Consider the following 70,972-nt stretch of genomic DNA (forward strand, 5'->3'; position numbering starts at 1 on the left):
CCCGGGGCTCCCCCGCGCTGTCCCAGCTCCAGCGCTTCTCGCCGGGCTTCGCGCCGCGGTCCCCGCCCCGCAACACGCGTGGGGAGCCCCGCAGCCGGCGCTGCCCGCAAAGCCAGCCAGCGACCTCGCGGGTGGCCTTCGCACCCGGAGGGAGATGCAGAGGTGCCGGCTGCGGGGACCCTCGGGGGATCGGGACACCCGGGCCTGTCTTTTTAATTCAGTCGGGAAGGAAGGGACGCGTGGATGCGTTTAAGGACCTATCGAGAACTCGAGGCCGAGCTGCTTGCTCTTGTTGGCGTTATTTAAATCCCACTGTCCTGTCGTTTCATCGTACAACTCAACCATTGCATTCGACGCAAACGAGGTGTTTCTTGAATTAATTTATGCTCCGTACTGCCCCTGCCTTCCCAGATAACCTGTTCCATATGTTTATTGCCACTTGTACGGAGCAGTTCCGCACGGATTTTTCTGTTTTCTCCACGTTTCTTCACTTTAAAATTATGCCCCTTGCTCTGTGAAACAGTGACGAGCTGCAAACCAACTTATCAGCCCTCTCCGGTCCTCCCGCTGCCCCGACCGCTTTTAGAGAGTTGTCATTTCTTCAGGCATCACCCTTAGTGTCTGGACCACCGCCGAGGTCGTGAAACACGCCGAAGTAGCGGTCATACTGGGGTGCCAGCGGTGTGTCCCCCCCCTCCCCGGTCTCTGCGGACACGGGCGTGGGGCAGCGGCAGGGACCGGCACCGCTGAGCCCACCGAGATGCTGCGCGGCCCCGGGGCCGGACCGGCCGCCCCCGTCCCTGCCCCGCACCTCCCGTTCGCTCCTGGAAATCTCTTGGGCAGCAGCGTCCCTCATGCACACCTGCCCAGCGCTCCGGGGAGCCCTTAGTGAGGTTAACCGGGCCCCAAAAATCAGAACAAAACCCCTCCCAGGTTCCTTACGCGCCTTTTTGTCCGCCCATCTTTTGTCCATCTTCTCTATTTAGATCACAAGCTATTTTCATGCCAAGGTACCGATTTCTAGCGGCCGAGGCAAAAGAAGCCTTTGGAGCTATTGTAATAAATAACAAGGAGAATAATTATGAGTAAAGTGAGAAAAATTTGGGCCACATTCAAGAGAGCAGACAAATCCACATCGGATTGTTTAAACAGCCTCACCTCTGAGATTTGCACACTCATAAACAAATAGCACGCATAACATAAATTACCACCCCACACACACACCTTGATTATTTTTTCTTCTTTAAAATAAAACAAACCTCATGAATAACTGTAAATATTTACACACACACCCCATCCCCATCTCTGAGCAGGTTAGGTTCAGTGCAGTGCAGACCTGGTATCATTTCCCAGCATAGGGAATTACCTTTGATAATTTAAGGTTTTATGTACCTTGTGAAATATCTGCCCCGAGGCTGCTTATGTGAGCAGCCGCAGCCAGGCAGACACGGCCGGCCTGAGGATCATGCAACAGAAACCCATCCTGGGAGCAGGCCTACAGCCCCGAAGTTCATTAAAAAAACCAAAATTAACGTTTATGGAAAACGCTCCTATTGTAAGATTTTGATGCTGCGCTGTAAGAGAGGAAGGACGAACTTCACCATCCAGCTGCACCCTGAGTCGATAATTTTAAATCGTTGCAAAGGAAATCCTATAGCCAAAACTACATCAGTCAATATTTTTTTGTTGTTTAAATTGTAACTCTTACAGTGCCTGAAATTGTCTAATTTCCCGTGCTCTTACAGAGCACCTAAACCCGCACTCTTATTTTGCATCACTCTGTCCGGTAGATACAGTCCTGAGCGATTTGCACGACCGCTCTTTTATGAACAGCATCATTTCAGAGTGGAAGTTCTGCAAAATACGTGGGGCTTTAGGGAGGAACTGGGTGAACAAGCTGCAGGCCCCATATTTTATAGACTTTTTGTCCCAGCTACTAGAAGGGAATAATCTTTCTCTGCAAAAATGCTCCTCATTACTGAGTGGGTTTTTTTTTTTTTTTTTTTTTTGCTTGCACCAGGGACAGACTTTATGTAACTGGTAGAAACATAGACTGTTTCTAGAGTTACCTATTTTACAACAATTTAATACAAATGTACGTAACTAGTTTCAGAAACTGTCAATACATCTATGTCATTCAGAGGCTCTTCTAATCTTAATTTTATATAAAAGTGGAACGCATTTTTAAAGGCTCCCTTCTCTTACTCTTACACTTCAGATATCTCGATAGATGACTATTTTGGCTGGGCAACTCAGAAAAGGATGACAGTTCAACTAGTGAAAATTTTGCTGTGAGGAAGGAAACAAGTTCACCCAGCGGCTTAAAATTCTTCACGGCGGGTAGGAGTACTTTTGCTTCGCTGATTAATCACCGTTTTGTCGGGAAGAAGAGTTTCGCTGAATTTTGCACGTTACCGGCCCCTCCGTTAAGTCCTCACAACATTCTCCTCACTCGAACAACCGTAACGCGAAAAATAACCCAAACTCTTTGCCTCCTGCATCCCTCAGGAAACATCCCGACGGGGAAAACATTTTTACACGAAAAGGGCAGCAGACGATCGCTTGCGAGCCTCGCTGGAGCGATCACAGCTCCCAGGGCGGAGGGCTGCAGCCGGGGACCGGCGCCCAGCTCCCGTTCCCCTCCCCGAACCGCCGCCGGGCTCCTCGCAAGGGCTCCGAGCTCTCGCATCGAAATCTCCCCGTTCCCAGGAGCGGAAGGGTCCCCGGTGCCCGGTCCGCACCGGGCTCTGCAGGGCCGCAGCGCTGGTCCCACAAGCCGCGCACCCCCCGCCCCGCAGCGGTGTTTAGCTAGGTTAATGAAGACGTGCTTTTGTAGCCAAGCTCGCGATGCATTCTAACCCCAATCACTTCTCTGTTTTTCCAACATGCCCTTTAAAAAAAAAAAAAACCAACCCTAAAAAAATGCCCCCCCCCCGCCCCGTGCCTACCGCCGAGGCGAAGCGGCAAGCGGGGGGACCCGGTTCCCGGAGCCCGCCCCGGCCAGGGGGTCCCCGGGCTGTGCGGGGCTCTGCCCGCCGCCGCCCTCCCCGTCCCCAGCTGCAGGAAAGCGGGGGGGACCCTCATGCCATTGCGGGAACATCATCCCCGCGGCCCCTGCCCTTCCCACGGCTGCAGGGTGTCCGAGGAGGGGAATTAAGTCACAGCAATCTCCCACTCGCTCACTTCTCATGGCACTTAATATTCAGGAAATCCACAAAGTGGTACGAAGAGAGTGGAAAACGTGACATCACAGGCTAATTGGGAAGGAGCATTAGGGCTGAGGGAATAGCTCAGTCCTGAGTAATACATTATGTTTAATGGCCAAGTAAAGCTTCATCAGCATTTAGACGCGTATCCCTCTAAAAATGATTTTCTGCAAACACCTGGCCTCATCAGACAGTTTGACTGTTTAGTTATCTCCGACAGTCACGTCTAGAGGATGCAGTTAGGTTTGCATGAGGGCTGCAGGGCCCTGCGCCCCAGCCCCTTTATTTCCCTGCCATAGGAGGCACATCACCCGTCCTCCCCGCTACACATGGCTCTCACAAACTAGGTGTCCCCCATTTCTTCCAGAGCTTTACAAGCATAAGGAAACTACACCTAAACCTGCTCTTGTCTGAATACATTTCATTTCTATCCAATAGGATAGCCTTCAAAATCAGAAGCTCCCCATATGTGCAATCTCCCTTCCCACCACCAGCACAGGGGACAACACACACCCGAGGGTTACACTCCTCCTCTGTCATGTGCAACCGCGTACCCATTCATTCCACTGTAACACCTTTTCCCTGGCATCCTTTTATTTTGCAGAACACCAAAACAGCACAAACAGTAAGACACAGACCGTGAAAGCCTCTCTCTCTCCCTTTCTCTTTTTCTTTTTACATATAGGATTTAAAAACTTTATTTATTTATTTATTAGTTTTAATTTTTCCCTAGTTCACAGACAAGGGATGCAATGCTTGGAAATACAAGCCAGTAGCTAGCCACAAACGTGATTAGATTTCAGGCTGGACAGTATTTCTCGTGACAGCCTCTCCTCCGTGAATTGATTTCTAATTATGAAGAGATCTGTAGGTTCAGAGGCTCCTTCACCAGCACTGCCAAAAGCACGGTGGCTGCAGCCCCTAAAACCAGTGTGTCAGCTAACAGATGAGTGCAATTGTACTTTCCCTTGTTGACAGCATATAAAACCATCTTTCTCCATCCAGAGCTGCTATCAAAAAGCAGTGCAATGGTGTACACAGGCCTTGGACTCCAGTCAGCGGTCAGCATAAATGCCCCCGTCCAGGATTTCACATCAAAACTGACCTCACACAGCACGGCTACAACCGGAGTTACAGATGCAGAGCTGTGCATGTGAAACTGCAGGTAACAAATGTGTTTTGCAAATGACAGTTAGAAGATATCTGAAAGTGTAAGTTAACCATAGGTGCATTAGTTCATAAAATAATTACACTCCACCTGAAAGAGCACCTATGGCTGCACTACCCATTTCTAGATGATAAACGAGTTTCAGACAGAAAACAACAAATTGTCCTTATCGCTCTTGTATTAGTTGAAATTCAAGCAACCCTGCATCTGCTGCAAAATTAAGGATGCCCTTAATGATATCACATTAGCCCCTGTGCTGTAAACACTTCAGTGTGTGTGCTTAGGTTATTCACTGTGTGCGCCATCGACTGACTGGAATAGGACTGTTTATAGTTCATAAAATTAAGTTAATGACTACATCTGTGCAGAGCTGGAGCCTTCAGTTTTTAAAAGTGAAGTGAAGAAACAGAATAAAATCCCTACATTCTTTGGTTTTACGGTTAGCCTCCAGTCAGTTTTGGTTCCTAGTTCTTGAGTACTACGTCAGATCTGGATGGTTTGGGTTTATAGATCAGCAGGGAGATGTTTAAGTCATTTAACACAATAATGGCTAATTGAAACATTTTATTTAAAAAATAACAAGATGTTTTATACATATTAAAATCATATTAAAGCTGACTTCCCAGTCTCTCACAAGCACCGCTACAGCCAGTCAAAACCCCCTAAGTTAGAGGGCCCATTACATAAAATAGCTTTCGTTAAATGCCAGACAGTATAAAACAATTAAGTGATTAAGGGTTCCTTTCTGATAGTTTATTTCTTAAGCACGCTTTTGATTTGTATGTTATCTTGTTTTAAAATACAGGTACAAAAACATTGAAGTGCCCCTACAACAGTGATTAGGAACAGAATCTCTTCTCATTCCTATAGAAATTAATGGCCCTGGCACAGGAGAAGGGTCTGCAGCCTAAGCTCACCAAAAAGAAAATCACACCAGTAAAAAATGCTTAAGAAAAATGTTCTAAAAATGAACAACCAGGTGTCTGAAATCTCCTAAATGGCTTCTATTTTTAGAAGTTTCCCTTTGCAATGCAGACTGCTGCAGATATTCCACCTGACAGGCCAACTGATCTGGTGCGGCTGAAACCTGCCATCATGGAAACATCAACTCCTATGGACTGAGGCAAATCAGGCAAGCATTACCTGCTGTGAGGAGCATTAATAACAGAAAGCAATTAAAGATACATGGGTTCCGAGACATCAGACACTCAGAAACTGAGTATGATTTACCACCGCAGGCTAGAATTTTTTTTTTTTTTTTAATAAAATTGTGCCATGTGGATTAGGATTTCTGTATGCCCTTGACGTTCCTAAGTCTTTATCTGTTTTAATCTTGGCTGAGAGTCAGTGGATTCTTAAAAACCTGTTGGAAGAGTCTTGGTCATAAATCAGTAGGTGAGGTTAAAATATTTAACAGAGGTACTTGTGTTCAGTGTGAGGGACGCAGGCAGCCAGGCAGGGGCTTGCTCTCCTCGCCTGCATCTGCATGGAGAGCCCTGGCCCATGACAAAACCTGGGTGCCCTGTGCTGACGTGCTAAATTTAACCCAACTGAGAACAAGGTTTCGTCCTGAACCAGCTGACATTGGTGGCAGTTGTGTCCTCGGTTCAATGGGAGCAGGATCTGGGTTTAAGGGAACTTGATTTTCATGAGAGGTGGCAGGAGGCCAGCGGCACCGGTTTGCAGCTGTATGCATGTGGGCTCATGGTGTGGTTTTCATCCCATTTCCTACGGCCGGGAGATCCTTAACTTCCAGGAGGACAAGCACCCCAGCCAAAATCCCCCCTTGATGCTGTAAGCCAACCCGTGTGAAGATTCTGTGCATCCTCTGTATAACTCTTCAGGGCAGGGCTTTGCTTAGTGTATCCTACTTCAAAACCAACCCAGGTCACAGAGGACTGCAAGTGAAATCAAGACTAATTTTCTCACTGTTAACTTCAGTGCTCGTCCCCCCAGCTCTGCCCACTCCAGCTTAGATCCTGCACCCTGCAGCGACCCTTCCCGGCTCCCATTGCCGGCTGTCTGTGGACACTAACAAACTCACTACATTGCGATGCTTACACCTGTGGAAAATCCATCCCATAGATTCACTTAGGTTGGGATCGAAGAGGGAAAGGCTAAATTTTTCTACACTTGTCAACTTCCTCCTCCTGTATCCCACTGCAGCTGGGGATAGCATGTCTTTCTTACTACTGTTCACGGGGCCAGTCTAATTTAGAATGAAATAGGGAATTAGGAAGGTCATGTTTCAATGAAATACTTTAAAAGAAACAATGTTAATAGAGGTCAATCTGGACACAGAAAATTCCCCTTGAAGGTGTGAGATTTTGAGAAATTAATTCCTTCATCATTCATACAAAGGGAACTCACCGTACTAGCTCAATTACTCTCAGGGTACACCCTGGGCCCATATACTACCACCCTGAAAGTTATAATGAACGTAGAACACTGCAGTAACAGATTTCCTCTCCTTTCTAAGAGATGATTAACAAGAGTTATAGGGCTTTCTAAAATTAGCCTTGAGAAAGACCAATGCTCTTATAACACTAAAGAAAGCGCAATGCTTTCTGACTTCCACTCTGACCCTACAGGCCTTTCTCAGGCAAAATTTGGACCGCGCTTTAGGTCTTTTATTCTCCTTGCACTAGTGGACCAGCATTCTCAGAAGGACTTAAGGCCCCTGATGCTGCAGCGGGTATTTTGAATTCTATGTGGGAAAATCTTGCTCGCACCGAAGTCACAAGAAGGAGATTTGCTATCCACTTCAGGCGAAACAAGAACCGATTTTTACGTTGCCTACCCTGCAATTCTTACATCTGATAGGGCAATTTTCTATTTACTGTGTCCAGAACTAAATTTCAAACCCATATTTGGCCATGACTGCTTAAGAAGTTTAAACAACTTTGCTTTCCGTACACATATTATGACACTTGCACGTTTTTGGACTCTAAGGCGGAATTCCGAGAACCCACTGACAGTTATCTGTCGGAACCACAGACGGATCGACTTCACGCGGCTCTGCGCCCTTCTTGCCTTCCCCAATAGCTCTTCCCCACGGATTTTCTTCAGGCTCTCTCCCGCCTTAGAGCCAGCACCGCACGCACACCTCGGCACAGCTGAGCCCCCTCGGAAACCTGCTCGGGGCGAACTGAAAGCCAGCCGGACGGCCCCGGCGCAGAGGCGAGGGCAGGCAGGGCGGCAGCCGCGGCGGGGGAACCCGCGGCGGGGGAACCCTCGGCGGGGGAACCCTCGGCGGCAGCCCGGGCCGCGGGTGCCCTCTGCCGGCACCGGGGACCGGCGGCTCCCCGCCTCGCTCCCGGTGGGGCCGATGCCGCCGCTCGCCGGAGCCTTCGAGTGCCTCGGGCTAGAGGTTTGTCCATCGAGGCCAGGGGAGTCCCTGCGCCCGCCGCCCCAGCAGCCACGGAAAGGGGCAGCTGGAGCGATGTTTGGGCACCGGTTTGGGGTTTTTTCGTGTTGAATATAAGGTAGGAACGATTCTCAGCTGGCAATTAAAACGTCCGAAAAAGGAAAGTGTAGAATAGAAGGACTATCAGTACAGAGGAAAAGAGAAAGGGGGAATAGCTTAGCCTTTAATTACTAAATATTAGCCTGCATAACGGGGGGGGGGGGGGGGAATTCACGGAAGAGTGAACTTAAAGCAACACCATGTTGCCAGTAAGGCAACCACAGAAATGCCAGCGGGTGATGGTCAGGCCCCGAAGCCACACAGCAGGGCAGTGGTAAGTGAGAACTGACCTTTTTGTCTCCCTTTCTACAGCTGTTCTTACAGATGTGGTACACTTCTCACCGAGAGCCAGATCGGCCTAAAGCCTCCCAACGTCCTGGCGCTTGTACTTACGCAATAGCGCTGAACACCAAAGTCAACAGGAAAAAAGTGCAAACACTTTTATATTAAAGACAGCTTCAGCAGTACAACACTATTAATGCAAATCTTTTCAGTAGTTTTAATAAGAGAATCAGGCCCTTGGCTTACTCAGGAAAATCAGCTGCAGGTCATGTTTATTCCCTTCACGCCCCAAATAAAGTTCCAGCAAAAGACCTTCTTTTTTTTTTTTTAATTAAATTGTTAGTATCACAAGATTTTGGTTCAAAAAGGGAAAGCTCTACTTAACATATTTCAATGAATGGCAACATGAGGACACAAAAGCTGCGATTTTAGCAGTGACAGTAAACAATAAGAATAGTTGTTTCCGAGAAGTTTCTGTATGTAACTGGCAATACCAATCCATCTGCACATCCAACAGTTCAGACATTGGCTCTTGCAGATCATCAACAGCCTTTGCAAAACAGCGTGTAAGTACCCGCACAGCCCTGCTCAGCAACAAACCTCCTGCTTGGCTCCACAGACCTCGGCGTACTCTGGGGCTGAGAGCTGATGTTGCAGCCGTGCAGAAAACAGGACGCGGAGGAGTACATGGGAGCAACTCCTCAAACCCACGCCAGACCCTGCTTCTGCTCCCTCTTTCTTACATGAGAACCACACATCGCCTCACCTCTGTGAAGCTCCAGATTACATTACCACCGCACTCCTTTCCAATTCCGCTGCCCCCATCAACCGTGACAAGTAATTTTGGTCCTCCTAACTCCTACCGAAATCTTCTGCCTCAGAAGGCTCTGAGACCTCTGTATAACAGGCATTCCCAGGGAGATCACATTTTTTTAAGTGAGATAGCAGTTTTCAAAGTCTTTTGTTATTTTGAAGCTCCTACATGAACCTCCTTTCTTCTAAACATGTATTTATATATTGCTGATATTCTATTTGATTACAAGGGAGGAAGCTGGTCAGTCACCACTGGGATTGCGCCCAATGACTTTGAAAGCTCTCTCACCTCACCCTGTGACTGAGCGCTGCCTTCCAGCACAGACATAGAGCTGCAGATATACGGCAAAGACAAAGGACAACCTTATGTCTTTTAATGATTTCTATTTGCCACCCTGCCTATGGAAGAGCAACAGCTCAGCTGCGAAAGAAAAGTTCACTTTTCAACACCTTGCAGCAACAGACCAACGCGTGAATGCCAACTGCACCGCACTCGGAGCTGCTTCATACTGAGCTTCTAGGCACAAACCAAACCCAAGAGTGATCAAGAGCTACGTGCTGTAGAACTGAATTATCCTACAGCCCTTTTCGGATCTTTTAAGCTATGTCCAAATTTCTCTGGCCTTCTTTCAGCATGCTTGCTGCTGATGCTCTGCTGAGGGATCAGACTAGTAACTCATGAGTGGAAACTCAGGATTAGCTTTTCTCTCTGGAGGACTTCTTGAATGACTGGCTTTTGAGTCTTAAATGATAGCAATCCTCTAACAAGTTATGGAAGAGCCTTTGAGTTTGACATTTTTATAAACACCAACCTTTTTATCCTTGATGTTTGTTGTTTAAGGAAATCCCTTCTAGTTCTTATGCATGTACAACATATAAAACAATTGAATTAATACCATATGAGGGTAGACGGGTGAAAAATCATGTTATAGCTAAAATAGTTCAGAAAAACTGTACAGCTGAGGTTTAAGATTGCCTATAGTGACTTTGTATTTTGTTTAGACATTGGTGTTAATACTTCATATAGATTATGTGCAGTACAGATTACAACAGTATGTGCTGTGTGTTGCATAATTTATGAACTATTAAACTTGATTTCTTATGTTGTGAGTTATAACTAAACAGAATCTAAAACACCAGCAAATGAAGATTTTTTTTTTTCTTCTTTTTTTTTTTCTGGATTAAACTGCTTTGTGGGGCAGGGGGGAGATGGACCCAAAGCCAAATACTTGCACACTCACCCTCAGCAAGCTGAGAGCTCAAGCTTTATAAATTTAAATACCTTTTATGTTCTGCACATGTATAAACTATACTGGTGGAGTTCCAAAACAGGGATCATCTGGCTGGTTTTGTGCCGTATGGGAGAGGAAGACCTCAGCAACTGAGGAAGGCAGCGGGGAAACACTTTGGCTTCCTCTGAACTACAGGGATTCCAGAAGAAGGGCTAATGGTTGTATGACACTGAGTAACGTCAGTCCATAAAATCCACAGGTAGCCCAGCAGTGTTGACTGCAAGTCTGCACTGCCCTCAAAAATGGAGTTGCAGCTTCTTGACTGTTTTTTTTTTTTTATTACCTAGCTCAATTAGACACCAATATACTTGTGACAGCACAGAGCTCAGGGCAGGCCTATGCTTAATGCTTATCCCGCTCCTTTCCCGGATTCACAGTCCGCGCTGAACTCCATGCTGTTGCAGGTAAATACAGCAATGGCAACTGTACCTGTGCTGCGAGTTCAAAGCCCCTTTGCTGGGTCTGTGTAAGTAGTGGCCAGTGTGTGAGTGAACACTAGCAGAGGCAGATGGGAAGAATATAAGTAAATAGCTGTGCAAGTAATTAGGGGAGGGAAGAAGGGATTTATTAACTATTAACAAAGATTAACCTACTAACGCTTGTTTTCCTTGATTCCCTATGTAGTCAATGGAGATGCTCATGTGCAACCTGTAATTCAAATACCTGTTACTCAAATATTGTCTTTTGCGAATACTGGGCTGTCTCTCTCCCTTAGTGGCAACAGCCTTTTGTGATAAGCAGGTCCTAGTCAGAGATGCTATGGTACAATTAGGTTTAGAAACAGACTTTTACTCACAGGCAGCTGAAGAGTCGTATTTATCAAGAGAAAAGGTCTTGTGATTCCCTCATCTCAGTTCTCATATGTAAATATTACCTGATGCTAGACTGCCCCAGACCAAGTTTTGCAGGGAAACACCTGCAACTATATTAGTTTATGGCCAGTGTAACCAGAACCTTGCTGTTGGTCACCACTTTGCAACAAAGAGCGCCAGGAACAGCTGGCTGACGGTCCCCACTGGAGACGTTCAAATGATACTGGAAAGCTGCATTGTTTTACTTAGGCTCTCAAGAACAAGTGATATTTTGCACTCCCATGCCTGGAGTTTACACAGTAGCATTTAAACAAACAGCTTTATGGGGGAGGAAGGAGGAACCCAAATAAAGAGTAAACCTGGAAATCCTGAAAACCTAACAGAAGGTGAGACTACTGCCCTCCGGGTATGTTGGCAATGGTGGTGAACAGACTCCTCCTCCAGCTGTAGGCAGCTGCTGAGGTAGCCAGCCACTACCTTCTCCCTTGCTTACAGCTCTGTCATCTGTCGTCAGGGCTCAGAAAAAAACCACGTCTTGGCCAGATCAGTCCCTTATTCCTCATAGGTACTCAGCATCTGGGGCTCTATCCAGCAGCTGAATCACCATAAGGACTTTTGCAAATTACACTTTTCAATAAATTCTATTTTACTTTGACACATTTTATTGTTTACAAGGTTTACTTGGGAGATGAAACAAAAGTTAATTACATCAACCAATACGTCAAGAAAATGGATTGATTTGATATCCCCTCCAGATGGGCTTCCTTTGCGTGGCAGTATGCATACCACTTCTTAAAGAAAGGAGACAGGATACGTTAGGAAGGCACATTTGAGCCATCAGACTGACACTTCTTTATTACGGTGTATTTATTTTTTATCATGTGCTTTGACAGAAGTCTCATAAAGTGTTATGCTCCTTCTGTAGGGTCAAAGTCTTGTGACCTTCCATGATTTTAGAGAGAAGGAACATAATTTTAGAGGGCATGTTTATTATTTCTGTAAACAGTCTGTTTCTCATGCCAAGAGAACAGTTTTTCTGTATGTACTTAGATGACAGCTCAACTTTACTGGCTCACTTTTCGGACCACGTCTTGCCTGCCAAATGTTTTTGATCATAGTCTGGCAAACAAAACAATATTAATAGTAGAGCTGAGCAAATAATCTCCAGAAAACTGCTGATTTTTTTAAACCTCTTTTTATTGTTTCCATAATATCCCTGAATCAAATGCAGTTTCCTTGAGTTCAATTACAATTTTAAAGAACTTGTTTTTTTTATTAAAACCAAAATAACTCAACTCTGTGGAATCAGAAAAGCCACTTGCAAAACAGTTAGTTGTGACAAAGCAGGTCCATCACATTGTGTTGCCTGCATCTCTGAAGAACCAAGTATCCATGCCATTCCAGCACGAAGCCATATGCTTGTCAGTTTAAACTCTGGACAGGCAGCTTCCAAACCTGTTTTTACTGGCACAAATGTTCATGGATGGTAGACAAGACCACAGCCAAAACAAATTTGTTTTAAAATCTGAATAGTCCACTTTTGCAATATATACTGATTTCTGATAAATGCACTGAATTAACTTATCTTCCCTTCAAATGGTGAAGGTGTATTTCAAATACACCTTTCTGAACATCCTGCATTCATGGATGACCTAATGCTCTGTTAATGAGGTTATCACACAATGTATGCTCCAAGTCTTTGTTTTCCGACAGTCCATAAAAACTCTTGCAGCAACCTGCAGATGCTGAGCTTGATGAAAACAGACCCCTTACCTAAAGGTTTTCGATGGTTTTTTTGAGTGCCACAGAGCTCATAAAATCCCTCTGTGTTGCCCCACTATTATGTCAAGAAAGGCAGAATTACAGTAGGTACATTTGACTGCTATTTGTAGAACAGCCTTCTGGAACACAAGACAAGCTGTAAGATACGATGACAGTACTGATGGCACTGAGCTAGACCATGTTGTATTACTCCTGTTCCTGTACAGTGAACAATGTAAGAGGGATGAAGACTCTGGCTCACTAGCCCCTCCACAAACATTCAATTTCCTTTACTAGGGATGGGTTTATTCAGGGACTTGGATGGGGCTTAATGAAAATCCTAACTAAACATACCATGCAAATTACCAGGCAGCTGTAGCTGTAATGACCCTGCTTCTTAGACAATTTGCGATACAGTGCTTTAGCAATATTTCCACACCTACCAAGAGCTGCCCCCTTCCCTCTGGACACCCAGCTGCTGGCATACCAATAAATTCCTACGAATACCTGCAATTCTCTTTGACAAAGTCTAACTCATCCCGAGGTCTCTTTGGGTTTTGCTCAGTGACTTAACCATCAGAAACCACAAGACTTCATTTCTGCAGCTCAGTCTTCCTGATCCACATTTTTTGCCTTCTTCCTACAGCAGTCTTGTGGCAGGTTGTTCTGTTTTGGCAGCCAAAAGATTCACACTCACTCTGCTCCTTGGTCATTCCAGATGTTTTGTTAAAGTCATTCATACCTCTTCATCCTTGTTCTTTCTTTCCCAACCAAACCTCCCAAACCCCCAAACCCAAATGAACTGCTTCAATCCCTCCTCTTTCAGCATCTCCCTCAGGAAGCAGCCATTCCATTGTGTCAACATGTTCTCATTTGATAGAAACAGAACTATTATTTAGTTAATAATTGTTTCTAATCTGAGACATAGATAACACCCATTCTGACAGCAAATTAGCTGCTTTAATGCACAAAGTGGGTCTGAGCAGCTGTTGATTTTAAGAAACAGATCAAATTTTGTACAGATATGATTCTGAATTTTTACTGGGCATCACAGAGGATCTGGCACTTATTCCCTCTAGGTCAGAAAAACAAATCCAACCTAATGTAGAAGTCACTGAAAATCCCCTTCAACTGACAACTTATGATGTGGGGAAAAAAAAAAAAAAAAGCTGTAGACTGATAAGCTTTAACCATCAAAAAAATTACCACTAGAATTATGATCAGAATGAACTATATTTCACTTGAGATATTTCTTACTAATGCTCAAGGCAGACTGGTAAGGGTGTATGGTTTAAATTAGCTTTGTGCAAACTTACAGCTGCTATGTTATCCTATTAAAATTTATTTTTCTCCATTGTGGCTCATATTAATTTTCAGCTATAGAACTGCATGTAACTTCAACCATTACAGGCTTCATAAAATGAAAAATATGTAAGCATTTGTTTTAGAAAGTAAAATGGTACACACAGATGAATGATGAAAGCAGATTACTGAAATAAATGCAGCAGGTTACACCTTCACCTACTGCAAAGTTATTTCTTTAACTTCTTTCCGGAAGGAGAACACAAACCACACGAGAGGGGAGAAGAGGGTCTCAAAGTCCCTGTATTCCCTACCCTGATCTGGGAAAGAATTCACCATCGTCAAAGCTGTAGACTTTGGCCATCAAATTTCTTAATCATTTTCAAGTATAACCACTCAAAGCCCGAGACACTCAGACCTTTCTCCATTCATCTACCTGTGCTGTTGTAAAATAGGGAGTGATTATCAGCTCTCTGCTGAAGTATAGTTATTATTAAAAAAATTCCTTTAATGAAAAGTGTGGGTAAGGTAAACTACAGAAATATCTACCCTTTTGCGACAACAAACTTACTTTGAACAATTTCTCACTTGACTTACCACGCTACCACAACTAGAAAGGCCAAAGCACGGTTTTAAGGTCTTGAAGCTAACAAATGCAAAGCACATAAAACCCCAAAAGACGAGTAGAAGGAAATTAAATACAAAATCCCAGAAAAAAAAGACAATTAAAAAAAAAAGCAGTGAGAATAAGAAACCTCTACAGAATAGGGAGAAGGCTGGTAACATGGCAGAGAAACACTTTCATCTTTTTAGAAGAAATCAAATTAACGCAAAACCAAATTAAAGGACATGAAATGGGCATGACAGGAAGCAGAATTATATCTGCTGTGCTTGTCCTGCTCCGAAACGAAACCCAGTTCGCATTAAGGAGTTTCCATCCTCATGCTGTTGTGTGCCAGAGGACAGGAGGGTTGAGTGGGAGGAGGTGTCACCAACACAGTGCCCAAGCAGAACGTCTTGGAAAACCTGTGGCAGTAGGCATCACTCGTCTTTTCCAAGAAAAGGTGGAAAGTTAAAAAGGTGAATGATTTCCAACAAAACACTCAGTATCTAGAAGATCCACCGGCTCTAGTGAACCTGCATACAATCTTGCTTGTACTTTGGGATCCATTCTCCAAACTCACAACAATGGCATTACCACATTCCGCTGAGGACTTTTCTAACCCCAGAAGCAGCCTCTCCAGCTATTTTCTCTGGCTATTGGCATTGTTTCGTTACATCTGCTGATAATCCTTCATAGTCTTTTGTTCCCTTCCCATTGCACTGATGTTCACTGCAGACAAGACAGATATTGTACAATGCGTGACGTGCCTGCATAAACAGTGCAAATGAAAGGCTTGTAGTGAAAACCGAAATCATCTTTGTAAAGGCTGTGTTTAGACTGGAAAAGAACACTGCTATCCCCAGTGAGCAAGTGGGAAGTCAGAAAACAAAAAGAGGAATAAAGCATTTAAATCCAGTGCTTGTGCAAGAGAGGTAAGGACCATGAACAATTAGGATGCAGAAATGAAGGTAAAAGGTTAAAGGTAAACATTCCATATTCTTTACAATATCTTACTTTACAGATTATCCCCATACAGTTATTCTTCAGCTAGCTGCTAGCTTTGAATTGGAAAGTGCTCAGAACACCTTGCTGAAAAGCACACTTTAAGTTGGCCTAACATCATGTGGCAAAATACCACCACGTTGAATAAGTGGGATTTCCAAGCTATGCAGCAACTACCGAAATGAAGCACAGGAACTTTGGAGATAAAACCCATCTTGCCCCCACAGCAACCCAAGGAATATGAAAAAAGGGGCAAAACCTTAATAAAGAAAAAAGTGTTTTACAGAGTTGGAAAAAGACCAGATGCATCATGTTAATTTGCCACAAGGTGGCATGTGCTGATCTAAAATAAGTTCCAGTCAGGTAAGATTTGTAAGATCTAAACAGCAAAACTCAGATCTATGGTAGGCAGGTTCAGCCTCACTGGAGTTACTCCATTTGCATCAGGTTCAAACTCGGCCCTACACTATTAGAGAATCTCGTTGTGTTCCTAGGATTATCACCAAACTTGAATTCACGCTTCTTCCTGGAAGAGAAAAAGCTTCCTTTTCCCCGTTTCAACCCTTGTATTCTATACAATTGCTCTGACTAAGCATAAATAACCTTCTCCTGGCTGCATCTGGGAGCCTCATGCTTACTCTCGCTGAGTTTTCTCCTGGTTTTGGTTCATTCTCTGAACAACAAAATGTATCTTCTAAAATATGACATTTCTGAGCATCTCTGCAACATAGATTTCTCTGCGCCACTGTCCTGAGGGGCCCTTCAGGGTTCAGCCTGCCAAAATGAGTGGTGATAGAGGCAGGCTTGCCCCCTCCACTGTGCCTTCCCCTCCACACCACTGTACTGGAACAAGTGTTTGCGCAGCTGCACCATGAGCCGGACCAAGGACACGGTGTGGTGAAAACCCTAATCTTTTTCCTTATTTCAGACAGAAAGGAACAAAGCCAGCGTTTATGTCAAAAAGTGCGGTATGCCTCTGTGGTTGTATCTTTACAACAAGACAAAGAAAACTTTATGCTTTCTTCTATGAATTTTATGAACTTTATAAATTCTTTCTGAAGCACAGAGGAAGTTTGTTTATTCATGTAATTATATAATGACAAAATTTGGGAACAGATATCACATGGCGTGTTCACAGCCGTGCTCAGCATTCCAGCTCTGGGCCAGCAAAACCCTAAACACATGAGAATTATAATTGATGGCAAAGGCACAAATCACACTCAGCAGGATTGAACACTAAATGTGTGTCCTGTAGTTAATTTAAAAAATGGAACTTGTAAACTTCAGCAACAGTTTCTGACAGATAGATATGGGAAGGGAAACCACATTGGAGTCTTTTAACGGAGACAGAGGTAAGAGTCACAGCCATTTTTTTGCTTGTTTAGAAATCAGTTATTATAGGAAATGCAGTATGCTATTGCTGTCAAAAAACGAGACATGTTTAAGATACTTCAGTACTAATAGGACTGACACATTTTAAGAAGCAAGCTCTGCGTCTCCTACGCTGACAGCTCCTTTAGCTTAGTATAAAGGAGCGACAGGGATCTCTTCAGCATTTCCACTAAGTTCCCAAATCTGTTTTTATCTTTAAAAAAATGTAAGTTAACACTTACATAAGTAAACACTGCTAGGGTTTATGTAATTTATATACTAGAGGCGCTAATTCTACAAGCTAACGTACTAATGTGGCTAATGAGACAGACACATAATACTGACAAAAATCTGCAAGTATCTTGAAAACCACAACTTAACTTCACAAGTGTGTCACAAGGACACTCGCTCCAAAACCATCCTTATTACCCAGCAGACATATGTTTCAGCCTAGCACACTAATGCACCACACAGGTTTACAGCTCTTCTTACTCCTGCGTATTCAACTGTGTATTCAACTCCAGTATTAAAATAAACCATTACAAACCTATTCTGCTCAGCGTCCAAGACGCAAGTACCTTTTATGCCTGTTAAAAATGCTAAAAAAAACTTTTAAGTAAGCCTCTCAAAACCCTAACCCGTGTCTGTTTTGCATCTCTTCACCGCTGACACTAAACCCCTTAATGAGTAAGATACAACACAACATACACAGTAGTTAGCTGGAGCAGAGGCCTTTCGGGGTGTAAATGTCAGAACTGCCCATCAGCTGCAGGCACAATTTACCTGAAAGGGAAGAAACTGTCTTTTGAAAACTTTCAGGTAAGTCTCCAAACTTTAACCACTCGAGAGGATCAACGGCTCACGATGATGCTAAAAACATTAAACCGTGTCAGTAAATTTATTCGCTATTGTTTTGCGTAGTTCTCGGTGTGCGGCAGCTACAAGCGACCCAAGGCCTGGCTCCCGCCCAGCCCGGGCCGGGCGGGGGCGGCTGCGGGGGGCGCCGATCCCTTACGCATCTCCGATTCGGAAGAAAACGAGCGATCCTTGATAACGCGGGCGTCCCGCCGCAGCTTCCAGGAGGCAGCCAAGTTCTCCCTCAGGCATCTCTCCTCAGCGAGAGGAGGCGCGCGCTCGCCCCGCCCGGCTTCGTGCCACGCCGCCTGTCCCCGCAGCGCCTCTGAAGCCGAGCCCAGGACGCGGCAGCCCGGGGAAGCGCAAAGGCGAGCCGGGCCGGCGGGAACCAGGCCAGCTGGGGAAGCCCCGGCCGAGCCGCCGCCCTCCCCTCAGCCCGCCGCTGCCCTCCCCTCGGCCCGCTCCCTCACGGCGGCGCATGCGCCCGCCGCCAGCACCGCCTTTCCCCACGCCGGGCGGCGGAGCGGCGGCCTGACGCGGCGAGAGCCAGGTGGGTCCGGCGCCCTCTCCGCGCCCCTGCTCGCAGCGGCGGCCGCCGCCCGCGGGGAGCACCGCCCCGCTCGCCCCCTTCTCCTCCGGCCCGTCAGGGTCGCCCCGCTCCCGCCGTTCCCCCGGGGCCCGCCCCCGTCGCCATGGCAGCGCGGCACGCCCGGCGGCGGCCTGGGGCTGCGAGGCCGCTCCGCGGCGCAGCGGCCATTTCACGCCCCCGGCGCCCCGAGGGCTCCTGCCCCGGGGAGACGCGGCTGCTCGGGCGCTCCCTCGGCCACGAGGCCTCGCCCGCGGGGGTGGGGGCGAGCGGCGGCCGCGGCCGCGGGGGGCTGCCTCATCCCGCCCTGGCCGCCCCCCGGCTGAGGGAAGCGAGTACAGTGTGCTCAGCACGGACAAAAAAAGACTTAAAACACGCTTCCTTAGCTACTGAGTTTAGGTTCTCCGGCAGTTCCACGTTCGCTGCCTCGGTGACATCCAGAGTAGAGGCCCTCCATTAAGAAATTAACACCCACAGACACCCCCTCTCTGCCCCCCAAGCTCCCCGGCCTTCCGAGGGCTGGGAGCTGCCCTGCTCCCTCCGGGGTGACTTGCCCGGCACTAACAGTTTTCAGAGGAACGACCTGTAACTGCTGGAGGTAGGACTGTTAAGATAATTCAGCCCTTCCTGACAGCGTTTGCTAAATAATACTGCGGGATTTAACCTTTGCCAAGACGAACGTCAGTCGGGGAATGAGAGGGCCGTAAACGCAGGGGAGCGCGGCTTCTGTAGGTGATAGCGGCGATGGAAAGCGGCTTCCCCCTTTGCAGCAGTATTTTCATGTTTTGTACCAGTACCCTACCTCTAATCATCACTTAGTCACCTTCAAAAAACGCAGCTCAGTCAGTCCCCTTTGGAGTTGAAAAGGCAGACATGCCTATGGCATACTCTTCAGTCCAAACACAGGATAGTAATTTTTAGATGTAGCTATTACTGCTTTTGCCAACAGACTGTAACTATACTCTTCAGTAGATAAACAAACTGAGGAAAGATTACCTGATATGTTAGTAATCTAGACTTAAGTGTTTTCTCTTTACACAGCTCACTCGCTTTTCTGTTCTTAGAAAGAGCCATGTTTTCAGGAGGCCTGCACCTTAATTAGTAAAACTGAGCACCACATCTGTGGAGTAATTAATCCCAAAAGAATATGTACAAAATAAATTTAAGTATTTGCAATTATGTATTGCTTGAAAGCATTCTTCCATCTCTTATTTTCATCAGTAGTTTGTGTGAAGCATACAGGGACCCACATGCGTAAGACAAGAAAGGCTAAGTAGGTTAGGGAGACAGCTTTCAGGGCCAGATGCTGCAAAAATACCACCTCAGAGATATAATTAGCAATGTAATCCTCTTGTGATTGCTTCGGTGGCAGCATAAATTGATCTGAATAGTGTTTCTTCCACATGTTTGAGTAAATATTTTACTTCATCATAAAGCCAATGATACCATTATGAGTATTTTTTTATAACAGTAGTAAAATTACAAATGAGAGGAGTAATGAGTAGAAATTGTGAAATCTGACATGGATGAAGCTAGTTGCTGGGAAGGGATATGCTACAGATAAAAAGGATTGCAAGTGCTCAGATAAGGTGCAAGATTGCTTGTGTCTTTTAGTACTAGCTGGCAAATATATTCCCAGTTTCTGGCAATATATTCCCACTTTTCTCAATGGCGAGTATAGTTTGCTGACTTACTTAAATTTTTCTTCGTGATAGTGTATAATTCAGAATTCAAGACATACATGTTTAAAGAGGCTTAGTTCAACTAGGCAAGGTGAGTTTCTCATTTACTTCACCGGGTGACTTGGAAGAGTCCCTGGTTGGGTATTTTTCTGCCATGCTGCAGAGGCTGCTCAGCTAACGGCTGCCCAGAACTGGATGGCTGTTGCTGACTGCTGGCCTCAACGTGCTCAGCCAGTTCACCTGTACAGGGTAATTAATACCTGTAACTCCTTAAAAGAAGTACATTTAAAAATGAACTCAGTTCTTTCCTGTTACCAGCACGTACAGTTAAAGACTACCTGCCTAGTTTGAAGCAGTTCATTGAAGGTCCTTTCCCTCCATCTGAGGAAGGGTGCTGCTCACAGCAAAGCTCTGTGGGAATCCCGAGCACCTCCGAGCTGCAGCTGCCCGTGTGAGGCACCATGCCTGCAGGCTCATGATCCTCCGCCATCGGCAGTGACACAGTGACTCCCCACTCCTTTCTCAGACACATTTCCTAGGCGTAGATCTTCCGTGTCTTTGTGAAACAAAGTTCAGACTCTGGAATTCCTTAAGCAAATATACAACAGAACCCAAATTACTTCTAACCTTGTATTCTGTGGGGTTTTTTTTCAAGAAAACACAGAAATCTGTAAACATTTTTACTCCTGATCTTGGATATTGTTGGAAAATAAGAAAAACACATAAAAACATACCTATTTCCTCAGTTTTCTCTCTACTCTGGAGTTTTTCCTGGATTTAATCCTATCACAGGAACATGAGGGAGATACAGCCACCTGCAACTCTTGATCTCTGGCCACTTGCTTTAAATTCCTTTGACCTCTTTGGTTCTTTACTCAAACAGTTCCCTGTGTTACAGAGCTTGACCATTTTGTTCCTTAGCAAAAAGCACATGATAAAATGCATAAAAGGATTGGCTACCGTAGAGCTACTTCATTTTCTTAAAATTTCCTCCTTTCCTTTACCTAGTCTGCCATTTTTGAACAGTTAAGTTTTATTGTGCAAAAACTTGACAACTGTTCTGCATACCCACAGCAGGTCTAATGTTTCTTAGAAATTATGTGTACATTAAACAGTGCTTTTGCAAAGGTCATCACAAATTGGCTTAATATATGGTAGCTCTTCAGAAGTTCTAAAATTCATGAAAGAAGGATTTCTTCCTAATTTCTGTTTTCCAGCAACCTGACATTTGCCAGCTATTTCAAAGACAGAGCTACCAACCAATAGTAGACCGTTACTGGATGAGGGTTTTGCGGCTATATGGATACCGCTGTGTCATGGATGCAGAAAATGAGCTATCTCACAAAGCAGAGCTAGACGGGGTTGCTAGAGTTCTCCTTTCCTTTTTATATCTATATCTAGTTAAGTTGTGATTTTTCTTTCATTTTAAAGCCGGTGGCTAAAAAGAGGTTCTAGACTATTTTCCTAGGCTTGTAGTCACCTTTTGCATTGTAAGTCCATTGAATGACCTGTGAGTAATACTTGACACAATTCTTCAGTTTTAGAATGTCTTTTGAATTGAAATCTTCATATTACTATGCTGCCTTTACCTAGCATTTCACTACATTTCCATTTTGTAATTTATTGGCATTTTTAGCTAACAGTGGAAGAAACAGGAAAAGAGAGACTGTTGGAAGTACAGATGATGAAAGAAGACAGGGATCACAGGTGGGCTGCTGCTCTGGGATCTCATTAAGCAGCTAAACATATATTTATCTCACAACTGTGACACTGCTGGTGTAGTTGAGGTCTACCAAATATAGGCTTTGACCCTGCTTTTGTGATTGATTTGCAGTGGTGCTGCATTATGCTTAAGGGGCAGAAATGTATATTAAAAAAAAATTAAAGGCAAAAACTTACAAAAAGTCTTTAATAACATTTCATACAGTTTTAAAGTTACATAAAATTAAAGCATTCCCTGCAGTGTTTCAATACAAGCTGAAAATAAAGCAACATTAATTGACTTTTATTATCCAAACTATGAGAAGAGCAAAAAGCAAAAGGTGAAGCTGGAAATGTCCAAAGCCAGCTAGTAATCTAAATACATAGTTTGTACTAAATTAAAATTAACCTTAAAGTAAATTAAGTTTAGTAAACTTGTAAGTTTTAGGATAATTTGATGTTTTGATTCTGTCTATGTACCAATGAAAACAGTGCAGTCTAAGCAATGGTCAAACATTTTAGTTGCATCCAGCTCCTTATGAGACAATTTGGACAGTTTTCTACGTGCATAATCTCATAAATTAGTACCTAAGGTCATGGGACAGGTGGATTTGCTAAGTCTGCTGTAAAGTAGCCATGAGGCAGCCCTTGCAGTGCAAGAGAAATAAGCTGCCAGAAGCCTAGTGATCCTGTTATACTTACCTAAAAAGCTTGTTAGTATCTTTAAATGGCAGTCATAGTTCAATAGAATTTTCTCCATTTTGTTTAAATAGGAAAATGCCAAGCCTAGAGAGATAAAAATTATTAGTTTAGTCACTAGCATCCCACCTACTCTGTGTGTTTTTTCCTTGGAAATGACAAATTATTTCAGCCTAATGGTTAACTCCCCCAAAAAGTCATCCTCAGCACAAAGCCTCGTCTTGACAAAAATATGATGACATAGCCTGTTTGAACAAACATGTTGGCACCAATTCCTGGAACTAGCTAAACTTTGCAAATCACTAGAAAAAAATCAGTTCTTCAGCTGAATAAACTGCCATTAATACCGAAGAGTACGAATGTAGGAAGAGATTTAAGGGACAACCCAGCAAACCTCTGACACCTACAAATTGATACAGCAGAGCAGTGGGCTGTTGCACTGAGAATCCAGGCTATCCAAGAATTAAGCCCCCTCTGGAATCAAATAGGTAAATGGTGTTATTATATTATTGATATGAAAATAAACACTAAGTATGTCAGTGACAGCTTCTCAAATGTGAGCATTTAGAACTTTCCCCAAAAGACTATGCTTATATCAAGAATTTAATTTAATTAATATTTCTTAATTATCCAAAGCTGCTTTGTTCTTTAGTCAACTAAAAAAAATACTAACTTCCTCCATTTCCTCCTACAAAACGTTTTACCAGATGCTCCATTTGTTTAACACATTTTTTGTGTGCTGATGCTTGAAAAATGTGTCCCTTTACTCATAATTCTTAGATTCTGATTTCTAGAGCCACTTCTATAATGACTACGAACAATGCGTGATGAAACCAAGAAGCGATGCTGCTATCGGGCAGTGTTACTTGTGCAGGGATCTTCAGACAGGGAGTCTGTCAGTGCTTGATCTGTCTTGGGAGTCAGCCCTGCCTTGAGCAGGAGGTTGGACTACCTGACCTCCAATTCTTTCTGCCCTACATTTTCCATGATGCTAATATGGGTTCCTGCTGAAGGTCTTTAATTCCCAGGAAGTCAACACTGCATTCTGCAGGGTCTCTAAAGCAGTGATGTGCTTTGGTTACTGCTTGCGGTCCACTCTCACAAACACGTAAGTGAAGGCATAATAATTCTGTGTGCTTACAGCCTGGCATTGAACACGGCTGCTGGAGGCAGTGGGGGCTGTTCACCAGTTCTTGTCACACAGGGACCTGCAAGGATCAGTGTTTTGGAGGTTTTGAGCCCTCCAGTTCCACCTGTAGGCTAGGGAAGCTGCGTGTGCTTGGCACCTTTGGAACTGAAACTGCTACCAACGTACTAAAAAAAGATGTGCAACGTAGGATTTTAGGCTCCACTATCTGTTCAGGTTTTTAAGTACCTTAGTGTGTTTTCCAAAATTGTGTGCAAATCTTTTGAAGCCCTATTTGTATTTAATTTTTTTTTGTACAAATGTCCATACATGTAGATAAAAATGATGTTTGCCGTTTACTAAAATGACTGGATGCAGTTTAGTTTATGCATGTGATTTTTTTTTTGTCCCTGCAAGATTAGTAAGAAACTAGATGTGTAATTTTAAGGACTACTTTGTTAATTTGTCTCTGTTCTCAGTAAATTAATTATTCTATAGAAAAGTAGTTGGATTTTTCTTCCTTCTGATTTTTATTAGCAGTATACAGCAAAAACCTGACTACAAAATTATTTCTGAAAATTAACAAAACAATTTAGTCCTATTATATGCTCCATCTGTGTATTGGCCAAAATTAAGGCAGGTCTTCAGCTGAGATTACGTTTTTGGAATTAGTAAGGTTGTTGGCATCAGGCTTGAGTTGTCTCCTGTAGCTTGCTCTCCTTGCTTGTTTAAATAATACACATATCCTAGCCACAGAAGCTTGCACAAATATTTTGTTTCTAAATAACTGGGAGGCATTTTTAATGATGAGCAGTGAGTAGCGCTTAATTAATGCTAGGAATTTTTTAATAAGACATGCAGGGAAGTATTGGAAATAGATGAAAGCCTTTTTTTTGTCAGCTAATATTTAGTGATTGAAATTGATTTAGTAAGAATAAGATATTGTATCCTATTTTATGTAGCTTGTTTTGTTACTTTATCTAGTATTTAGTTAAATCAACAAAATCTTTGCTTTGGTTTTTAGTAGATTACATCCTTTACATTCAGATGAATTTATTTTTGTTATGGTTTTGAGATACTACTTTTAATGCAGTTAATTTATACTCAGTGTAAATACTTCAATGACATTCTATGCTTTATTGGGCTAGAAAAAAATGTTTTGTTCCGGGTGTAGCCACAGATAGCAATGAAACATTTATCTCCGATTTTCTTTTCATGGCATTTCAAAATTAATGTATCAATTTAACTGTGATTAATGTAACTTCACAAAATTGTCTTACAGAGATGTGTGTAGTTGTCTGATGCATGTAGACACACACACATACATGTATTTGCTTGAGGCTGGTAATAGGAAAATGAGGTGAACAGAAAAAAAGGAATGGAAGATTCAGTTATTAAAACATCAGGTTGGTGTGGCCTGTTTGCCTCAATCCCTTTAAAATCTAGGCAGACACAGAAAGCAGTTTATGGGATGATTATCTGCATAGTCTGTAAGGCACTCCTCATACAGTCTTAAGTTAAGAAAAGATAGTTACTGGCTCTTCCCAGATTACCATCCTGAATCCAATTAACTACAGGAAATACCGTGGCAACATTATTCAGCTTCTCTTCTGTATAATGTGAATTCCCTGCGATATATTTCTTGTAGTTGATACTGCAGCAATGAAGGGGTCAACAATCGCTCGTTCTTTTTGCAGGGTAACAGGTAAGGTGTTAAATTGAAATTATTGAAACTGTTAAAACTCATGTAAATTTACTATGGTTTTGACTATGAGACTTAAAAACAATTCCTCTAACTTGCAGAGTTCATTTTTAAACTTTTCTACTTCTGAATGCTGTTAAAATGCATTACTGACAATATTTCATTCTTCTGTATGTAGTCAGTCTTACAGGTCTGATAGTCTCAGAGTAAACATGATATTCATGATCAAGAATATCTGAGTCACCAGTTTTGTTTGTAGAACAGTTAATATATTCATTTTATACCATCTCCTTTATAATTCTCAATAGTAATTACTGGCTGCCAGCCTGTTCAAGGTAGTTTAAAATAACTTCTGTTAACTATTGACTTAACACTACCACAGAAAGCTGACTTGACTTAAATAATATGAATCAAGTCAATTGGTAGACCTGTCCATCAGTTTAGCTTGCAGTTTCTTGCTATTTATGTCAAAAAAGCTATGAATAGCAAATACTGAATCACCAGACCAACACCTACATAATCTTCTAATGAATTACATTCTTTTGTCTCTTTTGTACGTGAAAGCAGTTACAGTCATTTGTAAATATCAAACTTAATGATTAAATGACATTCACCTTTTACTAAAACAGATGGGGAATTTTTTTTTTCCCAGAGGGCAAGAAACACATATAGAAATAACAAATCAGGTCTGGTTGTGGTCCCAGTGAAATCACTGGAGTTTTAAAACAGCTGTAGTATTGTTCTGCTGTGTAAATTACATACAACTAAACTATACGAAAATTTGTTTTAATTTTTACCTTGTCTTCTCTCTGTCCTATATCTATGTGTTTATTTTCTTTTTCCAATTTTTCAATGTTTACTTATAGGTAGGAAACATTTCAAATTTCAAATAAGCCTGGGGAATTGAGGTGTGTGCCTGCTGAAATATGTGTGCTCAGTGCTAAACTGCCTTCAAGATTTTTGTTAATTGTAGCTTAAGTATTTCTGAAATATCTATCAGCGAGCTTTTTTACTGATATATACATTAGAACAACAGCCTTTGCATTTTGTTTCAGTATTCATAATAATCAAGTTTAACAAAAACCAGTTATCTACAATTTTTACAAAACTTTAGAAATAAATGCTTTGTTATTCCTGGCAATGTTAAAATTAGATAGTCTATTGTAATTCAAAACACGATTTCATTTACCAATGCTTCCTGTAGAAGTGACTAACTATGTCTCAGCAAATTTAGAAGATTTTTCTGTTAAAAACTCTCATGATCTGCCAATCTTAAAACATCAAATTTAAAACCTAAATTTAGAGACCAGGTTATAATTTAGTAGCTCTTAACCATGTCATTAAATATAAACAGTCATCCTTACGCTATTATATTTTTTGCTTAGTCTTAGTTATCTAAGTTAGCTTTAGTTATCTATCTAAAACATCTTAGTGCAGTTTACAGAACTTTGCATTTTGGCAATGAAACTTTATCCCATAGGATATTACATTTACACAAATACCCTGTTGACTTCTGTGGCACTGCTCACAAAAGCAAAGCTTCATAGGAAGACAAGTACCTGTAGAATCAGGCCACGGAGTAAATTTTAGAGCTGTTACCTGAGTGCTTAGGTACTAAGCTAACATGGCCCCTACCTGTAGTCTGTAGTCAACTATGTTCCTTTAAAAATTTGGGTACTGGGTAGTTACTTACATGTGACTGCAACAGGGAGAGAACAAATTCACTTTAGAAGAAAGAAAATAGTAAAAATAACCTCAAAATTTAATGTGACAGGCATAAGCATCAGCATTTGCCTATATTGTATGAATATATTTGAGGTTTAAAATAACTTTTCTTATACACTGATATTTTAAAATTGAAAGCTTATCCAAGATTTTTTCACGTTAATACATAAAATGAATCTTTTGAAATGTGTGGTCTGCTGTCGTATTCTTGTTTACCAAATCCACACGAATCTGGAGAGATGGGACCTCACTATTAGTAGATCATTCCACAGAAATGCAGTGGGGAGCTTTACAATGGGATTACTGTTCCTGCTGGCAGCTGAACTGCCCCAACTGGAATCGTTCCAGTCTAGAACGCAAGCTCTTCTCTCTGTTTTGAAAACGTGTTCTGAAGTAAAGGATAGTAATTGCATCTATTAAATAACCATCTTAATTGCTAAGTTAGAGTGAGACCAGCATCTTCTTGTCTCATCTCTTTTTGGCTATATAATCGTTTTCTGGCTGCTAAAACATTAGACATTGCTGCTTTCTCTCATTTCATTCTGGAGCAAAAATTCAGCTTACTGACTGGAAGCCACTGCTTTCCAGATCCTGAAATACTAAAAAGGAATCTTCCTTGTTACAAGGCAGTGACACCTAAGCCAGTTGCTAATTTGCTAACCCCATTGCTGCCGTCCTGCAGCCTGCTTGTGTGAACTAGTAAGGTATGCCTCCTTTACGCTCTTCCTTTGTAAATCTGCCCATCATTTAGTTGCAGAACCTGCTTTGTTGTGGATCCCTGATCTCCCAGTTGTCCTACTTGCTTCATGGCACTTTACTCAACCTGTAACTTTACAAAGAGCAGTGCTTTTATTCCAGAGGAAATGGATGTGGACAAGAGGCTGCTTCACTCCTTGAAAGTGGAAACACAGAGTGATCTCACCTATGACAGCGCAGCATGCTTGCAGTATTTCCTCTGCAAGAAAGTCACCTCTCTGCATGTATGAAGCAGTGAGTAGGACTTGATAGCTGTTACCAAATGCAACAAGTGAATCAACGGTGCAACCAACAGGAAACAAGAAATGTTCTATCCTTTCTGTTAGGAATTGGTCTGCTCAAAAGTCAAAAACCCTCCCACCTCAGAAATACAGACATCAAAACAAGTATAAAATCCACACCTGGAGGGGACCTCCTGAAATATCCCCCTTAGTGCTTGACATCTAATGGTGTATCATGATTTCAAGAGGCCCTTGTTTCCTTGGGCAAAGTGGTACTGCTATTTACTTCAGTCAGCCAACAATGGAGACATTATTTTTACTATGTTTTGGTTTCATTAGCTGTGTTGTTTATGCACGCTTAATGACATTGCTTCCTCTGATAAAACATAAAGAGATGGAACATCACCTGAAACACCATTCCATTTCTTAAACTGGGAAACGGGAATTAAAAGACCAGCTGCTTTGCTGTCATGGCAATAGAAATGCATGTCAGAGATAATGGAGCAGATCTGATTAAGGTGGTATCGTGATTGCCATGTGACTCAGTTCCCTCAGCTGATGAGGACCATGACCTGGAATAATGCTCCAGGCTTGTTTTTTTCTCCAGCATCTATCAAGTGTTCATGTGATGAACAAAATGCTGAAGAGGACCTTTTAAAAACTAAGAATATCTGGTACATAGAAGAATCAGGAGAGAGTTGTTTATTTTACCCAAGCATCATTTTTACGTTTAGCACTCTCTTTATCTGTGGAGGAATACCCCTCTCCAGTAACATCAACACTGAAATACGTGTACTTCCTGTCCTAAATTACAACATTTTATATCTGTTCAAGGGAGTAAATGCTTCACTCTGTAGAGTGATTTGTCACAATCTTACTTAACTTTTTTTGGAAATAAGTATACGGGAATTGCTTACATTGATCACACTGTGCAATTTAAAAACCCTGTTAGGAAGTAAATTTAACAAACTGAAAGACACACAGACAACATATTCAAGTCAGTTGGAACTGCCTGGTTATACAGAACAGAAAATATGGATTTGGTATATCTTCTGAAATAAAATTGAGGGAGGTCTAATTTGTTACACAGCAAATAAACACATTGCTTACCTCTGCCGTTTAGAACAATCTTGCTTGTATTTTGTAATACTGTAGGTATATTATCTTCTGCATTAATCTTCATCTCTTCCCTTTTCAGTTAAAAGTCCTTGCCACCCTGAATTCCGGTTTAAAAAAAAAAGGAAAATAGTTTTAGATGATAGAAGTATCTCTGATATTTAATCTCATTTCTTCTAACACTTAAGTACAAGGAAATAGGAAAAACTAAATAGTCATACTGGTGGTGGTTCTGCTGCCCATATGATGAGACATGTCTTTTTCAAATGCTTGTATATTGTCTGGACAAGCTGAGAAATAGAAGCCAACAGTTTTTTGTTACTTCAACTCTATTAACGCTAAAAAGAATTTCTGGGGATAAAATAAAGTTATTTCTTTAGCTACAAAGTTTCCTCTGATCATGAAAGCCACCCCTTACTGATTTCAAAGTACACTGAAAAAAAAAATAGAGCTTTTGGAGCAGCTCCAAATAGAATGCAATTATATGCAAGTATTCCTGCCTGTTAAAGGATTGACTTTTAAAAGTGCAGAGTCACATGGTCAAGTAGCTGAGTAGAAAATGCTCCAGATACTTTTTAATCTTTATTAAGAATCATCTTAATTCATATTCTTATTAATATATTTACATTACAAATGCATTTTTGAGCATCACTGAGGTTTCAAAAGGCCTTTTGGCTTTCACAGACAAATGTAATTCTCATCTTTTTGAGGTGACTGATACAGCAGTATTAAAGGGTTATTAACATGTACGTGTATTCTGTTCCCTCCTTTAAGCATCTTGAAAAGGACAGAGCTGCACTAGGTGGCTCTGTGGAATAACGTCCACTAGCATTGTTGGAAGAATAATTTATTCAAGTATGTGGTAGATAGTGTAGTATCTGAATGAATGAAATTCTATTTGAATCTATTTAAATATTTACTTTAAAAAACAAATATATAGAATTATAGATAAAAGGTGGACAATGAACAGCAAGCAAGTCACACTTCAACACAGCACAGGACTGTTATACCACCTAATCCCCACAATGTTTTCTGGTTTTGGTTTTGGTTTATTTTAGCAAATCTGTCTTTTAAAACACTATTTATGCTGCTGAATCCTAATACTGGTTTTGCAGAATTTAGGACCTAAGGTTTATCTATTTAGTAAGTTTCTGTAGTTATACATACAGCAGAGACGTACTTAGTTTGGTATTAAAAGAACGCTTCTTTCTTATACTTGCAACTGTTTTCCTACAGACATAAGAGAAACAGAATGGTAATCTTATACTGGGTAAGAATTTCCACTCAAGATCCATGTAAATGGTTTATTTAAACATCACACTGACTGATTAATATATTCACATTTACAGCTTTCCTTTAGCTTTCTTTTTGTCAGATAGAAGGTCTTCAGAGCAGGACTTACCTTGTATTAGAAGTTATATTAAAGCATGAGAAAAAACTGTTTTCTGCTTAGACAGATTCTCGCGTTCAGTTTTCTTGTTAGAGAATCGTCATATATGTGACTTCAGACTTGCCAACAGACCATAAACAAGGAGCAGAGGGAAGAGAGCAGAGAAGGCATATAACTTGTGGACAGTCTGTTTGGCAAGTATCAACTAAAATCTAAATGGTGTGATCTAGAAATCATGATGCCATTATGATATTATTAGCTTTGCTGAAACTTAAGAATTTGAGAAAATCAAGATGGCATTACATTAAATGCTTTCAGTTGAGTGATTCCTGTCCATATAAAACACACAGTTATAAAGTACATAATCAGCCAAACTCTAGAGCTTGAAACACACAATCGACTAAACTTTGAATTGCTAGGACAGGCAGCGAAGCTCTTGAATTTTGAGATGACTGCACACCAAAAAGAAAGTACAGTCCATGTCTGACTGCCCAAATCTTAAGCCTTGGACAACTCTATAACCAGCTGCCACGTACTCAGCTTAATGTTGCATTTTTGAGGTTCTGTTGTAGATTTTCAGTGAACATACTACTTTTTTTGACAGGTACTGCAATGGCTGCAGGAGTTTTGCTGCAAAATGAACTACCGTATTCTTCGTTGCTAGAGAGCAGTCTATATCTTGCAAATATGAGTTCAGGTAACAATTTTTCTCTGATATGCCATTCATAAAAAGTGCTTAGAGAAATTCTGAAAAAAAAAAATTTCCATAGAAAATTAAAAAACCCAGAAATATTATCCCCAATTATAAACATAAAATGTCTCTAACAAAAGCAAACTGCATTATTTTATCATCACCACAATGTGTTAATATGTTGAGCTTTTTTCTAACTTTCATATTGTCAGATCTCTTAATTTAAGAAATGGGATTTTTGTGTTCAGAAACTGCCTAGCTCTTTGAAAATACAAACACACCTTCAGCAAAACTCCCCTTTCTAATAAAGTATTTAAACTCTTATAGGATGTAATTCTTTCTTACTATTTTGGGTAAGTACTTGCAAATCCTGCTGGATTCAGTAGGAAAATAATGATGTGCAGCATTTTATTTTGCTCATTTCTGGCTCCACTATCATTTGATATACACTGAAGAAAAGTTTTTGGGAAGAGAAAGAGGAAAAGAATTAAATATAAGAAAGCAATATAATTAATTAGAAAACATTTTTCATGTTTCTTGGATATAGGTAGCGCTTGTAATAGCAATCTCCTTTCTCTTCCACTCCCGCCCCTGCCAAAAGGCATATTTAAATATTTCCTCACCTTTTGATACCAGCTTTATTGCTGAATTAGAATAGTCAAGAGTTTTGAGGCAACAGCTAACAGAGTCAGCTTTAACATTTTCCTTTTTTCATACAACATCACTACTGATGTTTCAGGCCTGGTATCTACAGCAAACCTTAACCACATCTCCTTAAGAGCCAGGGTGCAGTATTCAAAATTCAGTCACTTAATTCCTATTCAGTACCTAGAAGAAACAGTAGATTTTCGCCTGATGAATTTTTATCAGAAGAGAGCTTTCTCTTACGCAAATTCCTCTGTAAGAGTTACTGGTTTTGTAGTACAAAAAGAAACACAGACTGAAGACATATACTATCTTTAGGGAAATGCAATGGGATTAATTCGCTTATTGAACAAAGTTATGGTGGGTTTTCTTGATTTCCCCAGTCTTTTTCGTTAATGTGCAGTCTAATGCACAGACAATGGGATGACAAAGTTTTTTTCACATTGGTATAGTCTGTCCTCCACATGGTTGCATGAGAATTTTGTGCTTTTGAGTGTTGCAGTCTTTCTGGCCGGCTCATTCTCCTTCTTGGCACACTGGAAGCAAAGTGGGAGGCAATTTGCTACCTAATACGTACCTTCAAAAGCCTAAAGCACTCAACTGATACATCTCCTCCTCCCCATAATCTGCTTTATCTCAGTCCGTAGGGCTAACAGCTTTGCTTAATAAAAAAGCTGTGCCCTGAAAAAAAATAAGCCTTTTGTTTTGAATAACAAATTGTGTTTTGTTAGAAGATATGAATGGTCCAGAGTGAACAGTCTACAATTCATCATGTACTGAACCATTTCAGTAGGAACACACTAATCCCAATCATTACAGAGCTAATGATGCATTTTGGAGCAACTAAGTGGAGGAGGAGAGGTGGTTGTGGAATGTTAAACCAAGAGGTGGGGGAGTATAATGTACTTACAGATTTCTCAGGAAGCAGAGCCTACAGCTACGTTTTGATTGTTCTTTTGAATTTAGTATTTTGTGCCTTAGCGAGTTCTGAATGCATGTTATTTACAACTAACTAAATACTCACATTGTTTATGGAAAATGTTTTGGTTGTTCCCAGTCCGTTTTCAAAATTATCTGCTTGAAATGCAAACTATTTTCATCAAGCAGCAGAACGGTTTGTCCCAAACAGACTCAATTCCTATAGAATGGAGCAGCCCAAGGATAACTGGCAGCAGTGCCTTCATTGTTAGTTACTATGGAGACAGCTCAGCCCATGCAGACTAGCTGCTGGAGCATACAGAAGGATGCACAGCTCTCCTCAACTTCAGCACTGAGCAACTTGGATTTCTGATCAGTGCATCCTCGGCACCCTTCCTAGACAGTATCTGGGGCTGGTCAGTCATGCAGGGTTCACCCCGAAGGCGTTCAGCAGTGAGTATTTTTAGCAACTTTTTCCAGGGTCGGAGGCATTCTTCCTCCGATCCCCTTCTTCGCATAATCCAGAGGCGCCGGAGCTCAGTTGTAGAGGTGCTCTCATCATCGACTCACCGGGTTATGGTGGCAGTGTCGTCTCTGAGCCCTGAGGAGCTGGATGCAACTTTTCCTGAAAAAAAAAGTAAAGTACTTTTCATTAAGACTGTTGGCAGTTCTGGGTATTTTCTCAGTATTAAATTACTATACTTTTGCTCTGTTAGATATTTTTTATATATATATATATTTATATATATGCATAAAATACTGGGTTTAAAATTTTTTTTCCTGTATTTTATATTTTGTTCACTGGTTCCTTATTCAAGGATTAATATATGCTTTTCACTCTAATAGCTTGGTTATAAAGAATAGATAAAATAGAAGCACACATTCACACATACACCAAGTATATGGCTAAGTATTTTCAATTTCAGGTGGAAGAGGACCGCGACATTTTTTAATGTTGCAAAGGATATCACACACCTCTAACTTAATAAGAAAAACCAGTTACTGTGAGAAAAAACAACTTCTGCAGTAATGCAAGCAATTTTTCCCCCTCAGAATTCTTAGTTTAAGTCTGTGTTGAAAAATGAGCCTTAAATATATATTCCATATATTTATGCTGTTTGTAACTTCATCAATTTAAGGTTGAACTGATACTTTTAAGGTGGAGACGAATTTCTAAGCTGCCTTACTAAATCTGTTTTTGCCTGTGTTCTAGGAAGTTCAAGGCGTCCGACAGCAAAATACACTAAAGTAGGGGAGCGCCTTCGCCATGTCATTCCTGGTCACATGCAGTGCTCAATGGCATGTGGTGGACGTGCTTGCAAGTATGAAAACCCGGCTCGATGGAGTGAGCAGGAGCAAGCCATTAAAGGGCTCTACTCTTCTTGGTAATAAGCAGCATTTACTCTCACTAAATGTAACTGCATTGATTGTATTTAAAAAGAGACAATTCAAAGGAAAATAATGGGGTTTTTTTTAGATCAGCTACTGCTAAGTATGAAACTTAATGATAACTTGATTCAGAATTACAGCTTAACAGTAAACCATAATGGCCATTGTACATAGCCCAGTAAAGATGAAAGATTTCTGTTGACTTACAGTAATTTTGGTTCAGATCCAAAAGAATAAATACCTATCTGTCATGAATTATTAAAAAACTACTCTGGGTTATAGACAGTTCTTGCTAAGGTTTAAAATGCAAATTAATTAAAATGTGTTCATAACAGAATTTAAAAGTAAAAACATTTACTGAAGAGGAAATAATGCATGTGTTCAAAAGCATATTCATATGCAGTAATAGTCACATGAAATGTATCTTTACATTCTTACTGATTTTTTTGTAACAGCAAATGCTATTCAGAAGCATACAAAACTTAAAGGACCAAACAGAGATCTGAGTCCAGATTTCTATTCAAAAGAATTTTTTAGTATGTTCATTGGCCTGACATTTAAACAGTTCCAGTAATGGTCTTTTGGTATGTCATATCTGTATCAGCTTAACAAGATTTATCACTAACATGATATGATAGTAGAACTTTTTGAGAAATAATTTCTAGTTAATCAGCAAGGTATTTCTGTCTTTCTTGAATATAACATAGTATTCTTATTTTGGTAGATTCATACCCAGGAAATTATTAGTAACAATATTATTATCTACTTTTCTAATTTCTCAGGATAACAGATAACATACTGGCTATGGCTCGACCCTCAACAGAATTAATTGAAAAGTACAACATTATTGAACAGTTTGAAAGGTAACAAATTTAGTCATTATTTACTGTACTGATTACTAGTGTAATTGCTCATCCATTTTCTCTTTCAACATAGATTTGGATTGTTGATAAAGATCCTTTCATTTTAACGATATACAGGTAAAGATTTATTGCCCGCTAAGAATAAATGTGTGTTTCAGAAAATAAGGGATAATGAGATTTTGGCTGCTTATAATACTTTGACTCATCCACTCCTTCCTTAAGATGTGGCATAAAAACCATAATTAACCTTCAGCGTCCTGGGGAGCATGCAAGCTGTGGAAATCCACTGGAACAAGAAAGCGGCTTCACCTACCTTCCTGAAGCTTTTATGGAGGCTGGAAGTAAGTTCACTCCTGCTGCTGTTCCTCATTAATTATTGATTTTGGCACTTAAAGATGTTTTTGCTTGAATTCTTGTGTGTTAAAAGCAGCTATGTAAGAAGTGTTGCACAAAATGTGATGTAAACATGAAACTTGCCAAATATAATCAAGAGAGAATAACACATTATTGAAGATCATATATATGTAGAATAAGATGGAGACTTTATGTTCAAGTGTTCAGAATAAAGAAAGGACAACAGCTAGTTAAATTTTTCTTCTTCTGAGTTCACAATTATATAATACATTAATGGTGTTTCAAATTCTGGTAAAATTCATGTTTTCTATCTAGACAATAAAAGGTTATTTCATTTGAGGACATCTGTATTGACAGTATTTTTGTATTTTCATATTATGGTGAGATGAGAAAAAGCGCTTCTGTAAGAAACACCTTTTGACTGAAGAACTGCTTTTATTTCTAAAAGGAAAAAAATACCCTCTACCTATATATAGCTCAGTAATTTTTGTATGAATCACTCAGTTTTGTTACACCTTTTACATTCTAGCGGAACTTCAGTTTGACAAATCTTTGCTAGATTCATGTATTTATCAAATTTCAATAGCAAGCGTACACTGAAAGAGGAAAATAATCTCTTGCAAACGATATGTAGTCAGATTCTAAGATCCATTATGCAATTTTAGTACTATCATTTATTATTATTCATCTCTCCTCTGCATATAGTACTGAAAATTTCATATTTGGTACGGCAGAAAATAACTATCTCTCTTTTTATTTTAGTTTATTTTTATAATTTTGGATGGAAGGATTATGGAGTGGCATCTCTCACTACTATACTTGATATGGTAAAAGTCATGGCTTTCGCCTTGCAGGAAGGGAGGGTAGCTGTTCACTGTCACGCAGGACTTGGTCGGACAGGTATGTGCTCTACTGCAAGATCAACAGAACCGTTTTTCTAAAAATGCAAAAGAGTATCTGGTTATAAATTATTAATAATTTGTTTAGATTCTATATAATTGCAAAATGTACATCTATAAAATGGTTAAAAATGTTAAACAAATTTGTGAAAATTATCTGAATGGCTAGGGGAGATCAGTTTTAGTATATTAAAAACAGAAGCCTGTAAGGTTAGAAAATTTTTTAATTTGTATAATAATTCCCTGTTACATTCAAACAGGACAGCTTCTTTTTGGTGGGAAAAATTCACATAGTGCACTTTCATTGTCCAGCATTTATTACATGTTTACAAACCTGCCACTCATTGTTAGATCAGATAGTTTTGGTGGAGCAGCTAAAATTTCATTTACGTCTTTCAAGACCTTTTTGCCCATGTCCTTCCTGTAGAAGCCACCATTGCTCCTGTGTTCACAAATGATGGAACTCCTAGAGATGCTGTGGGGAGAAACTAGCTCTCACTGAACATGTAGTGAGAATGGGTTTACTATCCTGTGGTCCAACCAATGCAACTATACTTAGGTAACAGCATCACATAATAGAGGGCATAAAGCCTGTATATTTACCTATATTTTTATCCTGTAGTTCCACTAAGTATTTGTTTTAGTCTGATAGTTCTTCAACTAATGCTTGTCTTTATATCTTCCAGGTGTACTAATAGCTTGCTACTTAGTTTTTGCAACAAGAATGAGTGCTGATCAAGCAATTCTTTTTGTCAGAGCAAAAAGGCCTAATTCTATTCAGACTAGAGGGCAGTTGTTATGCATCAGAGAATTCACTCAGTTTTTGGTTCCTCTGAGAAATGTATTTGCATGCTGTGAGCCCAAGGCACACACAGTGACACTGTCCCAGTACCTGACCCGTCAGAGACATCTGCTCCATGGTTATGAGAGTAGGCATCTCAAACATGTGCCAAAACTTATTCATCTAGTTTGTAAATTGTTGCTAGACTTGGCTGAAAACAGACAAGTGATAGAGGCAGAATTGTTAGATATACCAGATCTCTCAGCTGAAATTGAAAAGACTGTGTCTCAGTTGGTGTCCACACAGCTAGATAGAGAACTCGCAAGGCAGGACAGTGATACGTCAGACTCCTCCCACACCCAGTCGTCCACTTTCGAGACCCAGGATTCTCTTTTCTCCCTGGGACATGAATGTGATCCTCTTTGGAAAAGAAGGAATGTGGAATGCCTTCAGCCTCTTACTCATCTGAAAAGGCGTCTAAGCTATAGTGAGTCAGATTTAAGGAGAACTGAGTTTCTTTTAGACCAAGGAGAAACTGCATGGACAGTACCTGCTCAGATATTACTGTGCAACAAACTTAAGCAGAACAGTGGTGAGGAGTGTTCTGCCACAGGTGAACAAAAGCCACAGTTGGATTTAAACAAAGAAGCATTAGTGCGTAATACATGCATGTTCTGGAGTCAAGGTAAATTTAATTTGGATGGACAAAAAGGTGGATCCTCACTTTATCACAGAAGGACCTCTACCAAAGAAGTACAACGCAGCAGAACCTTTTCTTCAGGTCTAGCATCTATCCATAATACCAGGGAACCTGGAACACCAAGGCATAATTTTACCAATGAGATTGGTCATAGGAAGGACCACAAGACTAATATGTATAGCAGAAGAGTCTATGTCTCTGAGGACTCTGATTCTTCTTCTTCTTCTAAAGTGAACTTTTCCATTGGATATGAAAGCCAAGGTAGCAAAGATGCGTCAGAGACAATTCCACACATTGTTCTGCAGTCAGAATTAAGTTTGGAAGCCCGAAGAGTTTTGGCAGCAAAAGCACTTGCAGATATAAATGAATTTTTGGGAGAGGATGAAGTGAAGCAGAAGGTAGAAATGTGGCAGGTAATTTTTAACTTGATTCAATGTTATGGGCTCTGCATATTTCACCTAGGTTAATTCCTAGAATGGCAAAAATGCCACCATGTGCTTTGAAATGGCACGTTGGGACAGTTTATACTGTGGTTCAGTAAATGATTGTATTTGTCAGTTATGGGCCAGTTCTTCCAAAAGCAAGCAAAATGCACCTACAAATTTTGGTCTCTAGCAGGAGGTTATAACATTGTTTCTGGTTGTGTTAATTCATTTTACTAACTAGTGAAAATTAATGCAGTTATCTGTGGTTGTAACTTGGCTTCTGGTAGCATAAAGGTACTACAGGTTTTAAGGTAGAGCTGTGTTGTTTTTAATCAGTGCTTTCTCAGAACTAAACAGAGGATTCTATGTGTAAAAGTAGAAGAATTTAGTTGAAACTTAACTGCTTATCCTCAAACCCAAATCCTCCTAGCAACATTTGCTTTGAAGTTAGAATCCAAAGCTGGTTTATGTATTCTAGTAGATAATTGGAAGGTTCTGAGCAGCACCGGTTTATGTCATTCTTCTGTTTTAAAGAATCACTTGTATTACTGCTGATTAATGTTGATGCTTTGGAAAAAGCTAGACTTTTTTTTTTTTTGTAACCCTTAAGTCTTCTTTTTTTCTTGGAACATAAGCAGCCACGTACTGCTACAATCAAAAGAGAATGTTGGCAAAAGTAAATAGATGATGCATCTTCAGTTTTGTTTTGTTTTGTTTTAAGAAAGAACTGAATTCTCGAGATGGAGCTTGGGATAAAATCTGTACCGAGAGAGATCCTTTTATCCTCTGTAGCTTGATGTGGTCCTGGATAGAGCAGCTGAAAGAACCTATTGTATCCAAAGGTGATATTGACATGCTGGCAAAAAATTGCACAGAATCACAGGATGCACTTTACTTACTGAGAAAGGTAGATATTATATATGTCAATTTATTCTTTAACTGTCAAGTACATTTTGTTAATGTGTGTTAAAACTATTCATTTATGGCCTTTTAGGCAAGGGAATTGCACTTTTAAAAGGCAACTTCAATCTCTCTAAAAATCAGAATGAGGATTATTTTGGTATTGAATACTATGAGTGGTAATCAATACTATGATGATGAGTATTATAAGAAAATACCAGATACTGTCTTTGAACACCATTCAGTAGAAGCTCAACTTCAGCATATTTCCCTGCAAATTCTGCAGTTTGAGACCCAGAGGCAAAAATGAGAAACCTTTTCTCTGTGACTCAATGTATGGCTTTCGTTAATGTCACATCTGGCAGCTGTGCTTAATGGTTGTCATACTTGCTGTGCAAACATCTTAATCCATCAGCTTTGGAAGAGCTGGGGCAAGGAATAGGAAGAATTTGCCAATTCAAGGAATCAGAAGCCAGGCCAAAGTATTCTCCATAAATCAGAACTGTGGCCATGTGTATTCTGAAATGCCTGTGAAAAACAGGTACTTCTGATCCAAACTGTTAAATTGTGCTTTCCCCAAAGGGATAGATGCGAGGTAAATTAAAAAAGAAAAAAAAAAATTTCTCTATTCTTGATCTCTTAATTACACAAATTCTTTTCCTAATTCTTTGGGAATTCTTTGTTTCCAAAGTATTTATGAAGAAAATAGGGCCCCTTTTAACAGCCTCTAGATATCCAGGAACACAGCTTCTAATCAATAGGTGGTCAGAACTTTATGTGCAGTCACCATCTTCATGACATGACATTCAGAATTCCTGAGTTCATCTAAAAACATCATGTTTCTTCCTGAAGCATTCTTCCACTCTATCAGAGTTTTAACTTTTTGTTTGTATTAAATAAAAAATAACTGCTTGACACCTGTTATAAATGAATGGGAAAGGAATAATAATTATGGTTTTTTTTTAAATTTAAAAATATTAATTCTATCTTACCTTACTTTATCCTATATTATTTCAGAATCACAGAATAGTTGAGTTGGCAGGGACCTCTGGATATCTTCTAGTCCAAATGCCCTGCTCAAAACAGAGTCAACTAGAGCAGGTTCCTTGTATGACAGATGCTCCAGTCCCTTAATCATCTTTGTGGCCCCTTGCTGGACTTGTTCTAGTATGTCGATGTCCTTGTACCAAGGAGCCCAGAGCTGGACCCAGCACTCCACATGTGTCACCTCCATTGACCGGCTGGCAACTCTCTGTCTAATGCAGCCCAGGATGCTCTTAGGCTGCCTTTACTGCAACGGGCCATTGCCGGCTCATGTTCAACTTTGTGTGCACTGGGACACCCAGGTTCTTTCCTGCCAATCTGCTCTCCAGCCAGTCAGCCCCTTTTGTGTACAGGTGCATATTTAGCTGCTCTTCCCAGAAATCCCTCAAGTTTTAATTTAATTTTCACTGTTAAGTGACCTGCCAGTGTGGAGATCAGTCTACCTTGGAAAAGGGGTGGGAACTAGCAGCCACAAAGATACTGTTGCTCCCTTTATGCATTCTTGCTGGCACTGCCCAGGTGTCTTTCTGCAAGCTTCCTTTAATGGTGAAGCAGACTCGGTAGGACAGAGATGCAGATCGTCCTATGTTAGCTGGGGGAAGAGCCCTAAACATGCATAGCATTTGGGGCTGAAAAGATCAAATCTCACTTTTTCTATGCCAATTCACATGAATGCTACTGTTCGTGTAGGCGACCTTGAAAAATAAGTCTCCAGATGCGTGCCTGACCTCCTAGAAATTTCTAGAGCAGTTTGTGGTACACTACAAGAGAAGAGTTTCTCCCATCATGACTGAAGTAATTATGTAGAGGCTTTTTACGCTTGTGAAAATTCCCTCCCCAAGTTCTACACCTGAAGGTTTCAATACAGGAAGGCACATTCTGATATTTAAACAGCAGTTAACGAAAACTGAAAGTTAAATGTTTTTCATAAAAATATTTCTTCTAATGAGCTGCTGTTCCTTTTACCCACCAGGAACAGTGTCAGACTATCCTTTGTATTTTACACTGCGTGGTGAACTTGCAAATGCTACCAGCTGATGTGGAGGAGGCCTTACTTGCTCGTGCTATTAAAGCTTTCACTAAGGCAAGTAACCATTTGTCCATGACATCATATTTATTTGTTTTAAATGATGAAGGGTGAATCAACAGAGCAGGCTTCTGTGAGAAAAGTTACAATAATTCACAATTCACACTTAGTGTACTCATGCTTATCTATTTCAGAGTTTACATTTTATAATAATCAGCCTACAGAAAGCGTAGGAAATATTCTCAACAAAATTAAATTCTGTCACTACAGCCTTAATCCTTTAGTCTCATTTTTCTATTTCTGGATCACTGCCAATTCATGGACTTCTACAAATTAGGGAAAGGATAATTTTTAAGTGGTGAGATTACTAAAGGCTTTGGTAGATTCTGTACTATTTGGAGTCTTTCCATCAGATTAAATAATTTTCTGAAATTACATTGCAATTCAGTTACATTTTGGGCCCTTAATACAGGGTGTGTGTAACTAACTTCTGCTTTTGGAATCATTTAGTATCAGTGACAGGTAAAGCTTGCTATTGCTGAGCTCAGAGCTGCTTTCTTCTCAGATTCAGCAGGTGAAATTATTTGAACAGAACATTCATCACACTGCTTCCTAATCTCTTGTAAGTCTACAGACATGTCACCTGTTAAAACAATCATGACATTTCTCCTTCTACTAGTTTGTTTTAATGTCTAGTCAGCATAAAATTGAAAATACTTAGCATTAAGTACTCCATCAGGAAACACATACTTTCTTTGATAAATCTTAAAACTATTTTTAAAAAAAATGTTGGTCATCTACTTTGCATTTTGCTGTATGACATCTATTTAACAACTGAACTTAAATTTCTCCTTTTTATTAGACTAGCTTCGATTCTGAAAATGGACCATATGTTTACAATACCTTGAAAAAAGTATTTAAACAAACACTGGAAGAAAAAAGAAAAAATCTTAAGGAAGGAACAGAGAATCCCTCTTGATTTCTGCACAGCTATGCTGAAGAATTAGATGGGCCTACCAAATTATTTTGCATTTTCCAGCTACTGTATTTTGTGCTATCTGGCATGATTTACCTAATTTTAGGTAATAGTAGTTATTAACAAAGCATTTTATTTTTTAGAGGGCGTTTTAGTGACAATTGTTCTACCTACACAGTTCTAAAGAACAGCTCCTGTGTGACCGTACTGTAGCATTTGGTTTCAGGTACTATGCTTTTATATTGTGAACTGTTCTCTTGTTTTCAAATGTATTTGTTGATTTAGAAACCTCTGTCATTGGCAAGCAACATTATTTTCAAGTTACACAATTGCCATTAAGTTCAGTGCCATGGTACACAAAGGTTTAATGGATTGAGTTAATATTTATGTATTACGTATGTTTACATTAATGTTATTTGATTTTACTTTGCAGAAAATAAATATTGACTGAACTTATTAAACTCCTTTGCCTTTTAGAAATTTTAAAATAAGACTAAGAGTAATAATGAACAGATCTTGAGGTCTGCTATTGACAGCAGATAATTTTTTCCTTTAGATCTCTTAAATAATTGTCACCAATGTGTTTCTAAAAGGTGTTGCAGTAGAGAAATACATTAAGTGTATTGAGTATTAAGTTATCAAGGCCTTAATTTAGACATTTTTGGCTGAGAAAGCTTTAAAGTGTTTTTAATAGAAAATTGATTGTGGCATTTTAAGTACTCTGATTAAGAGTAAAATTTTACCTTATTAGCTAAATTTTTACAGATCTTATTTTAAGTGAGAAAACAATTATCAAACCTTAATAAGGATATCATTCTGTCTGTACTTATGTTCAGCAAAAACATGCATAAATAAGTGTAACATAATAATACTAAAAAATAATCAATGAAAATCATATTATCTGCAATACACTTTGTAGAGGTATTTTTATCTAATAAGACAGAAACAACTGGGATATCATCATAACTGCAGTTTTTGATAACAGCCTTAGGATTCGGACTGGAATGCCAGTTTGCAGGATTAACAGTTTATCCAGTTTGATATATTTAAGTAGTTAAACAGGAATCTGTCCCTTTTCCAAAATATTTTTATTCAGTACTGTGACTACTATTTAGAGTTAAAAATAGACCAGTTTAAAATATATATAAATCATATTGCTTCAACTGTTAGATGATTATATATCAAATTCAGATCCAGACAAGTACTTTGGCAGAATCATCCTAAAGTAAGCACACTTGAAAGTAAAATATTGCGTATGAATCACATACACAAAAGCAGCTTTGTAAAGAGGCAAGGCAACATAGCAAGCAGTTTAACATTAGCCAGCATACCTTAGCAGTCAGACTTAGGAATACTAAGATGCATTTGCAGGTGTCTTAGTTTCCCATGAAATTATTTCAGTTTACTACAGTTAAGAGCTCCAAACAGCTATCACCAGTTCCTGGTATTATACACTTGGGGTGTAGAAACCAGCTCAGTATTGTTTAAATTGGTACAGTTAACAAGGACTTTTTAACATATTAGATCCAGCTAGAATAATCTTTCTGAAGTTAATGTCTGGTGTTGACATTTAAAAAATTACCTACACACTGTCCATGTAAATGGATATTGTAGAACTGGGTGCTTTTTTATTTAGTAAATTTTTGGTTCACTGAGAAATGTGGTTGCAGTTATGGCCAAACTGGCCACCACATCTGATTGAACCCATCATGGGAACAAACAAAAATAGCCCATCTGTTGTACGGAAATGAATAATGAAACAATGAATAATCAAAATGAATAATCAAACTTACAAACTTTAGCAGCAGCCTGTTAATTAATTTGTGACCTAGGTGATGTAAAGGCTTAAATAGCAAATACTCCTTTTCCTGATCACTTCCTCAGCACTAAACCTGATTCACAGCTTTGTGTGACAGCCTTGCAGCTGTGGGTTATGTGTGGGCAGATTTCTTTTTAGGCTCATCAGGAGTGCTGCCTTGTCGTGCTGACACTTCATCACCTAATCCTGCTGCAGCAAAACGGCCATGGGCTCGTGGCAGGTTGGGACAGGAGGACCCCCGCTGACATCTACTGCCTTCTCTGTCCTTCCAGGAAATTCCTCTCCCATTAGAAGGTCACCTCAGTATCAGTAGCAGCTAGGAAGCCCCCCTGCAACAGCTACTGCAGTAAACCACAGAAAACATGTAATCACTATTGAGACTTACCACAAAGTCATGTCAGAAGTGCAGAATCCTCAAACCCCCAACCATGCCATACAGGAGAAACCCCTCTGCTGCTGCTGTGCTGTCTCTCCCCTTAACATTAGGGCTCTTCTTCCTTGGTCCTCTCCTGCCTCATGTCCACCAGCCAGCTCCCTCCTAACTTGTAGTAAGATGGGGTACTTACCAAAATATCACTAGAAGAATCCTGAGTAGAAAAACATGCAAGTTACATGCTTTGTGGCCATATGCCTCCTTCTGCAATGCCTGCTCTTGTGCCCTGCCACCGCATATACTGGTGCACTGGGGGAAGGCTGCTAGGCACCTGTATCTGGTGTGTGGTATTTGACTGACGCTACAAGGGATTCATATACTGCAGCATCTGCCCAAAGAGCAAACTTACCCTCAGCAACTTGGGTTAGAAAAGCTGGATTTTGCCCCTAAACCAGGCCTAGATGAGTTCTAAGGTGGGTTTCCACATAATCCAAAGGTGCTGAGAATTTTCATTGAGCGAGCAGGGGTGGGGGAAGGAGCTTTTTAGCTCCAGTCAGTGACTACGAGAGAGTCTCCTGAAGTGTGGCCAAGGAAAGGCAGCTTCATGTGGGTTCCCTGAGCCCTTTGTTGTTCTAGCTTTCACCCCAGGGCTCTCTGCGAGGAAACAGGTACCTCCTCTTACCCCTCTCCAGGATTTTGGCTCTGCAAATGCCAAGAATGCCTTGTGACGCATGGCTGAAAAGTGATGCGGCACAGATCCTGCACAGATTGCAGTCTTGCAGTAGTCTGGAACGGAGGGAGGAGAGGTAAGGGATTTAAGAATTTGAAGGCTGGAAGAGGAGACTGAAAGAACCTGGATAAGCTCCCATAGCAGCAACCTATCCTGGCTGTGCTGTGACTGTGAGTACAAACACTCTGCTGTTGCCCCACATTGATGGACAAAATGAAGAGGATGCCCTTGAAAATGCTGCCTTTCTAACATGTGATCATGACAAGGTGTGAGTGGCCGATACATGGAGGCCAATTTAATTGGTGTATGGACCTGCCAAGCACAAGGACACAGGAAGAAGGAAAGTGTGTAATTGGAGCAGATAATGCTAAGCATTGTGGTGCACAGAAGGGGACTTGAATGGACCTGTTGGAATGGGTCCGGAGGAGGGCCACAAAAATGGGTTCAAGGGATGGAAAAACTCTCATATGAGAACAGGTTGAGACAGTTGGGGTTGTTCAGCCTGGAGAAGAGAAGGCTCCAGGGACACCTGACTGCGGCCTTTCAATACTTAAAGGTGGTTGTAAGAAAGATGGGGACAGAATTTTTAGTAGGGCCTCTTGCGATAGGACAAGGGGTAATGGTTTTAAACTGAAGGAGGGTAGATTCACGTAGATGGAAGGAAGACATTTTTTACGATGAGGGTGGTGAAACACTGGAACAGGTCACCCAGAGAGGTGGCAGATGCCCCAGACCTGGAAACATTCAAGGTCAGGTTGGACGGGGCTCTGGGCAACCTGATCTAGTTGAAGATGACCCTGCTCATTGCAGGGGGGTTGGACTAGATGACCTTTAAAGGTCCCTTCCAACCCAAACCATTCTATGATTCAATATTTCACCTTGCCTTAGCTGTGAGACCTGGTAACTGGAGGTTCTGGGTATGTGTCTGGACAGGCTGTAGACTGCACTGCAGGAAGGGATCGATCAGAGCCTCACTGCAGTGACTCTGGGTTTCCCACCTTTTGTCATGCCTGCTGCATGACAGTAACCTCTTGTGGCAATGTTAATGTTTGCGGCTCTTTAGCCAGTGGAGCAGGAGCAATGGGAGGACTATGTTTCAAACCCTGTGGGAAGCCAGTCAGTGTAAATGGCAGTCCCTGCCGGGTGAAAGCAACTCTCTCCCTATCTGTCCCAGCGTACGGGGGGGCCTAAAAAACGTGTCCTTCCCATCTACTGTTGCCGTTCATGGCAAGGCTTGTTCGTTGAGGCAACGGACTATCGATCAGAGCGGGAGCAGCCACAGTGAGCAGTTTGGTGGTGGTGTTCAGGGCTCTGTAACCTACCGCTAGTCACCGCTTGCCCTGAGGTTTCTCTACCGGCCATGCAGGAGAACTGTAGCGGGAAGGAGCCTTGACCACGCTTCCCCATTTTTCCAGCTCTTTTATCAATTCAGGAACAGCCCGGGTGGCATCAGAAGGTGACTTGCATTGTAGGATAAAGGGGCAGGACCCAGACCTCCTGCTAATGACCTGTTTGCAACGGGTTCACAGTCAGGGATGCGTTGATGGGAGGTAAACTGTGGGGAAGAGCGTGGGGTGCCCCTATTGCCCGCTTTCCCCACGAGGCCACCCTCGACTGACCCATTCCATGCATCCACACCTAACCTATTACGGGGACCTAGAAGGAAGGCCGGACCGTCTGCCCATTAGATAGAATGAATTTAGCCCTGACCAGTGGGTGGGTAGATTTGCCATTGCCACCTACAAGAGAATCTATCTGCTTGCTAAGCGGAGGCTGTCCTTTGTTAAGTGTCCTTATCTACCGTCCATAGTTGGGCTCCTGTGTCAATGAAGAATGTTGTAAGGTAGCAATCGCTAATTGCCACCATCAGCTCCAGACCGGGAGCCTGAGCAGTGGGGGCAGCGGCCCCAAGGATCAAGCCCTGACCCTGGTTGCCTGCAGATTCGCAGTCTTGGTTCAGCCCTGATGGATTTGGGCATCTCCCCGGGCTCACACCCCTGACATGCGCTGGCTCCCATGTTGTACGGTGTCGCTCCACCTCCTCACGCAGACCCTGGAGAATGATCACGAATCACGAGGGAAACCCGACCAGTTGCTGCAAAGCGGGAGTTGGCAGCCCATTTAATGGACTCAGAGAGAGCCCTTTGCCTAACCACATCTTCCGTCACCTCTCGTGCTCAGCGGTGACTGAGGGTGCTCCCCAGCTTCCCCTCTCTGCTTTGGTCTTTTGCACAGAGACAGTCTGGGTCTTTTCTATCAGATTGACTTTAGCTGAGGTTCTCCCCTGCTTTTTATCCCCTGGGGCGTACAGTGGTAAAGAGCATAAGACAGACATGGACCTGCTGGAGTGGGTCCAGAGCAGGGCCACAAAGACGATGAGGGGGCTGGAGCAGGGGTCAGTAGCTCAGGTGTCTAAAGTTAGGTCACCTGCATGCTGTCAGCGAGTCTGTGACAAATGAGGGGGGAGAGGGGAAAAGACTCCAGTCCTGCTGTTCTCCCAGCAGGAAGATTGCATCAGCCCAAAAGTCGGTCTAGCCTCAGGTCCCGTGCCTGTGGGTGAAGCCCAGCATGGCACATAAGAGCAAGGCAAGCAGGGGATCGTTCCCCTGTGTGCTCTCCTGCGCCCCTGCGATCTACAGCACTGATTTTGTGAGCAGCGGAGGGGCCTGGTGACCTCTTGACTGGCACCCGGCAGCTCTCCAAACACTCTTTCCAGGCCAAGTGCAACACCCCTCGCGGAGCGGCTGCACCAACCTACGGCCCCGCGGGCTCTTCTTACCGGGAGAGCTCTCACGCACGCAGAGGAAGCCCTTGCTCAAGCACCACAGGGATAAACCCATCATCCATGCTTCTCGGGGAGAAGCGGCAAAACCCTCTCCCCCTCAGTACTTTTACACCTTGTTGGCAATAGTAGCTGTGATCTTCCGTGGGGCCTCCTTCTCCAGGCGCATATGCTGTGCTCCTTCTCCTGGTCACTTAAGATAAGGAATTGCGGCTTTGGAGAAGCGCGGTCCCACCCTCCATGGGGCACTCTCCTCTGGCCACACTGTCCTGTTCACAAGACTCCAGCATTTTTACAGAGGCCGTTTTCTCCACCAAAGTTCTTTAACAAATGTTTGAGACATTGACTGTAATTTGTCAGAGTGTCACACCACCCTGTGGCTCAAACAGTCACTGGACTTTGATTCTCATTCATATCATCTTTGTCTGTGGTAATTTTAGTATAGCGGACAGTAGGAGAAGAGAGACAGCTGAGGATAGTAAGCAGCTAATCATACATCTTACTGTGGCAAGGCCTGCTATTAAACGTGTAAATCCAATTAATATCGTAAGTCAAATATTTACAAGCCATTTTCCCCATCCCATCAGTCCCAAGGATCCCAAAATGGAATGTAGCCATGAGTTGGGACTCCAGCCATCAAACCAGTCAGCTAGTTGCATTGCGTGGAAGAGTTCCCCCGTCTGGTCAGCAATCTCCTTCATCTTTGCCCGGGCTTCTTCAACTGAGGTCGTGGCATTATGAATGGTAATACAACATTCAGATTCAGTCAAGTTTAACATACCACACACGCACCTTATTCTTTTAACAATAACATACCTAAGGCTAAACGATTCTGTAATGCCATTTTTGATACTTGTTGCACTTGCAGATTTAGTTCCCCAAAGACATATCGAGTCCAATCACTTAATACACGTACTTGCCAAGTTAGGTTTTCTAGCACCCACTGGTGCTGAACAATATACAGGATGGTGCAAAGAATGCTTCTAGCTCTAATGATACCTTCTGTCCCCAGGTATAATAATCGGGTTTTAGAATGCTTTGAATCCACTTCTGGGTGCTACTTGGGTCATCAAGTTCTAGTTTTTTTCCTGTGAATAGGTGGTGTGGTATATTCAAAGATTCGCCTGGGACACATAGTAGCAGTTCCCAAACCACACCGCAATCCAGCCCGTTTGATAACATTCAAGGGCGAGCACATTCTCCCATCTGAGCACCCCCAGACGGTCCCCTCAGGGGCGGCATACAAAGCGTTTTGACAAGTAGCTGCGTCTCCCCGGGGTATTTGATTATCCTCCCCCACCTGATGTCTTGGCAAGTGGTTAATGGGAATTCCACATTTTAGCCAGATATTAACATTACTGGTGATCTGATTACACTGGCTATCTCGGTTTCGGTATCCAAAATTAGGATATGTCCAACAGGTGCACATATCTCGAATTAAGGCTCTAACTTCCAAAGATCCACGTTTCAATGGGATTGCCAGCACCTGTGGTACAATCTATAATGGGGGTACAGTTTAACAAATGGGCATCATTGGCGTTGGGCGTGCCCACGACTTCTTTCTTTAATAAGTGAAGAGGTTGGTTTTTTAACATGTGTTTCACTAACCATCCCCAAGCAGTGTGGGCGTTATTCATTAAAAGATACTGTCCCTTCCCGTCAGGTATGTGAACACACCAAGCCGAATCCCATCTTACATTATATTGTAATTCAAAAGGGGTAATTTCCGGGGAAGCAGGCCAAAAGGGCACTAGATTACCAGATATATTGTGATAGGAAGGGCAGCCTGTTATTCTCCACCAGGACGGAGAAGGTGGGAATCGTCTGGAATAGGCTTCCTTGAATCCTGGAGGACACGGTGGGCTATGACTAACACCAATTTCGCGACCGACCTCCAATCTCCATCGCTTACAAGTTTTGTTTATTAAGTCAGGCCACCCCATGTCCCAAGGGATCTCACAGAAGGCTGCTTCATCTCGCCACCATCTGCTAGAGGAGGTATAATCACTTCAATATTGATACTCAAACGGAGCATCTACTAACCCTATAATGCCATTGCTCATATTATATTTTCCAATATTGAGCCTCATGGGTATCAAACCGAGTCTAATCCCCTGCTCTGCAAAAGTAGGAATCTGATTACAGATCCCCTGATCCGTTCTATTCCAGACATGTATGAATCCTTGTATCACTTCCCAAGCTAAATTGGAGGTCCTTTCTCCTTGTCCAGATGCACCAAAGGTAAGAAAGGCAAGGAGGGAGGAGTTCCAAACCATCTTTCCCTGCTGTACCATAAAAATACCACAAGCAAAATCAAACAAACAATACAGATAACAGCCCACTCATCAACTGAAAACATAAGTCCTGCCGTGGGCTTCTGATAACCTGCAAAATATATACAAAACTAAACAATGATTAGAGGGATGGGATTGAAGGAGATGTCAACCAGTGCTGCTAGTGGTTGGGATCCATCCGAGAGGCTGAGGTGACCCTCCAAAGTGCTCATGCAGCTTCGGTAAAACGACCTCATACAGGCCATGTGCAGGATGTGTTACTTATTATAGAGGCATACAAACTAGCCTTAAACTTCAAGCTCTCTTGACTGGAATTGCTCTGATTAAAGCATCCGTAGATCAGCAGAACATGCTCATTGTGCGTAAAAAGGCGAATAAGTTTACAGCGACCTCTTGCTCCTGCGTGGCTTCAGAGGAATGTTGCCTGAACTTTGTGGTGAAGGAACCACATCCTAATCAGGTAAAAAAAGCGACCTCTTGCTCTTACGTGGCGTAGGTGCCGCTGCAAGAACTCCAACGCGGTCTGCTGCCAAGCTCCCTATGTCCTCCCCGCAGCTGAGGAATCCTGAAAATTCAACACAGCATCGCTAGTCAGAAATACAAAAGTAACAAAGACATAAGCAAGCAACCAAGCAGCTATGGTCTTAGCGCTATAGCAGAGGGTTGGGGTTATATTGTGCATCTTAACTGATATGCTTGTTAGAATCCAGCTAGTGGGGTACAGAAAAAAAACCATATTCCCATCAGCCACTGAACATCGGAACAACTTTAATTCAGGACATGAAGGCCCACTTAGAAGGATGGGACAATCCATTGGGTATCGATACAATGCTCCTTCCCATGGGCATCTGTGGCCACCCAGGCATGAAAGTTAAGGGGGATCTTTAAGGTTAGGGGCACTTGCCCCACAGTGGGCAGTTCCACTAATACTGGTTGTCCAGCATAGTGGAGCAAGCGTACAGGGTCTTTGCTGCCTTTCGTCCCTGGAATGATAGAAGGAGGTGTGGGACAGAACACTAGGAGTTGGGGGCAACCATTTGCCCCCCACCGGCTATTGATTCGGTATACTGCTTCTGGTACTCGCGAGGCCCACCCTGGGTCATGGGGCCTCAGAGCTCGTTTTAGAAGTCCGTTCGTTCTCTCCACCACACCATTAGCTTGAGGGTAGTAAGGGGTGTGAAAAACCCACTGGATTTCCTCACCCTTAGCCCATTCTTGCACAACTCCAGCAGTGAAATGGCTCCCACTATCAGATGGAATTGACTGAGGCTTGGGTAAGCAGCTAAACCATACTTTAAGACTTTTCACTGTATTTTCTCCTGTTGCTCTGGATGCGGCTTCAGCTTGTGTTAGTCCCGATACTACCTCAACTCCTACTAACACATATCGTTTTCCCTCTGATACCCAAAAGGGGCCAATATAGTCAAATTACCACATTTGCCATAAACCTTTGTTTCTCCTTAAATGTAGGGGTTGCTCCTTTAAAGGGTTATATTTTTCCAAACGAACTCAACATTGACCACATGCAGAAATAAGTGTTACATAATTCTCAGGTAATGGCCCATCCTCTACTAATAGTCTCTTTGTACAGGTCTTTACTCCCTGAATGGCCACGCTTCACATGCAGCCACTCCAGAAGGTGTTCCCATTTCTCTGCTTCACCATTGATGGCAAGACTGGCTAGACATGTTAAGGAATCTACCTGGCTATTTAGGAGGTGAGCCGGGTTGTCTCCTGCCTGGTGTGCAGCAACCCAGCCTACCAAGAAAGATCTCTGCTTGGCGATATTCAGTATTTCTTCCCATTTGTCTCGTTGCCACACTGGCACTTGGTTTACTGCCCATTGGTTTTGTTCCCAAAACGGTAACCATTCAGTGCATCCTTTAAACACTGCGTAGGAGTCAGTATAAATGTGTACTGGTTCTGTTGTCTCAGCTTCCTTAATGACTACGCTCCACACAGCAACTAACTCCCCTACTTGGGCGCTACCCTCTCCCTCAGTTATTATACGCTCCCCTGAATCAATATGTAATGCTACTGCTCGATACTTCCATGTCTTGCCTTCCCTTTTTGTGGAAGCATCAGTGAACCACACGTTTGTTAAATGGGGCTTAAAATGAGGAGCCACTTTGATATATGATGGAGGGGGTTCTGTATCTGGGTGATCAGGAGGGGGATCCTGTATTTGGAGCATTTCGGGTGTTCCCTCCGCTATCTGTCCAGTGCGACAGTAGTGGTCTAACTGGGCATGCCACTTCCTTACTGTTTCTCCTTGAGCTACTCCTGTGGGGGAGGAGTTCCAGCCAATATTGGTTTCAGGATCTTAAAAGGGCCCTCGCAAGATGATGGGCTGCTGTCATATAATTCTCTCAGCTTCCTGTAAGGCTAGGTTAACCACAGAGTCCTTTCTCCCAAACTGAATACTGTTTTTCAGCATCCTTAAAGCTACGTGAGAAAAACCCTATAGGACGAGTAGGACTTTCAGGACCACGCTGCCACATATGCATAGATAATCCATGAACTGCAAAACCCCATTCTATGCGGAGCAGGTCTGTTGGATGTATCGGCCCTAGGGCCTGGTAAATCCCTGCTTCAAAAATTAATAATTTCAGAGCCTCTTCATGGACAGGTGTCCAGTCCCAAGCAGTTCTTTTACAGGTTAAATCATATAAAGGGCAAGCTATGATAGAGAAGTTGGGGATGTGTGTTCTCCAAAACACTAGCAAGCCTAGGGCATGCTGCAATTCTTTCTTATTTTCAGCCATTTTTACTTGTTTGAGGGTGGACAAGGTTTTGGGAAGTATACACACAGTCCCTCCTTTCCACCAGCTACCTAAAAATTTTACTTTAGGTGATGGGAGTTGCACCTTTTCGGCAGGAATTTGGAGCCCTAAATTCTCTAAGTGGCTAATGATTTCTCTCTGGGTTTGCCCCACCACAGTGGTGTCTGGTCCTCCAATTAGCACATCATCAATATATTGATATACTCTTACTCCATCTTCAGAAGTGATCTGATTTAGTTCCTGGGCCAATGCGTAGTGAGCAATGGTTGGTGAGTGGCAATAGCCTAGGGGAAGTTGTGTAAATGTATATTGTACACCTTCCAAGGTAAAGGCAAAGCAGTCCCTATCTGCTTCTTGCAAGGGAACCATAAAGAACATGTCTTTCACATCAGTGGTTGCTAAAATCTGGCGACCCTGTTCTTGTATGGTTGCAATTAATTCTGCTATATTGGGGACTGCAGCTGTTAATGGGCCAGTATTGGCGTTCAAGCATCGATAGTCAATTGTCAATCGCCACTTCCCATTTGCCTTGTGGACCAGCCATACTGGGGAATTATAGGGTGAGTGCATAGGAATAACTATCCCCTGTTCCCGTAACTCAGTTATCACTGAAGTGATCCCTTCCCTTGCTCCCAAAGGCAAAGCATAAGGTTTGACATTAACTATTTTTGAAGGTGGGAGAGTTGGTGCCGACTGCAAAAGCCTCATAGAGATTGCGGGACACCCAAATTTCCATTCTCTTCCCTTAGAGTCTACCCACAACCGGCCCTTTAAGAGGTCAAGTCCTAGAATATTGGTGGGTAGAGGACCTAGTATCATAGTAACCTCAACAGGGGACAAATCCCCTGGCACCCAGCATTTCACTTTAGCTGTCGGCTGCAGTTGGGAGCTTCCAAAAACGTCTGTGACCCATATCTGCTTCTTATCTGCAATTATTCCATTGCGGTTAGAAATATCTGCCCAAAGTGCTGACATCTGAGCACCATATCAACTAAAAAAGTTACTGGGGTCTTAAAGGGACCAAGGGGAAAAGTAATCAACAGGTCTCCTGTCTTATTCTCAGTGAGCCTCCTTAAAATAAACCCACTGGCCGTCCCCCCGCTCACTTACTGGGGATGGCCTGTCTAGTTTCCCGTCCTGCGGAAAGTCATACCTTCCTCTGGGGCAGTAGGTGTTTGGGGAGTGGGAGTTGCCAGCAACTGCGGATTTGTCCCCTTATAGCCTCAAATGTCTAACTTAGTATGGGGAGGCTCCTTGTTCTTGTCTTTCCACCCTAGGACCAACTTTTCTAGGACAGAGGTGGGCATGCCATCCATCACATCCCGGGGAATTCCCTTTTCTATCCCTTCTGCCCACAACAAGTTCTGCTGACCCCCATATGGCTCTTTGGTGTTTACAGTCTTAGATGGGGGAGGTCAGCCAAGTCCTTCTATTCGGCAGATAGCAGGCTTAGCCCTGCTTTCTTCCCTTGTGAGACCCATTCTCTGGCCATAGTTAATCAATTCCTTTGCCACTTCTTTTAAGAGACTGAATTGTTATCTTGAACCATTTGCCTCAAAGATTGTTAGGTGTGAGGGACTGGGCTGTCATCTCAAGGAACTGTGAACTGCTTATCTCGAGCCCTTTGTCTCCAAGATGGCCTGTTTAAGCAGGACACTCCTCTGTCCATAAGGACGATTACCAGGCCATTGAGGCATCCAGGAGAGGAAACAGGGCTGGAGCTGATAAGATACTGGTTTCTGGTGTCAATCATGCGAAGGTCGTGATAGACGAAACCTGCAGCACATGACATCATCGAAATATGCCCTATAAAAACCTGCAGAGACAAGCTGTGGCGGCCTTTTTCACCACCAAAAAATTGAAGATTGAGGACCAATGGGACGCCGCTGGATCCGTGGTGGTGACCGTCCTTGCAACTCCCACCACCGACTGCTTGCCTGAGGACCAACGGGACGGCACTGGATCCGTGGTGGTGACTATCCTAGCAATCCTATCCTGACTGCTTGCTTAATTTCTACCTTTTCTTCCATTCTATCCTATTGCCACCATTTTCCACTTTTGATAATAAAAGCTCTTTTGACTATACAGCATTTGACCTCGTTTGTGTCTTAATCTCGCTCTTGGGATCATACCGAAACCTTCCCCGACACTGGATCGGGACACTTCTCCCCAGGTCAGGGCCCCTCCTGCATTCCGCCTGCCTCCTCTAGGTGCCATCACATCACGTAATCTATCCTGCAGCTGGACAGCATATAGTTTCAAAAAATCTGGTAAACCTCGGATTAGAGGAGTCATTCTATCAGGAATGGCATTTAACAACATCGGAGAGGGCTACTGTGGCACTAATTGCCTATCATGCATTAATTGGAGACAAGCAGTTTTCTGTAAGCTCTCGGTTAACTCATTTATAGAAAGGGTGTCTATCCATGTTGGTTCTCCTCGTTCCATTTGGTCTATCCCCCCTGCCCAGTAAGCTGCCTGCTGCGTCAGAGACCATGGTTCCCTAGGATCATTGGTAGTTAGGAACACTCCAGGCCCCAAATATCCTTGGGCTTCATCTTCTGACAATAAAATCCAGTCGCCAGTGGTTAATGACACCCTCCACACATATTCTGTTTCGGTCTCCTTTGCTAGTCGGATATACTTTTCCTGAATTTTAGATAATTCAGTGGCAGAATATGGTATCGTCTTAATGGTCACGTGTGGTGCTCCGCCATTTTGGCCATTGTCTATGGTTTCTGTTTTAATTAATGGCCTCATTGCTATCCCCTCATCCTCAGGGTAAAAAACTTTTCTGGTACATTCTAACTCTTGATTTGGGTATAAAGAGTTTTGCTGTTTCACCTGAACTACCTCTAGACCTTCCATGTGTAAGTCTGGGTCGGATCTTTCGTCCGCCTTGGCTCGCAAAATTCTTTCCCAATCTAATGCATCAGACAAGGCGGCATGAAGCCGCTGCATTGTATTACGCTCAGGAGTTAACTGCTCTTGCAGGACTTCAACTAAATCCTGCAGAGACTGAATCTTCTCCTTATCTGCCTGCTCAGCTCTCATTGTTTCCTGTCTGTCTTCCTGGGCTGCTACGAGTGCGGTCCCTAAAACTGCACACACTACAGCCTTCCCTTTTCCCATGCAAAACCTGCCTTCTTTTGCTAGCTTCTCAATTCTTCCTACAATGGCTTTTGGGTCACGCCAGTGGTCTCGTGCCCAGGCTACTCCTTGTGGGGAAGGGTGGGCTTTATAGGCAATTAGCTTCTCTAAAACAGGGGAACAGTCAGACACAGATGCTTCCCGGGTCACCATGCCTGCCACTGCTCGGATCCCTCCTGACTTACTGTTGAGAGATCCTTCCCAGATCCTCCCCACCCATTCTCTGGGTGGAGGTCCGGTATCCCGTTAGAATCTCCCTTCCAACAAGGGAAATGCCGTAGAGGCAGTTAGCTTCTCTAAAACAGGGGAACAGTCAGACACAGACATTTCCCAGGTCTCTATGCCTGCCACTGCTCGGATCCCTCCTGACTTACTGCTGAGAGATTCTTCCCAGATCCTCCCTGCCCGTTCTCCGAGTGGAGGTCTGCTATCCCATTAGAAACTCCCTTCCAACAAGGGAAATCCTGTCCATGACGCCAATTAAAATGTCACATCCCAAAGTTGGAGCGACTCAGGTTTGTGGATTTCCTTTGTCAGAATTAAGGTGAAACGACACCAGGGAAGTTCAAACAACAATCAACATTTATGTAACCTAGCTAACCTTGCCCGAGTACTCGTGAACTTATCACTATGAACCTTGCAACATGTCATTAAGCCGCTGTTTGAAAAGACAAGGGAGGTGTAGAAAAAGAAATGGAAAAAGGAACACGGAACTGTATCAGAAGGAGAGCCCTCCCGTTGAGTCACGACGTTCAGAGCAGGCCCCCTTGCTTTCTGGACTCCTTCTCAAAGAGGAGCCCAGGGGCGGCTAGATCCACTCCTAGTCTCAGACTTGGTCAACGGTTTATTTTTAAAACGATGAGGTGTAGGGACTGTGGAAAAGAAAGAAGGAAAAGAGGGAGAGAGAGAAAGAGAGAAAGAAAGAGAAAGAAAAAAAGAAAGAGAAGAAAAGGCTTTCACCAGTCCTGGGTCCAGCATTTCCCCCGGAACCCAGCCGGGAAGCTGGATCACCTTCGCCTACAGGCACGGCTGCAAGGAAGCGCAGGACAGAACAGCTCCCGTGACACAGTTCAAGATACTTCTTCAGATCGGAGCGGCAGCGAGTGCAGTTCAAAGACGGGATTACTCCACGGCACTCATCTCTCCCTTCAACTCAGGAGCACGGTGCAAAGAGTTACCGCCTGCCTGCAGCAGCACCATGCTGGGGAAAAACGACCCACGCGCGGAGCTGCCAGGAGAAAGGACTCCCTGGAGCTCCCGCCAGCTCTAAACTCAACCCCAACAAGCCCGCTGGCTTGGCAGCCAGCACCAGGAGCAGCTCAGGCTGCGAGGGGCCGGCATAGACAGCTTCGCAAGGCAAAACGCCTAGGGGCACATCACCGAGCCCGACCGGATCCCTCTCTCCTCTTCTCTATGTCTGCGCATCGGCCACAGAAGGAGCAACTTGCATTTCACGTGGAAAGAAGACGGAAAGGTAAATGCTCCTTCCTCCCACTGACTTACCTCTGGGATTGCTCTCAGGCTCTAGGACAGGAGTAGACCAAGAAGTCAGGAAGCTGTTGACCTTGAGAGGATCTTAAGGAAAACTGCACAGGAATAAGCTCTTGCCACATGGTCAAGGTTGATTCTTTCAAGGAGAGGGACATTGAGAACTTACCTGCAGGATGCCCCAAGGGCTCCAAACCAACATCCAGCTGAGAAGCTAGATAACCATTGCCACCACCGCATCTAGAAGCAAGCACAGATGAGAAATGTTTCCATTGCACGTTGGGATCCGCTTGCGCCTTAGTGAAGTGCAGGCACTGGTAGGGGGTCAGGTCGGAGCCTGACGTAGGTGGAGATTGCCAAAGCTGCAGAGGGGCCTGGTGAGAGGAGGAGGACGAGGAGGTGGCGGGCAGGGGCCATGGCTCCCTGCACTCGCACCATGCCACTGCAGCTGCTGCAGTGAGGGCCGGGGGCTGAGCGGTCGGTGCTTATGTCTGGCACGTCACCGCAGGGCTCTGACCTCATGGTCCCGCTGTGGCCTCACGGCCAGGCCGAGAATGCGTGAGGATGGCTCTCGGGGTGCTTGTGGACAGCTGCTGGAGCACAGCGAGGGGAGCTGCCCCCCCGGGGAGGGGAGCACGTCACATCGGGCAGCTCTGTCCCCCCCTGGGCTGAGCCCACAGCTCTGCCCTGTTTTCCGGGCACTGTCACAGGGGCACCGGGGAGCTCACAATCTCCCAGAACAACAGGAGACCACAGCCGAGGCATTTCTGACCTCCTCGGGTGCTGTTACCAACAGCTCACGAGGCTCAAGCGTGAGTGATTTCAGTCTCGAGACAAGCGCGAGATCCCCTCCTGTGGGCACCTTCCAGTCTGGAGCCCAGTTGGGTGCCTGCGGGACACCAGGGCTGACGAGTCACTTCCGTTTTACGGCAAAGACGAAGGCTTTCCTTTTCCGTTTCTTCTTCCTGTGGACTTTGAGGGAATGCTTTCCGCCAGGCTCCTCAAAGAGCAAAGTCAACCTATAAAGCAGAAAAAATATTCCCTTACTTGGGCAGTCATCTTTCCGGGTAGTCATACCCCATCTTGTGACCTACAGTGGGAGTGCAGGAGCTACCAAGGCGGTTGTACCCGGCAGACACCCGACAACAGTTTCTCACCCTAAGACAGGCTGTAGCTTCTGTATTCATCACAAAATGAGTCAAACTTCACCTGAAAGTAAAGATTAAAAAGCAAGTTAGAAGCCGGCCAAATGTATTTGACAAAGTTTTACCTACACAAGGAGGAAAACTGCATTTGGGTTCCCCTTTTAGCTGTTGAGGCATCATGATTTAGTTTGTTCATCTGCCTTACCCAGACGGGCGTCAGGTCACTGTTTAATCTGTTCGTTGCTCTCATCGCCGAAAACAAGGCTCCACGTCCCCCTCTCGCATTTGCGATACAAATCGGTGCCTGTGAAGTAAGACATGACACCACACACAGAAGAACTTCATCAAACTCCACAAACTTTGACAAAATTGTTAAGAACTCACAACGCTTCCATTATTTCTAAAACTTCTCCAAAGACGACGACAGAAAAGCTTACTCACAGAGAAAGACTGACAAGAATGCTCTGTGCATACCCACATTTTTTTAAGGTTCTCTCTATCCCAATGATCTTGTGAAAATTAAGAGACACAGAAAACAGATCTGTCTTTGAAGTTTGTTTTTGAACTCAGCACTTCCCTCCCTGAGCTTGTATTAGTCCCGATAACTCGGATATTGCAGACACACTGACAACCTGAAGGACCACCTCTCCTCCTCAGAAAGACTCCAATGGGCCTTCGAGGCCCCGTGCACCCCCAAAGCATTAAAAAAAAAAGCCCAAACACCCAAACAATCAGGAACAGAACCAGAAAAGGTATTCTGATTAGGTAACAACACACTGACATAAGACTTCCAAGTCAGATTGCTTCTGAAGTAGAACAGGATAAAACCCAAAGGCAGAGAGAAAAGTACAGACAAACTTTGCCAAAAATACACAACTCACAATAGAGCATTGACAGCGAGCTAGAGGTTTATCTCACCCAACTGCAAAGTAACTTGAAAACAGGAGTCATTTACAGGGCTGGGGCCAGGGGTGGAGTGGGGGGGCAGCTGGTAGAAAAGCAACTCCTCTTCTTCTTCTTCCCAGCAAGGAGCAGGACAAACTCCTTACTTCAAGAGCTCACTGGGCTTGCAGGGAAGGATGAAGGAAGAGAAAGTGCTTCTGTGGTTGCTCCCCAAGTAAACCAGATTCTCATCTGCCAGAGAATGCTATCAGCAAAGCGATTAAAACTCCAGTTGTGTTGCTCATTCAACCCTCTACTTCAATAGACTACAAAAAGACTCCTGCAATGCTGAGAGGCTAACGAAAGCTCCAGAGAAAAACTGCATGTACATAATGCCTACTGATCTGCCACCGTTACTCCTTACCCCCTTCAGGAGAGCTTGCTGAAGACAGTGCACTGACTATGCTGGTTACCCTATTCTGGCTGCCGCTGGCATCTGTGACTTGCCTGGTGTCCTACTACTTGGCACCACACAACAGTCTGAACGGCTGCTCTTCAGAAGGAGGTTTGCATTACCCCTAGTCTCAGATCTTCTGACCGACTTCCAGTCTAAGCAGCTTGTGAGAAACAACACGGCAGCGGCCAGGAGGGCAATGGCCACAGGCCAGAGGGGGTCCAAAGCCCCTAAGGCACCAGGGCTAGTGGCCGTCCTGGAAAGCCGAGCCACCGCTGGCCCCGAGACTACAAACCAATGCCCGAGCGAGCGCGGGCCGGAGAACACGCACGCCGGCCTGGCAACGCACGGCCGGGCGCGTCGGGTCGGGCCGGCCCTGCCCTTTCTGAGGAGGAGAGGCGGGGGAAGGCCGCGCCTCGCTCAGCCCCGCCGACCACGGCCGCAGCGCTGCCGCCGGGGGCACCATTTCAAGCCTGCCACAGCCCCCAGACGCCTGAAGTAAATGGCGGAGGAGGCGGAGACCTTCGTCCCATCATCCAATCACAAGAGAGAGCCCCAGGTGCACTCGGCCCCAAAGCCAATGGGCGTGAGCAGCGGTGGATGACAGACGGATGGCCCCCTCCGCCCGGGGGCCAATGGGGCGGGTGCCGCGGGGCGAGCGGCGGTAGGAGCGGCCGCGGCTGCATCCGGGTCCTGGCGCGGCCGCGGGTCGCCCCGCGGCGGGTAACGGGTCGCGGCCATGGCCCCGCTGTGGTAATCCTCGTTGCTAGATTTACCGCTGCTGCTTTGCCTGTGCTCCTCTTTAATGGTGCTGCTTTGCGCAGGCAGTTTCCTGACTGTAATGCGAGCCTTCACGGGCACGGAAGAATTGCTTCCGTTCAACACGTATGTAGAAACCGTACCGAACGATGCTGAGGCATAACAACAGGTCAGATGTAATCCGTGACAGAATTTTCAAGGAAACGCATCTGTGCCTTCCAAAGCAGTAACATCTCTCTAACTTAACTAAACAGCGTTTAAGGGTCCGGGCATCCTCTTCCTAATTCTTCAGGCGGGTGAGCGTCCCCAGCTGCCGGGGGGTTCACCAAAACAGTTATTTACTGGTGTGGCTCCTGTTGTCAAATTTGACGCGTTCTGTTCACAGCAATGGTCAGGTGTTAAATGGCCTGAACTTACCCCAGGAGCTGTTCACGGTGGTGGTTGAAACCTGCTGCAGTCTTTCCAGTGTAGTCAATGTAATGAACGGGTTAACTTTGTTCATGAAATCGCATGTGGAGGTAGGGATATTCTTCACTTATCTAAGACCATGAGTAGCGATGATTAGCATATGTAGAGAAACGTTTACAGAGCATGAATGGGACTTGAGTCACCTAAAGAACAGCTGAGGAAGACTTCGGCCTTCATCCCAACAACCACCAGAAGGCAAATTACGACCACTTAACACCTGATGGCACAAGATACCAAAGATACCAGCCAGCCTTCACGTATCAGGGACTAAAAAGACTGTATAAATAAAGAGGCTCTTCCCCTGTTTGGGTGCGAGCTTGTGGCGGAGCACTGTCTCCCCGGCCGCCCAGCGCTGTTTTGCTCTTTTATCGCTTGCTAATAAATTCGATCTTTTATTTAATACAAATTGGCTCCTCCAATTTGTCACGAGCGTCTATAACAGTCAACATGCAATGGTAGATTTAATAGGGCTTTGTTGTTTTTTTGTCCCTATAATAGCCAGCTTTGTGAAGAGGGACTTACTAAATAGCTGTCTTGTGGTATTTTTAATGTAAAAGTGTTGACTGTGGTTTTGTCACTGAGCTTTTCACCAAGGTGTACTCTGTATATCTCAAATGCTTAACCTCAATTCACGTAGGTCATGCTGGGAAGTAGTTATTTTGCATAAGACGACTGGCGACTTGGCAAAAGGAAGCTTAGGCAAAACATCAAATCACTTGCTTTGTTTTTCTACAACTACTAACAAGCGGTATCCTTCTTTCACTTTCCCTTTTGGTAAATGCCTTCTGTGTTTTTCTCTGTGGTTAGTAGCGGAAAACATCAGTCCCTTTGCAAAACGATGAGAGGCTGTAGCGGACACGTACGCCTGTCTAAGTGCGTGGACTTTTGTCCTGCTTGTGCTTAAGAGTTAAAGCACATCTATAAATTTGTATAGCATTGTGCGCTGGAGCGGCTTGTTCTCCTTTTCTCCTCTTTGTAAAATTTGCCAGTTCAAACAAGTATTCTTGGTCCAGTGTATTGCTGCTAAATGGACCAGCATGTCCAAACAGAGGTATGAAGCTTGTAAGTTTTTGGGCATAAGCAGGGGAGACTTTTAAAAAGGTGCCTGCACTTCAGCTGGCAAGCGTTACATTCCGATGACAGAATTTTTTGCTCCCTTGGTCAGTGCCTGTTTTTCAGTGCAGGTGAATTTGCTTGGCACAAAGTAAAAAAAACCCTCCAAACCAAACCTCCAATCTGTTTAGTCTTAATCCTCACACAGGTTTTTAACTTACAGCTTTGACTTTCCTGTTCTGCTTAATTTTATCTGCTGAATTTCTAAAGCTGAATTTGAGCACTAGAGTAAAAGAGTCTTTTCAGATAACAAGCTACTTACAAATTTACAATTGCCAAATGGTCTTGTCACAGAAGGATGTACCTACAGCATCGTGTACCTCAAGTTAACGTATCTGTGTATCTCCACGCTGCGTAGAGTAGGTGTCAGTAAAGCACAGTTTGTGTAGGAACTATTCCTTCTACAAACTCACTGTCAGCTTTAGGTGGTTTCTTCTGTGCTGTGAAGAGGACAAAATAACTGGGAGAATAAAGCGTTTGTCTTTTAGGATCACACGGAGAGGAAAGGATCACACTGAGGGGAAATGGGACTTTTGTTATTTCCGCAAATACACACTTTGTTCCTTCAGCAGAGTAATGGATAAAACTTGTAACTACCATTTGAGCTATTTTTTCCTCCTTTGCAGGTTGGAGGAGAGCACTTACGTTCCACTATGTGCTACTAACCCAGAACATGTAGATTCTTGAGACTTTTTTCCCTGTACAGTTTGGGATCATTTTGGAGCTTTTAAACTTAGAGGTAGCTCAAGAAAACCATGAAAAGCATACTTCAGAGCGCTGGAGCCCAGTTAGAGTCTACTACTGTCACTTCTGTTGGACCCAAATGAGGAGCAAGGCTCTAGCCGGATAAGCACTTTATTAATACAAAGGAAGGTGCAATCCCAAACTGTGACTATAGAAGAGGAAAAAATTCTAATTCGTACTAGATTTTGCATGTCAGTAACTTGTAATTTTACTGAGCCTCTTTTGGAAAGAGGTGATGCGGTATGCACGTAGCATGTGATGACAGACAGTGCAGGGGTAGTCGAGTGAAGTGAGGGGAAGCAATATGAAGGATAATTAAGTTTGCATCAATCACGCTGCTCCCTTTCCGCCCCTGCAATCCCCACCAGTCAGACAAGAACCGCACGCAAGGAACAAACTGGAGCTTGTGAGTCTGCATGTAGTTGTTTGGGATGCTGGATGTGCAGGTACTGCAGGCGTGGCTGGAGAAGGTGGCAGGAATTCACTCGCCGCAAGAGTCCGTGGGAGTCGGGAAGTGTGGCTCCGATGCGGGGGGTGCTGCTGAAATGGGGGGCTAAAACTGTGAGGAGTTGGTGTTAGTGCAGGTGGTGTAAACCCTGGCGCTCCATCGTGTGGTGAAAGCTGTGCGCAGGCTGGAGCCTCAGCCCTTGGCTGCGGTAGGCAGCTTCAGCAGAGTCGTGTTTGGCAGCGAACGTGTTCATCTTTGCCGGTGCCTTGTGAAAGTTGCACGATTACGGTGTCATTTTCTCCACCTTCGCTGCTTTGGGGGTTTTGAAATACAAACACATGGCAACTGGCAAAATAGCACTTTGAACGCAGCTTTTAACAAGGAAAGCAAATTAACCATGTATTTCTTAAAAGCTTAAAGTCTCATCATAGTCTAAGTGTTTACTGCTGAAGGAGAGAATATGCAGGTAGATGACCCTGAAGGTGAAAGGAGAGGGATTCTTATGGATTGAGGAGTTGCAAGGAGTGAGCGGGAAAATCCTGTGGTGGCAGTAGAAAATGATGTAGAATTTCCAAGAACAGAACTTGATGGGGAAGTCCTGCTGACAATGGAAATCAAAATAAACGCTGTTTTATACGTCTCAAGTTGGTTAGGTTTATAACTAACTTGCTTAAATGTGGTGAAATGCAAGAGATGGCTTTCTAGGTTTACTACAATGCTTGTGTCCTTCAGGCTTAATTTTAAAAAAGTGTTGCCTTACCTATTCTATACGTTTTACATTTTTGACATAAGCTTATTGTGTGGTAACACTGACTCAGTTTTTCAAAGGGCTTAAAAATGTTCAGTACATCACAGATTCCTCAGCTTCATCTTAAAGTTGCTTCTGAACCTGAACATCTGGGACTTCATTAACTTCACGGAATCAGTCAGTAAGTAACAAACAGAAGATACCGTGTTGGCTCTCTCTGCAGCTAGACTCTCATGGAGAAATGGGGGTTTTATGGGAATTCCGCTTAGCTGTTGAAGGTTGGATGCAGGAACAGGGAATTGAAAGGACTGTCAGCTTCCCTACTGGATATCTGCCCGAGCTAATTCAAAAGGATGTGATGTGTGCCAGTGCTTCATACTGCATGACAGTAACCTCTTGTGGCAATGTTAATGTTTGCGGCTCTTTAGCCAGTGGAGCAGGAGCAATGGGAGGACTATGTTTCAAACCCTGTGGGAAGCCAGTCAGTGTAAATGGCAGTCCCTGCCGGGTGAAAGCAACTCTCTCCCTATCTGTCCCAGGGTACGGGGGGGCCTAAAAAAACGTGTCCTTCCCATCTACTGTTGCCGTTCATGGCAAGGCTTGTTCGTTGAGGCAACGGACTATCGATCAGAGCGGGAGCAGCCACAGTGAGCAGTTTGGTGGTGGTGTTCAGGGCTCTGTAACCTACCGCTAGTCACCGCTTGCCCTGAGGTTTCTCTACCGGCCATGCAGGAGAACTGTAGCGGGAAGGAGCCTTGACCACGCTTCCCCATTTTTCCAGCTCTTTTATCAATTCAGGAACAGCCCGGGTGGCATCAGAAGGTGACTTGCATTGTAGGATAAAGGGGCAGGACCCAGACCTCCTGCTAATGACCTGTTTGCAACGGGTTCACAGTCAGGGATGCGTTGATGGGAGGTAAACTGTGGGGAAGAGCGTGGGGTGCCCCTATTGCCCGCTTTCCCCACGAGGCCACCCTCGACTGACCCATTCCATGCATCCACACCTAACCTATTAAGGGGACCTAGAAGGAAGGCCGGACCATCTGCCCATTAGATAGAATGAATTTAGCCCTGACCAGTGGGTGGGTAGAGTTGCCATTGCCACCTACAAGAGAATCTATCTGCTTGCTAAGCGGAGGCTGTCCTTTGTTAAGTGTCCTTATCTACCGTCCATAGTTGGGCTCCTGTGTCAATGAGGAAAGTTGTAAGGTAGCAATCGCTAAATGCCACCATCAGCTCCAGACCGGGAGCCTGAGCAGTGGGGGCAGCGGCCCCAAGGATCAAGCCCTGACCCTGGTTGCCTGCAGATTCGCAGTCTTGGTTCAGCCCTGATGGATTTGGGCATCTCCCCAGGCTCACACCCCTGACATGCGCTGGCTCCCATGTTGTACGGTGTCGCTCCACCTCCTCACGCAGACCCTGGAGAATGATCACGAATCACGAGGGAAACCCGACCAGTTGCTGCAAAGCGGGAGTTGGCAGCCCATTTAATGGACTCAGAGAGAGCCCTTTGCCTAACCACATCTTCCGTCACCTCTCGTGCTCAGCGGTGACTGAGGGTGCTCCCCAGCTTCCCCTCTCTGCTTTGGTCTTTTGCACAGAGACAGTCTGGGTCTTTTCTATCAGATTGACTTTAGCTGAGGTTCTCCCCTGCTTTTTATCCCCTGGGGCGTACAGTGGTAAAGAGCATAAGACAGACATGGACCTGCTGGAGTGGGTCCAGAGCAGGGCCACAAAGACGATGAGGGGGCTGGAGCAGGGGTCAGTAGCTCAGGTGTCTAAAGTTAGGTCACCTGCATGCTGTCAGCGAGTCTGTGACAAATGAGGGGGGAGAGGGGAAAAGACTCCAGTCCTGCTGTTCTCCCAGCAGGAAGATTGCATCAGCCCAAAAGTCGGTCTAGCCTCAGGTCCCGTGCCTGTGGGTGAAGCCCAGCATGGCACATAAGAGCAAGGCAAGCAGGGGATCGTTCCCCTGTGTGCTCTCCTGCGCCCCTGCGATCTACAGCACTGATTTTGTGAGCAGCGGAGGGGCCTGGTGACCTCTTGACTGGCACCCAGCAGCTCTCCAAACACTCTTTCCAGGCCAACTGCAACACCCCTCGCGGAGCGGCTGCACCAACCTACGGCCCCGCGGGCTCTTCTTACCGGGAGAGCTCTCACGCACGCAGAGGAAGCCCTTGCTCAAGCACCACAGGGATAAACCCATCATCCATGCTTCTCGGGGAGAAGCGGCAAAACCCTCTCCCCCTCAGTACTTTTACACCTTGTTGGCAATAGTAGCTGTGATCTAAGCCAAGGCCTCAGAACTGACAACAGGCTCATCCAGCCTTTAGTCTAAAAAGCCATGTGCTTACTGTTGTACCCCCCCCAGAACTGCCCTCTCTGTACTCATGAACAGCCTTGGCTGTAAATGGGTGTTCTGCTTCAGTGTCCTGCGAGGAGTGGCCACAGCCTTCGCAGCACAGCAGAACTCCTACAAATGCTCCAGCCAGCCTTTCAACACACTGTTCAAGCCATGGGGTGGTCACCACTTTGTTACTGCCAAGGCAGTAAAAGCCTCCCTCGGGGGGCTTAACAGGAGGCTCAGCACCCAGATGTGGAGATACTTTGCGGCACCCCGAATTGGCAATGGCCCATCCATTTGGGCCCACCAATTAGCGAGGACCTTTGTTGTGCCTGCAGCGCATTTGCTCGGCAGGCTTGTGTCCCTGGAGATGTTCTTGATGGCTTCCCTCTTGTCCTGGGTATCCCATGTGAGGCGGCCCACGGCCAGATGATCCCGCTGCAGTAAGCGTTCCCTCACCCGACGGACCCTCGCCAGTCCGTGTGACCGGCCAGGTCGGACTCCCGGCGCTGCCTCCCGCACCGTGCGTCGGTGAGGCTGGTGTCGCTGTCTGTTGCTGGCCACGGCCACGGGCTCCCCCAGACCCCCGCCGCTGGTTGGAGGAGCTGCGTGCCCGGCTCCTGCCTGCTGACACCATGGGCATCCACGGCTGCGCCGGGGCGTGGAGCTCAGCCAGTGCTGGTGCCTCGCGGGGTTTGCTGTTGGTACCATCCAGACACTTGCGTGACAGCTCTGTCCCTCTTTCTTTTGAGATCAACGGCTGAACCTGCAGCTGTGGGTAGGGGTTCTCTCAGCGCACCCCAACCTCTACCCTGGCAGGGCCGCCTTCAGCCCTTGCTGGAGGGTCGGAGCAGTGGGCTCGGGGGGCGGAAGGGCCGTTTCGGTTGGTGCTGGCGGGCTCTGGGCTCGTTCCACAGCAGCAGGGCTGCCGGGGACGGGCTGGGGGGCCACGGGGAGGGTGGGCGCACCGGTTTTCCTGGCAGGACCCTCGGCTGCTGTCGTTGGTTCCAGCTGTCAGGGGTGCTGGGGCAGCTGGTCCGGCTGCCCGGGCGCGAGGGGTAGCCTGAAGCAGCAGAGGCACACCTGTGGAGAGAGGAGGCCGCTGAGGCCCTCAGCTGCAGACGGGATAGAGGGACTCAGCTCCACAGCACAGCCCAGAGCCGGCAAGGCTCACCACCACGGGCAGAGCCGCTGGCACACATTGGCCAAGGTGGACACCTGCACCTCATGGCACCACCGAGCAGGGGGATTCCTCCAGGCAGGTTTGCTGGTCAGGAGCGGGCTCTTGTGCGCACCTCGCTTGCTAGGGCAATCTCATCCCCCACTCTCTTTCGTCCTGACCTTGCTTTGCCTGTGCCTGTTCCTCCTGGGGGCTGCTCTTGTCCAGGCAGGGTCAGTTTGAGCTCACACTGGCTCCAGTCAGAGCGGGCTCCCGAGAAGAGGGCCCAGGAATTAAGAGGCCTCAGCAGAAACCTCAGCAGAGTCTTTTGGCCAACCACTAACTCGCCACTCCACAGCAGCCTGACTAGAAATGCTTCGTGGCTACAAGCAGCCGTCGAAGGAAGCAGTGGTGGGGGAAAATCAACGACTCACTGTTTTCCTCCAGTGCCGGATCGTGACACAGCATAACAGTATTGCAAGTGGCATGGCAACCATGACTGCTGCTGTGCCTATCATACAGCGCCTCCGCACATCTTGGGGACAGAGAACGCTTGCGGAGCTCTGGGGCTCGTGACCACTTCTGGTCCTCTCGCCGACCACGTCTGGAGGAGCAATTTGGAACGTTGGGTCGCCCTGTGCACCACTGGTAAGCTTGCAGCACATTTGGTAGGGCCAGGAAGTTCCCCATTTCCCCCCAGTGCTGGTGCCTGGGGACACACTCCCACCCTTTGGGACGGGTTGTCCCATGGAACAAAACTCAGAAGGCCAGAAGAGGAGCACGGCGGGGAGCGCAGCTGCTCGACCAGCCACTCCTTTGAGGGACAGAGACAAAAAACATCCCTGCAGCAGGCAGTGCCACCCCCAACTCTCCCTCCCCCTGGGCCAGCTCCCACTCCCCAAGGGGACAGAGTCAGGCCCTCTCGGGAGACACCTGAACCTTGCTCTCCCCTTCAGCCTTTTCTCTAGCATGCGCACTGCTTGCAGCTGCTCCCAGATTTTAGGACATCTCTCCCACTTAGGGACCCCAGCAAGACGGCTCAGTACCTGAGTCCGCTCGAAAAAATTTATATGCGCTGCTGCGGTGGTCTTCTCCGGGCTTTGACAGCACTGCCAAAAAGCAGAGACAAAAGGTGAAGCCTCGGCATGGCTCGGGCACAGAGGATGCAGGAGGACGGGGAGGCTCCCCCTAAGCCCCTGCCCAATCTGGGAGTCAGGGCATCGCTCTGGACCTCAGCTCGCAGGAGGGATCCCACTCTGTGCTGCTCTTGTGCCTTGGGCCTCTAGAGACTCCGGGCAACCTCTGGGATGCAGCTACAGCAGGAGGTACATTCGATTAAGAGTCACATTTCCCATCATCTGCAGAACATGGTCCAGATGCCTCGAACCCAAAACGCTTTCAGCTTTGGCTGCTGACATGACGTGCAAGAGCGAACACCAGGGGAAGAGCCTGCTGACACAGTGATGCTAAGGGGTAACGCCAGCTGACCACGGGACAGCAATTACCTGGTGTGCCGGGGGCTTGCGTCGCCTCCGATTCTCCAGCAGAGACTGGCAGTGAGCCACCGCTTCCTCCCGAAAACGCCTCCTTCGGCACAGCCTCTCTGTCCGTCTCTTGAGAAAGCAAGCGGCACAGTTGGATCAGACGGAACCGTTCCCTATGGGGCAGATGGCATCTTCAGGAGGCAATCCTTCTCAAAGACATCGATAAGGTTTAGAAGCAATGCCTGGGCTTTTGGGGCTGCGCCTAGTCACTGCTCCAAACAACAGCCACGCCTGAGCTGCTGGGAGACCAGGAAATTGCAGACAATATTCTGGTTTGTGTTGCACGTAGTGTGTTTCTGACAACCTGTAAGGTGATGCTAAATGCCTTCCTTCAGAGAGGATGGGAAGAAGCTGCAGCCAGGCCAGCCGGGGAAACAGCCCTTCTGAGAAGGGCTCCTCTGCAAGGCCCTCATGCCCTTCCCTGTAAGCACCAGCAACGGTCACATTCGTCCCATCCCAGCTATCGGTCTGCAGACGGGAAATCAAGCACAACCCAGAAAGCCCTGCCGAATCAGCATCTCCACCTGACTTCCAGCACCGGGAAAGGGCAGCCAGCATTGCTTGGGACCTCGCTCCCACCTGGAACTGGCCCAGTGGCAAGCAGTGCTGCGTGTGAGCTGAACACAAGTTCAGCACACGCCAGGCCCTCAAATCTGCCTACCGACGTCTGCACAAACCAGCTCTGAGCCACAATGGTAAAACTGGGGCAGCAGCTGCCCCTGGCACCCGGCTTGAACCACAACTGGCAGCACAGGCTCTGCACCATCTCTGGGGCTCACCAGCACCTGCCAGGCGTGCAACCCAGCATCGCTGCTGCGAGGCTCTGATCGACCCCTTCCCGCTGTGCAGGCTACAGCATGTCCAGATGTGTATCCAAAACCTCCGGTTGCCGAGTCTCACAGCTAAGGCAGAGTGAAATATACCCACTGTGTCTTCTCTCCAGTTCCTTCAGCATTTGCCTTAGGACTTCAGATGGCTCCAGGGACTTTTTTCCTCCTTCAGCTGGGTACCTGGCTCTCGGAGGACCTTAACAGAAAATATTTGCTTCAATTTCACATGAATAAATTACAGAAAACCAGCGCTTAGCCTGTGAGGTCAGCAGAGGCAGACTACTCACCCCTGCGATGCCAGCCAGGCTGTAGCACAGCATCCAGCCGAGGAGCTAGAAGAGTCCTCCCTGCAGGCACATCTGTAACTAACCGTCCAGAGACGCTTCCATCATCTATTGTGATCTACATTGGCAGAACTGAATCGCAGAAGCGGTAAGGGGATCACACAGGGAGAGGGCACACACATGCAGGTCTCCGTCCTCACACCTGCAGAGCCGTCAGGCTGGCAGCTCTCAAAGGGAGGGAAAAGCCGTGACGTACCCATGCCATCTCCCGGAGCCTCAGTCCTGGAACCCAGCCAGGAAGCTGGATCACCTTCGCCTACAGGCACGGCTGCAAGGAAGCGCAGGACAGAACAGCTCCCGTGACACAGTTCAAGATACTTC

At 44.4% G+C, this 70,972-nt stretch overlaps 2 protein-coding genes and 2 long non-coding RNA genes across 10 annotated transcripts in view; 1 reads left to right on the forward strand and 3 right to left on the reverse strand.

Annotated features, from left to right (window-relative positions):
- The first annotated feature begins 18,370 nt into the window (after nucleotides 1-18,370).
- PTPDC1 (protein tyrosine phosphatase domain containing 1) lies at nucleotides 18,371-42,706 on the forward strand. Of its 6 annotated transcripts, none has more exons than XM_030043493.2 (10): nucleotides 18,371-18,484; nucleotides 31,243-31,335; nucleotides 34,106-34,277; nucleotides 35,064-35,144; nucleotides 35,367-35,485; nucleotides 36,261-36,398; nucleotides 37,084-38,291; nucleotides 39,025-39,210; nucleotides 41,221-41,331; nucleotides 42,137-42,706. In XM_030043493.2, the coding sequence occupies exons 2-10, from the start codon at nucleotides 31,251-31,253 to the stop codon at nucleotides 42,251-42,253; spliced, it is 2,217 nt and encodes a 738-aa protein (XP_029899353.1). In that variant the 5' UTR covers nucleotides 18,371-18,484; nucleotides 31,243-31,250; the 3' UTR covers nucleotides 42,254-42,706. The 6 variants fall into 6 exon arrangements, with proteins under 6 accessions (XP_029899353.1, XP_029899352.1, XP_029899356.1 ...); XM_030043492.2 differs by lacking the exon at nucleotides 18,371-18,484 and adding an exon at nucleotides 25,284-25,433; XM_030043496.2 differs by lacking the exon at nucleotides 18,371-18,484 and adding an exon at nucleotides 25,293-25,433 and having other exon boundaries at nucleotides 38,110-38,291.
- Nucleotides 42,707-47,264: 4,558 nt separating this feature from the next.
- LOC115353719 lies at nucleotides 47,265-52,431 on the reverse strand. The gene is made up of 2 exons (XR_003927673.2): nucleotides 50,723-52,431; nucleotides 47,265-50,638 (listed from the first exon to the last, which is right to left on the reverse strand). It is a non-coding gene; the product is annotated as an uncharacterized LOC115353719 (long non-coding RNA).
- Nucleotides 52,432-57,707: 5,276 nt separating this feature from the next.
- Nucleotides 57,708-60,540, reverse strand: LOC115353721. Of its 2 annotated transcripts, XR_003927675.2 has the most exons (4): nucleotides 60,121-60,540; nucleotides 58,442-58,878; nucleotides 57,839-57,909; nucleotides 57,708-57,756 (listed from the first exon to the last, which is right to left on the reverse strand). It is a non-coding gene; the product is annotated as an uncharacterized LOC115353721 (long non-coding RNA). The 2 variants fall into 2 exon arrangements; XR_005930980.1 differs by having other exon boundaries at nucleotides 57,715-57,909; nucleotides 60,121-60,539.
- Nucleotides 60,541-67,601: 7,061 nt separating this feature from the next.
- The window catches only part of LOC115333411, an 11,619-nt gene continuing 8,248 nt past the window's right edge, over nucleotides 67,602-70,972 (reverse strand). Inside the window, exons 5-11 of the mRNA XM_029996318.1 lie at nucleotides 70,848-70,919; nucleotides 70,595-70,672; nucleotides 70,405-70,503; nucleotides 69,439-69,546; nucleotides 68,980-69,042; nucleotides 68,368-68,537; nucleotides 67,602-67,889 (exon numbers count right to left, since the gene is read on the reverse strand). Coding sequence (XP_029852178.1) covers nucleotides 67,602-67,889; nucleotides 68,368-68,537; nucleotides 68,980-69,042; nucleotides 69,439-69,546; nucleotides 70,405-70,503; nucleotides 70,595-70,672; nucleotides 70,848-70,919 — 878 coding nt within the window. The remainder of the gene's footprint in view (nucleotides 67,890-68,367; nucleotides 68,538-68,979; nucleotides 69,043-69,438; nucleotides 69,547-70,404; nucleotides 70,504-70,594; nucleotides 70,673-70,847; nucleotides 70,920-70,972) is intronic.

Source organism: Aquila chrysaetos, chromosome 20, assembly GCF_900496995.4.
Source record: "Aquila chrysaetos chrysaetos chromosome 20, bAquChr1.4, whole genome shotgun sequence".
In the NCBI taxonomy this organism is placed as follows: Eukaryota; Metazoa; Chordata; class Aves; order Accipitriformes; family Accipitridae; genus Aquila; species Aquila chrysaetos.

What these genes read in the sequence shown, in the direction of transcription:
- PTPDC1 (XM_030043491.2), top strand. Translation starts at nt 33,316, where the DNA reads ATGCAGGGTTCACCCCGAAGGCGTTCAGCAGTGAGTATTTTTAGCAAC. An exon ending in ATTATTGAACAGTTTGAAAG is followed by an intron (nt 35,145 to 35,366) that starts GTAACAAATTTA and finishes TCCTTCCTTAAG; the next exon opens with ATGTGGCATAAAAACCATAA. An exon ending in AGCTTTTATGGAGGCTGGAA is followed by an intron (nt 35,486 to 36,260) that starts GTAAGTTCACTC and finishes TTTTTATTTTAG; the next exon opens with TTTATTTTTATAATTTTGGA.